This window comes from Sceloporus occidentalis, unplaced genomic scaffold (assembly GCF_023333645.1).
Source record: "Sceloporus occidentalis isolate IW3139 unplaced genomic scaffold, rSceOcc1.0.p SCAF_137, whole genome shotgun sequence".
In the NCBI taxonomy this organism is placed as follows: domain Eukaryota; kingdom Metazoa; phylum Chordata; class Lepidosauria; order Squamata; family Phrynosomatidae; genus Sceloporus; species Sceloporus occidentalis.
This window is the reverse complement of record NW_028317117.1, coordinates 828,129-900,217: the sequence shown is the minus strand read 5'-3', so window position 1 is coordinate 900,217 and position 72,089 is coordinate 828,129. Positions and strand designations below refer to the sequence as shown.

General features: G+C 42.2%; 1 protein-coding gene across 1 annotated transcript; it reads left to right on the top strand.

The window, feature by feature from the left end:
* The first annotated feature begins 19,500 nt into the window (after positions 1 to 19,500).
* Positions 19,501 to 57,683, top strand: LOC149281196 (chordin-like protein 2). Its single transcript, XM_089499546.1, has 13 exons — positions 19,501 to 19,504; positions 21,547 to 21,659; positions 27,617 to 27,710; positions 28,547 to 28,689; positions 31,411 to 31,504; positions 32,629 to 32,684; positions 34,194 to 34,365; positions 34,605 to 34,799; positions 35,149 to 35,331; positions 36,233 to 36,325; positions 56,814 to 56,935; positions 57,271 to 57,322; positions 57,514 to 57,683. Exons 1-13 carry the CDS (start codon positions 19,501 to 19,503, stop codon positions 57,681 to 57,683), a joined length of 1,491 nt encoding a protein of 496 aa, XP_089355672.1.
* The last annotated feature ends 14,406 nt before the right edge of the window (positions 57,684 to 72,089 follow it).

Sequence of the window (72,089 nt, the reverse complement as noted above, 5' to 3'; positions counted from 1 at the left end):
AAAAATATTTTTTTTGTTTTTATTTCTTGTATTTTCCAGCCTGTCCCCCAGTTACGCACATCTGCCCCCAGGCTTGCCACACCAATATGGCACTGTGGCCCATGATATGCCTTTTAACCCTCTATATGCCACTGTGCCCCATGGTATGCCTTTTGACCCCCTATATGCCACTCTGCCTCCAGAAATGCCTTATACCCCTATATCCCATTCTGGCATTTAGGGGGTTAAAATGCATATTATGGGGCAGAGTGGCATATAGGGAGGTATAAGGCATTTCAGGAGGCAGAGTGGCATTAAGGGAGTTAAAAGGCATTGTATAGAGCACTCTGCCTCCAGAAATGCCTTATACCCCTATATGCCACTCTGGCATTTAGGGGGTTAAAAGGCATATTATGGGGCAGAGTGGCATATAGGGAGGTATAAGGCATTTCAGGAGGCAGAGTGCTCTATTAAATGCCCCCTTAACGCCACTCCAGAAATGCCCTATGCCCCCATTTAACTAACACACACACACACACTCTCCCCCCCCTCCCCTCCCCTCCCCTCTCCTCTCCTCTCTCCTCTCTCTCCCCTCTCAGCCCTCTCTTACCGGTGCTTCCAGCCGGGGCAGCGGGTTGACGTCGCCTTCTGCTGCAGCCGGAAGGAGGTGGAGTTGGCAGCGGGGGTTTGTATGCGTCCGTCGCGTATACTTTCCCCGGCTGTCAGAGATCAGAGATCTCTGACAGTCGGGGAAGGTCTACGCGACGGACGCAGACAACCCCCGCTGCTAGCCACACCTCCTTCCGGCTGCAGCGGACGTTGTCTACGCGGATCGCGTAGACGTCAACCCGCTGCCCCGGCAATACAGCAGGAAGCACCGGTAAGTGTGTATGATGGGGGGGGGGGGGGGGGTGAGACAGGAGGATCCAGGTCCCCTGCAGCGGTGCGGGGGATCTGGATCTTAGTCTCCTAATCAGACTCTATTTGAGGTCTGATTAGAAGACGACCCCGATTAGAAGACGAGGGGTATTTTTCAGAGCATTTGCTCTGAAAAAAACCTCGTCTTATAATCGAGCAAATATATACTGTAATATATATTTAAATATATATCTATATAGTAAATTGCATTGTGTATATAAGAAAATATATGTAAATTTAAAGGAAGGACTTCAAAGGTCTTAAAAACGTAATATGTACAGCTTATCAAATGTCTTTTAACTCATTCAAAGGTATTACAAACTTCTTTGAACAACTGATGATGATAGATAGATAGATAAATGTGGATAGATAGATAGATAGATAGATAGATAGATAGATAGATAGATAGATAGATAGATAAATGTGGATAGATAGATAGGTAGATAGATATTGATAGATAGATAGATAGATAATGGATAGATATTGATAGATAGATAGATAATGGATAGATAGATATTGATAGATAGATAATGGATAGATAATGGATAGATAGATAGATAGATAGATAGATAGATAGATAATGGATAGATAGATAGATAGATAGATAGATAGATAGATAGATAGATAGATAGATAATGGATAGATAGATATTGATAGATAGATAGATAGATAGATAGATAGATAGATAGATAGATAATGGATAGATAGATATAGATAGATAATGGATAGATAGATAGATATAGATAGATAATGGATAGATAGATAGATAGATAGATAGATAGATAGATAGATAGATAATGGATAGATAGATATTGATAGATAGATAGATAGATAGATAGATAGATAGATAGATAGATAGATAGATAATGGATAGATAGATAGATAGATAGATAGATAGATAGATATAGATAGATAATGGATAGATAGATAGATAGATAGATAGATAGATAGATAGATAATGGATAGATAGATATTGATAGATAGATAGATAGATAGATAGATAATGGATAGATAGATAGATAGATAGATAGATATAGATAGATAGATAATGGATAGATAGACAGATAGAAAAAGGTTTATACATTGAATTATAAATTACATTCTGTAGAATCTTTGGTTATTGAGGCATTTAAATAGTTATGAATGAGGCCATTTGTATTTGATTATTAACACATAATTCCTGGGAAATCTTCCGCATTCTACAGCGCTGGGGGCTTAAGTTTCTAATGCTATGTGGTTTAGTTACAAAAGTGTTAAACACAGCAGAGTAGGTGGGACAGCAGCTTAAACGAGCCACTGCCAGAGCCACGATGGCCCCGATACACGAGAAATAATGGATCGGATTGAATGGATCATGTGGTTTCTTTCATTTCTTAGATTTCTTTCCTGTCCCTTTAAACCCGGCAGCCCAAGCGCACCATTGTTCGTTCCTCCGTTCCGGAGGAGATCTGCGTTAGCGAGTAACACTACTCCGAGAAAAAAACCCCCCGAACGCTGACCCGTGCGCCCCGTAAATGTGTCGCGTTCCATGTGTGAGAACAGAGCCTCTTTACTGAGAGCGGCTTCTGTTTTCTGTGCCGGGGCTATTTGTCTTTATGGAAGGATCAAGGGGGGGTCACGTTTAATTGAGTCCAGTGGCGGCAGCTCAGGGGGAGGTTGTTAAAATGAAATGTGGCGTATACGTTTTAACTTGTGTTTCCTCAGGAGTAAATGCGCCCGCTACAAACAAAGGTCATATTATCAGCGCCCGTCTTAGGCGGCCAGACAAGAGCATGCTGATCGAATCAATCAAAATGATCCATATTCACGCCCAAAGCTAATGATAAAATCGTATCGTACCGACACACCTATACGCTGCATATGCTAAAATATGTCATTGCTGCCGCTGTGGACGATAACTCCTACATTGCTCAGCCATCCCCCACATTCTACCAGTTCAAGTGGTGCTCACCAGACAGTGGAATTGACTGTAATACCCCATGTAAATAATAATAATAATAACATTAATATTAATAATTATTATTATTATGTTTACATTATTATTATTATTATTTTCATTATTATTACCACTATTATTATTACTATTATTATTATTTACATTATTATTATTACCATTTTTATTATTATTTACATTATTTTTATTATTATTATTATTACCACTATTATTTTTATTATTATTACTATTATTATTATTATTATTTTCATTATCATTATTTTTATTATTATTATTATTATTACCACTATTATTTTTATTATTATTACCATTATTATTATTATTATTATTATTATTATTATTATTATTATAATAAACCAGGCTTGTGAGTTCCTTGCGCAGGACGAGTTGTAATGAAAGATTTTGCGTTTTGCCTTGCAACGCGGTGAGTCCTCCGCTTACACGCCAAGGCATTCCTCGCCAGACTAAAGATGTTATCGTATTCCAAAAATCAGTTGGGTATTCCACAGATTGGCCAACATATCTGGCGAGTGTATACACAGTCCTTTGGTCAGGGATCATGGGAGTGGTAGTGCCATGCTGAGTGCCAGTTGTTTCCCGTTTCTGGATAGTCTCGGTTATTCATCGAGATCCGGAACTCACAGCCCAACAGGTCCAAGCAATCACAGCCTAGCCAGCGATGGCTGTAGTTTATAGTGGAGGGGGCATTTTCAGCTTTAATATTATTGTATAGGTATAACAAAACATTTTATACATATATATATATATATATATCTTTAGTTTATATGTATTTTTTACATGGGTGCAGTATTCTCATGACGTTTGTATATGTAACCCCCATAGACTCTGGAGACGTTTCTCTCATCGGAGTGGATTTACCAAACTTTAGTAAAATCCCCTTGCTACCTACTTCTTTAAGTAAGCAAAAGAGTTTCTGTTACAGGGTCACCGTACCCAAGGCCGGGTCCCCCTGTTTGAGGGCTGAGGAATCACCAGTCAGTCCCTCATACGGATCGCACTCAGCTATCCACGGATCATCCAGACCACCATTCGTAGTAAACCAAGAAGAACTCTCTTTATTACAAACACACAGAACTTATATACAATCTCAATGCAATGTGTACCGAACCCAACCCCCAATCCCATCAGCCACATCCCATCACAAATCCCATCAGTATACAGGGGATGTATCAGGTGAGGGGATTACAGAATACAATGGGTTCCCCCACCTGTGTTATCCCCCCTGTAGTGCGGGTGCCGTCTGGGCAGACAGGGCTGTGTTGGCTGATTAAGAGCCCCAGCCAGATTATAGGATCGTCTCTTTGAAGGCTGGGGCTGAAGCCACATCAGTCTCTGGGCCGGTTACACAATAAACACAATATAATATATTACCGGGTCACGGTATACAGAACCGGACACAAAAGTGCTCCGTGACCCGGCTAAACTTCATATGACACATGAGCCAGCTAGCCTGGCCCTGTCACAGTTTCCAGGGACCTTTTTATTTTGATACCAGGCGCAACCGAAAATGCAAATGAAACGAGCCGTCTAGGGGCCCGAATTCCCGCATTCCCAGCATGTGAAGGGTTAAACGCCACCCTCATGAGCTCCAAGCTATCATCTCTGCGGCGCCGCTGCATATGTTGGCGACACGATCGAAGTTATGGGACATGAGATCGTCTAACGCCCCCCCCCCCCAAAAAAAAAGCACAAGCGAGATAAGGTATGACAAATGGGGTCTGGTGCGGAAAGGGTTAATCCCAGGCTTGGAATTCTTGCGTTCTCTTAAAGGAGGTGCTTTTTTTTTTTTTTTTTTTTTTTGGTGATAGTCTGTTGTGGTGCTGCCCTCCTCGCAAAAAGCCGTTGTGAGTCTGTACTACAGCCCTTGACGTAGTTGTGTCATGCTGATTCGGACTCCGCTGCTTTTATAGCTCGGGGATCCAGCAACCGAAGCCAAGACGCTCAGCGATCCCTGGGGCTGGAAACATGTTTCCCGAATCGAGAGAAGTGCAGCTCCTACTGGGATTTTCTGTGCTTTTTATCGCCTCTCACACAGAAGCCAGAGCCAGACCTCGTAAGTAAAGAGCGAAAAAAAAAAACCCCAAACACACGTGGGGAAATTAGGGAGCCGGGATGCAACATTTACTGATATTTTTTTTTGTCTTGTTTTGGTTCGGCGGATGGAAATGTCTTTAATATAACAGAGCCGGGTCTGTAAAAACCCGAAACACGAGAGCAACAAGTGTGTAAAACGCGATGGCGGCGAGTTTTGGCATGTAACATGATCACGCTGGTGTTACTGGTATACCGCGGAGGGCACGATGTGTTTGGGAGATTTGTTACGGTGATGAGTGTACGCGGCGCTGAGTGCGGCAGACAAGCGAGTCCCGGACAGAGGCTGGTACAGGAACTGGGAGTTAAGGTGTAACTGGTGTAAGGCATGGTAATGGGAGCTATGGTCGGGGATTGAGAACTGAGAGCACAGGAGTAAGAGGTAAACGCAATGGGGTAGAGAGAGAGAGAGGTAGATCCCTCAGGGTATAGAGAGAGGGGGGTGAGTCCATTGGTGGTATGGAGTATAGAGATAAGTTTCGGCAGTGGACGGAGAATGGTGAATGCTCCAAGGAGTGGAGGGAGGTGATTTTCCTGTGAGACAGAGAAGAGAGTGGTAAAGTGACAGAGAACAGAGAGAAGTGAGTGTCCCGGGATAAAGAGACAGATGAATTCACAAGGAAAGGAGAGAACAGAGAGCATGGATTGTAAGCGAGAGAAGAAGTTCATTCATAGACTATTTTAGAGTGGGATGCAGGAATCAGGAATCGATACACAGATGGAGAGAACGTGTTTGATCTAGAGCTCTGCTAAGTTCTTATATCTGGAAAAGGCAAAGTAATCATGGAGATATGGTCCAGCGATGGTGAAGGTGGAGGACAAAGTCCATAATGTCACAAGCCAATGGTGTGAATGATCGATAGACGCATCTTTGCTTGCAGGGAAGATATTGTCTGGAGGACAATTATTAAAAGGAGGAGAAGAAGTAGAATATTTTAAGGACTATTGGTTACAAATGGAGATAAGGTAGCCAACCAAATGGTCCAAGAGAGGAGGGAAGCTTTAATACCTAAGTATGTTCAGAGTGTAGAACGTACCAGTGTCTGGAGGTCCTTATTAGTTTGTCAAGCATGAAAGTGTAGAGGAACGGAACCTTATAGCACACTTTGAAGGAGGAAGGGGGGAGGAAGAGAAATTCTAGAAGTAGATTGAGAAGCAGGAGAGAACAGAGCTATGAAGATAGAGAATTAGGACCATTTGTGATGAAGTGGCACAGATGTCTACAAGGAATACTTGGTTAGTTTTAGCTGTCATCTTTTGGTTTAGTTATTTGGTAATAATAGTGAACTGGACAATCCAGACCACTTCTAAAGGAGAACTGGAACCCAGAAAGTAAGTTTGGTGATCTGAAAAGGTCATGTTCAAAGAGAACGTGAAGATATTCAGTGTGGTGGAGGGTGATGGTGATAATAAGTGAGGTATGAGTTATGGAATAGGAGGATGTGGAAGAGACAGAGGTTTCCGGTCTTATTGTGCTGAACTAAAGAAGAAGGCTGTGAAATACTGGTGGTGGAGAAGATACAATCTTAGGAAGAAGGTCTTTTAATTGTAAAGCATAGACCTTCAAGAATTCAGAGGTCTCCTCTTCTTATGTGACTTATCTTCTAAGTATTGGTCAGTAAAAGCTGCCACAAACGTCTTAGATCTCGATACATTTTATAGATTGGATATGAGATGTAGTGTAAGATGAGGTGAACGTGTTTGGAATGCAGGATCAGAACATAAATGAGGAGGATAATGATATGGGCGATAGTAGCGGGAAATGGGCACACTGTGCAGCTATTACTACATGTCTTTATTATTAAATATATTTTAATCTTAAAATGATTGTTTTGTGAAGAAATGCTTTACGTCGCTCGGCGGTGGGTAACGAAGGCAAAGCTGTGCGTATTGGGCGCAAGCGTAATAAGCAGACTGAGTGATTTCAGCGTAACGCATCTACAGCTTCCCGCATAATTGCATTTAGTAAAGTTACATTTCAAAAATCGCAAAGGGGCAATTAACGGAAAATTAAGAAAATTGCATTTAATGTAAAAGCAATGTTTGCGCCACTGTCTCTTTAACAGTTTAAAGGGACACTCCAGTCATTAGACGCACTTTAATGCATACGATTGCTGAGAGATGCCTTTAAATCTAGTTTAGCTCTCAAACTTTAATCGTCTTAGATTCAGGAGCCGTATGTCTATCCCATGCATGTTTAATCCCCTCACTGTATTACCCTGTACCACCTCTGCTGGGAGGCTGCTCCACTTATCCACTACTCTCTCATTGAAAAATGCTAATGTTACCTCACAATGAATGTCCCTGTAGTCTTAGATTATGAGCTTTTATCCTATTTCTCCTCCTTTAAAGTATTCATAGAAACACTTCATTTGACAATAGACAAGCCCCATTTGGCCCCATCTGGCCCGTTTCTCCCGCTGTAAAGACTCAAACCTTAATCAGTCGTTGGTCTCGTCTTAGATTCAGGAGCCGTATGTCTATCCCACGCATGTTTAATACCCTCACGGTATTACCCTCTACCACTTCTGCTGGGAGGCAGTTCCACTTATCCATCGCCACCTCAAGAAAGTACACATATATATATAAATTCTTACACACTCCCGTTTTATGCCTGTTTCTGTCTCCAGTTTTTAACATTTCTATATCCCAACACGGGGTAGACATCTGCCATCATGATGCACAAACCCACCCGCATCTCAAACCGTAATACCGGGTCCATATCGCTGAGCAGCAGATGTAAAGCGCGGCCCCATGCGGTATGTGGGATATATAAATGAGCATTATTTGTTATTATTATTTATTGTTTTATATAGCGCCATCATATTCCGTGGCGCTGTACAATAGGTAGACAGAACATAACAAGTAGTATATAACATTACAACTTGATGTACAGAAACAACAGGCAATCTAGATGAGTATTGAGAATCCACTTTCCGCGCAATATGTGAAAATTATACCTGCCCTGGGATACATGGCTGATGTGGTCAGCCTACTGGCCAAGGGGGTAGATGGGGGCAATGGCAGACTGTGTAGGAGACCAGACACGGGGTCAAAAGAATGAGTGATTATACATCGCCAGGGTCACGAAAACAGAAAAGCTGAAATAAGAGATTAAAAGCTCTGTTTAACTGTTTCAGTGCCAAACTCTCTGCCATACGAGGATCCAGCATGAAGCTGCCAACCAGTCTTGGTGGAAATAAACCCCAAAACATTGGGAGACTTATTTAAAGGGACAGTCCAGCCATAATATGCACTTTGATGCATATGATAGCTCCTCGGTCCCTTTAAATGTTTATGTGGTCTGTTTTGCAAGTAAATGGGGGGGGGGTTGTGCAGAATGCCCCCAAAATGCAATTGCCCCCTCCCCCAGAAGATGTCTCCCTGTTATACTAACTTAATTTATTTTTTTTTGGACTGGGTATAGACCAGAGAGGAGCAGCAGATATGGTCTATCTTGATTTCAGTAAGGCATGCGACGCAGTCCCTGATTATCAGCCAGACGGAAGGACAGTCTGTACTGCATTAAATCCAGAACACGACAAGGTGCCAGGACATGGCGGCCAGGGACCGGGACAAAGCCCTTTGATGTAGGGACTGTCCTAGGCAATTCAGGACACCTAGCCGCCATAATTTGTAGTTGAGTTCTTAGGAGTGTTTTAGATTTGGCCTTCTTTAAGTATCACATTCTCCTTCTTCTGATCACGTGCTTTATGACACTTAGAAGTCCCTGGGGTTTATTCACAGTAGAGTAGACGTCGGGGACCTTCGCCTGGCCGCCGTGCTGATGTCCTTCTCAGGTCCGTCAGGGATGATCCTGTGAACCATCCAGGCAGAAACTAATTCTCTGCTGCTTTGCGGGGACTTAGCATCAGCCTCCTCTACTCAATAAAGTAGACAACTAATCGGAGAAGCGGCCACCTTCTCCATGGTGTCTTCTGATCATACCCGGGTCTTGCCCAGAGCCTACCTTCTCCGTTTTATTCGGTGGGGACGGGCTGCTCGATGCCGATCTTGGGGTGCTTCTTTGTGGATTGGGGACATCAGCTTTCCCAAATCATTCTTGTCTTGTACACCCGATTGAGATGCCCTTTAACACTTCGTGTGCTACATCCCTAACCATCATAGGCGCTGCTCAACTGGTATTTAAAATGCACCGGTGATCCAGACTCTACTACTCCTAAGATTAATATTCCTCCTAAAATCATGTGGATGAAAAGTGACCCCAAAATGTGTCGAATGAAGTTTTGGAAATAGAAGCATAGAACCCACCAACAGATTGGCCCCATTCGGCCCCCGTTTAGTCGCCCGTTTCTCCTGCTGTAACGACTCAAACCTTAATCAGTCGTTGGTCTCGTCTTAGATTCAGGAGCCGTATGTCTATCCCATGCATGTTTAAATCCCCTCGCTGGATTACCCTCTACCACTTCTGCTGGGAGGCTGTTCCATTTATCTACTACCCTTTCAGTATAACTTCCTTCCATTCCAACTCAGTCTCTGACCCTCTAGTGTTAGATTCCAGTCTCTTGTTGTAACTTTTCTCCTCCTTTGTTAAACCCCTTTATGTATTTAAATGTTCCTATCCCATCCCCTCTCCCTGTCTTCTCTCCCCCAAGCCGGACATACTGAGGTCTCTTAGTTATTTGGTGATAATTTAAGGGGGTTTTATGCAAATCAGGGCAGTAGATCTTCCGTAACGGCTTCTAACCATTAAACCGGCGTATAATTCTGGTGTTCTTCATACTCCCGCTGCCAGCTCTGCTGTCATTCCGATATAAATGTCAAGTTAACACAAACACCTGTTTTAACCTGTTTGCCTCGATGCCGGGACGGCCTCGCCAGCTGCTGCCAGAAGCCGGATATAACGCAGCTGTTTCGGCCGACAGACTTGTCCCGTACTTGCGCATGCTTTATCTCCGCTGAGAAACGAGAACGTGTTTTCATTTTGGGGGATTTAGCGGAGATACAGTAAATCTTCCTTACATTAATAATAGATGGGCACGTAGCCTCGGGCACTCAAGCCGGGGTTGGACACTGTTTGCCATGAATTGGCGTCTCCGCCAGTCTGTCACAGTGAGCGTCGCCGGACTTCCGGAGCCCACGGGGCCAATCCTACCATATAGGCAAACCGCATGTTAATGCGTGAAGAATGGGGGGGGGCACAGGTCACCTGTGTATTCTTAACCTTGGTCACTTAATTCTGTGCCCAGTTCAGGCAGGAAACGCCATCAACATCTCCCCCTTGATTGTTGTATATAAATATTTTTTGTTGGTTTGATTAACTGCACTTCTGAGCAGGTGGGTGGTAAATAAGTGGAACAGCCTCCTAGCAGAAGTGGTAATGAGAGAATTTAAACATGCATGGGATAGGCATATGGATATCTGAACCTAAGGAACCACCAAGGACCAACTTATGGCGTCTTTACAGGGTGAAAGCTTGGCTAGATGTTCTTATTTGTCGTCGAATTCTATGTTCCCATAAGAGTGGCTTGATGGGATCTTAGCCGGTCTGGGAAAGAAAAACAGCCCTGGCAGTTTAAGACCAGGGGGCGCTCCCCACTCCCACAAAGCCCCCTTCTTGCCCGCTAGAAGGCGCAGGAGAGCCCAAAGAGCCGTTCCTGGGGGAAATTTCCAGGTATGCTTGTGATGGGACATTGGTTTCCTGGTCAGGGAAACACTTAAAGGACATCAATGTCTTTCTTTGCGAGCCATGTTGAGGTTCCTCATCCTCTTAAGGTGTTAGACCTCCGACAAAACCTCCTTCTTGCCTCATAGAAGGAACAGGAGAGCCCAAAGTGACGTTCCCGGGGAAGTTTCCGGGTATGCCTGTGATGGGACATGCAGATCCTGGCCAGAGAAGCACTTGAAGGACATCAATGTCTTTCCTTGCAAGCCAGCTGGAGGTTCCTGATCCTTTTAAGATGTTAGACCTTAGAGTACATTTGACATCAATGAGCCAGCCAGAGAACCTAAGCCTGTAGAACCTTGATGGATACCCTAAAGTCACCCTGAATGATTTATTTTACCAAATCAGCCCAGAATATGAAAGATGTGCTTCTGGAGCCCTCCAAGAAAATTCAGAACCTCTAATCGAGTTCATCAGGGGGAAAAAAATCAGGTGAAGAAAGCGGAGTGACCCTCCGAGGTCAGGCCACCACTTGACTCTGGATTAAAGAGATGGAATTTTGACGCGGAAAGGGATACAAAAGCCAGTCCGTGAATCTTATTTTAATGTAGAAATCGGCTCCGTCAATCACTTACGCTTTAATGCCGAGCCAAATAATCGCGTTAAACAGAATCCGCAGGAGATTAAACAGGAATCTTACGGTTGTTTGAAAATCCAGGCTTCGTTTAGAAAGCCCGTGGACAGTGGACGGTGTCCAGCCCTTTAATCAGAATTATCCATTAACGTCTGCATTCATTCCTTTTAATGCAACGGTTCCAGATTTTCCAGAAATTCTGTATTTAGGGTTTTTCTGTCCCCCTTCACATAGATACACTATCTGTCCTTTCATCCGCATGCTCTTATGGAAAGGCCACCTGTGGTCATGCAGGACATGGTGAAATATTTACATTTCCTGCGGTGATAGAATGAGAGTAATGGGAATGGTAAAACGTCCATCTTTATATACTACAAATCTATACTTTACCCGTAATTGGACATTAAAGAACGGACATGGTTTACTCGAACTTGGTCCAAGAGAGGCACCGCCGTTGCCGAAATGAGGAATGAGAGAATGTTTACAGTGAATTGTGGGGTGAACTCATCACATGTGATCCGTTTATATAAAATACGTTAGCCGTTGTCACTTATTCTCTCAGAAATTGTATAATCCCGAGAAAATGTATGTTTTTGATAGATAAAATTGATCAAGCTATCTTGCATAGTTCAGTACACTAAATTCATGTAATGTTTATATATATATATATATATATATATATATATATATATATATATATATATATATATATATGTACAGCACATATACATGGACCCCAGCTCCCTCTGACTTCAATGCGAATACTACAGAGCATGCGCAGGAAGTGTACTTAAGTATGCTTCCTGTTAAGCTTTTATTTTTATTTATTTTTAATATCTAACTCTCCTAACTAAACTACTAAACTAACTAACTTACTGTTCTCGAGGTCCGTGTTATGCTTCCTACCCATTAACCCCTTAAGGACAATGGGCGGTCCCTAAACCCATTGAAAACAATGCATTTTGAGCCCTTACATGTACGGGCTTTGTCATTAAGGGGTTAAGTTTTCTCTCATCTGCCGTGAAGTTGCTGATTGCTGCTGATTGGTTCAGGCGGCTTTTTTAAGGGGTTGGGATGGAAATTTAAGGCTATATGATGCTGGGGGCTGCTGCAGATCTCAGCGTCCATGACGTTAACTAGATACATTGACAAAGGTTACACTGATTAATAAACAAGAAGGCACATGCTACATGTATGCTAAAAGCCGTGACTTCGATAGTTCAAAGTGCTTTGAATCTCGGCGTAATACTCGGCTCAGCCAGCAGGGGGCTCTGCTGCACACCGTTCCATCTCAGCTCACTCACCTATTCAGATATCGTGCGACCTGCAGATACTATTATTTTTATACTCTACCCCAGTAATTATGGGTTCACAATCACAGTAACAAGGCTTTTCTCAAGGAAACTTCAAATGACCTCTCGGTGGGAAAGTCTAAAAGTTGTTTAAGTAATAATATATTCGGAATGACTTTTACAAAATGTTGCAACTGTGCATGACGTGCAAAATCATGGCGATCAAAAATATTTACTAGATTTGTCCAAGTTTTATTCACATATAAAGCCATCAGAGGGATACAAAATACAGATGGACCCCCGACTTACGCAGCTCCTCCATACGTACGTAAAAAAAACACGAAATAAATACTGACCCGTGCAAACAAGGTGCGGAATTTACAGAACAAACTGTTATATATGATATCACATGTCTCCGAGTTACTCGAAACTCAACTTACGCTTAGAGTTGTCGAACGATCCTCTCACGTAATTCGGAGACTTTCCGTACGGCATCTTCCGAATTCAAGGTTTAATAATATTAAGCAATCTGTATGGGATGCTATGTTGTCGCCATGGTTAATTAAACCAACCTCAACATGGGAAATTTTAGGCTCCGGCTACCCGGGCCCTCCCTTGCGGGATGGGGGTCAGGACTACCCACTGACGTCAGGACCCCACTCCTGCAACCTGGAGGATTTGGGTGCCAAGCCGGAGAACCAGGTAGTCTCCTGGCAAAACCCGGAGAGGTCCCAGGTATGATAATGTGTCTGTGGTTTGGTATTAGGCAACACTCATTGTTCTTTTTTGATAACTATGGCTGACTTCTTGCCATGGGGCTGTATTTACTAATAATTGATGCATAACCAGGCTTGGACTGGTGTTGACAGGGTAGACGTGGCACTTTAAGGCCAACGGCCGTCTGATGACTTAAGTCGTCACGTAGCAGCAGCAGCAGCTGATGTCCTCCTGGAGCAGGAAGATCGGGAGAACATTTACCCCGCTTGCCCGGTGACCAGTCCGGGTCTGAGACTTATTATTTCATTTAATGCTTAAAAATCGCTGGGTTTGGGAAAAAGTATTGCGTTATTACGGTGTGGAGACAGAATAGGGCCAACAAACGAAAAGCCTCTTTGGTCTGATCTTTACATTTTGTTCCTATACCTGTAAAAACTCTAAAAAAAAAAATAAAATAATAATAAAAAAAAATATATATAGTTATGTTGTTCTATATAGTAACAATCCAAATGGTCATTTGTCCTACGTTGCGTAGCTTGGTCACAGAAGCAAATAAAATAAATGAGTTATTTATGATTAAAATGGTCACAGATGGAGTGTGACATCTTCTTGGGGTAAAATGATCCAATAAATTGGGAAATACTGCTTGCTCATACTTTCTGGACTTATCTATGTCTCCTTGGGGTATACGTTGACCGATTGCCACCAATGAAGTCTTTACGCAGGGAAATATATTGTAACGCACACGACTTCGCTGCCAGTTGGCCATCACGCTTTTGCCAGGGATATGTCATGAGGACGTTTCCCATTTCTCGGGAGATCCAGCCGCGCGGGAGGCAGCTTCCGGCCACGTGCGGATACATTTTTTTATTTCTCCTGTTTATGTTCTCCGGTGCTTGGGAGATCTTTTGTGTGGTCTGCTTGTGTTTGATACTAAAGGGTTGTGTTTCATGCTCTGTTGTATTGTAGAGCTTGTTTCCATTCGTGAGATCCCCATTAGTTATCTTTAAACACACACTGGGTAGATATGAGACTATTCTTTTGGCGCAGTAAGTTTACATTTTTTCCCACTACTTTTTACTCTTTGTACAGCGCTGCGTAATATGATGGCGTTATATAAAACAATGAATAATACAACAAGACCAAGGACCAAAGACCTACCCTTAAGTTATTATATATTGATTTATATAGCATGATCATGTTCTACATGACTACTGCCCTGGGCTCTACTCCACACTGTCTTCCATAACCTAATCTTGGCTGCTCGCTGCATCTCACTGGATCACATAAACGGAGCTCTACACCTCAATGCGCCTCCTTCTCACTGCATACATAGCCTGATCGTAGCTCTTTACTGCACTTAATTCATCAACCTGAGCTCTACACTTCACTGCATCTCACTGCATCTCACACACTTATCTACTCCTGCACTGCATGCAAAAACCTGAACTCTGAGCTGAATTCTATTCCACATTGGAATTCTACACCCTACTGCATCCTATAAAGCGATCTCCGCTTCCCATTGTATCCTCGCTGCATGCTATAACCCCAGCTCTACTCTTCACTGTATCCCATACAGTGCGCTCTACTCCTCTCCGCATAACGTGATCTCTACTCCTCGCTACTCCGACACCCTGAGCTCCACACCTCACTGCATCCCATACCCTGAGCTTTACTCCTCACTGCATGCCGTAGCCTGAGCTTTACTCCTCACTGCATCCCACACCCTGAGCTTTACTCCTCACTGCATCCCACACCCTGTGTTTAACTCCTATACAGAGCCCATATACCAAACTCTACTCATCACTGCATCCCATACCCTGAGCTTTACTCCTCACTGCATCCCACACCCTGTGTTTAACTCCTATACAGAGCCCATATACCAAACTCTACTCCTCACTGTATAACATACCCTGAGCTTTACTCCTCACTGCATCCCATACCCTGAGCTTGACTCCTCACTGCATCCCATACCCTGTGTTTTACTCCTATACCGAGCCCATATACCAAACGCTACTCATCACTGCATCCCATACCCTGAGCTCTACTCCTCACTGCAGCTCATACTATGACTTGTAAACCTCATTATAGGCCATGCACCAAGCTCTGTTCCTCACTACATACCAAAACCTCAGCTCTACTCCTCAATTGAGGCCGTACACCAAGCTGTACTCACTACATACCAAAACCTGAGGTCTACTCCTTAGTACATGCCTTACACCAAGCTGTACTCACTACATACCAAAACCTGAGGTCTACTCCTTAGTACATGCCTTACACCAAGCTGTACTCACTACATACCAAAACCTGAGGTCTACTCCTTAGTACAGGCCGTACACCAAGCTGTACTCACTACATACCAAAACCTGAGGTCTACTCCTTAGTACAGGCCGTACACTTAGCTGTACTCACTACATACCAAAACTTGAGGTCTACTCTTTAGTACATGCCACAACCTGACTTAGACTCCTCACTGTGCCCCATAAACCGATGTCTAGTCCTCCTGATGTCTAGGATCCCTAGACAGAAGCCCATTCATTGATCTATACTACTATGTTACTAAGTAACCCAAGAGCTCTCAATTTCTCAAATGTACCCTGTCATCATCTGTCCGCTCTCCCACCAGAAAATGTGCCTTCTTTCCCTGCTTTGCTACAACCTGCGTTCTGAGCTCTGTAGCTCATTAGCCCTCTGATGTTACCACATCTCTGCTTGGACCCGACTTCCCATGTCTTAGTACATAGCCCTACCTTCCCGGGTCCATATGACACCGCCACTCGCCAGAGATGGCTTTCGTTTCTAGGATCAACAACACGCTCCCTGTGAATCTCGTATTTACTATAAGCCAATTCCCACATGAACTTAAGCCGTAAGAATGTAAGTTCTCCCTGGACAGGAGATTATTGCCTTTGGCCGGAGACGGCTCTACTTAATGGAACAGAGCTCATTAAAACCATTTAAACAGAAACAAACACGACTTTTGTGAGTGTCTCGTTACTGATGATGGCGAATCAATGCAAGTGGAAAATTATGAGCTAGGAATGGAATTCTCTGCCTAGACCACCCATCAAAAAACTCACCCCTTGGCTACGATGTCTTGGTACTATTTTTATTCCGTGAAACCACTGATTCTTAGAAGACAGACATCCCAGGTGTAAATGCTGATGTCTCTCCCCCCCTTCATGCCACAATCGTAAATAACAGGTAGACTTCCAAGTATGGAGGAACCACAACTCCTGCGAGTCTCATCATCCGTGAAGTAGTGTCTTGTCTATGGCATGAAGTGCAGAAGAAATGTTAGAACATAAAAAAACAGAGGATCAGAGGATTAGATGGAATGTAAGGAAGTTTTACTTTACATAGAGGGTAGTAGTTAAATGGAACAACCTCCCAGTAGAGGTGGTAGAGATTCATAAAATAAGGGGCGTTCAACTATTCTGACCAAAGATCAAAGGCTGATTAAGAGTCTTACATCATAAAAAGAGGGCAGACTCGATGGGCCAAATGAATCTTATCTGCCGTCAATGTTCCTGCGAGCTTTCGACGTGCACACCTGCGCTACGTGTCTTTTTTTTTTCTTTCGACATGCATTTTTCTTTCCCGGGGCTGAGACGTTCTGGGAGCCTTGGTCAAAAAAAATATGTGTATAAATAAATCATTTCATTACAATATCGGTGAGCCAATGGAAAACAGCTGCGGAAAATCTCATTAAATAAAAAGCAAAGTAAACACGATTAAATTATAAAATGTGTCAATGTTTTTTTAAACTACCAGAGATTTTAATAAAACTGCTTTGGGGAGAACAAGCGATGCAAGAAATGGAACGGGAGGCCGCGGCTGCCATTTTACGGGGTGATTTATGGGTCCAATAACGGCGTTTTATAAATCCAGTAACACGCCGTATGAATACAGTGACGGGCGTTCTATAAAGCTGTATTATATAGTAATCTGTATAAACCCAGGAATAATCTGTATGATCTAGAAATAAGACGCAACGAGAACAGCGATAATTGGTGTAAAAGCAGTAGGCGTCATTACGGACCTTGTAAAACCATAACCAAAACCATGGCTTTTCAGGAGGTAAAGATATTCTGAATTTAAGGGGCAGTCCCACCATCGTAAGCACTTTAATGGACATGTAGGCGAGAGATCCTTTCACCGTTTAGGATATGTGCCCCTTTGCAACCGCATGGGGGATTTTGTAGAACTCCAACATATGTATATACCCCTTTGACTTGCCCCTTCTGAAAGTTGCCGGTGCAGTGGGTCTTGGGGGGTCTAACGGGGGCAAACGCTCCCATTTTCTTCTGTTTTATGACCATGGAGGAGATGTCCCAATGCAGCTCTGGAGCTGCAGCTTCTCCTGAAGGTAAGCATAGTAAAAATATTTTATAGAACAGATTTTATAAAAAAAATGACTTTAATATGAATTCTTCGGCCTGCGACATCAAACAGTCCCTTTATGTTGCGCATTGAGCACGGGATTTCAGCTGTGATGTATCAGGGAGAGAAGCGCTGGTTGAGATGGTCTTTTTTTGACTGTATGATTGAGAATCTGACCAATCACACTGAGAAATCGGGGAGAAATCCTATTACTTCGGGACAAAGTTATCCAACCTTTTCTGGCCCTATGTGAAAAAAAAGTTATTGTCCCCTTAGTTACTAAATCAACCAATTAGCCAGATTTAATTGATAATTGGGTTCAATTTCACTAGACGCGGCCAGCCATGATTACTGCCAACCCTGTGATTCTAAACATCAAATAAGAATCTGTCTTGCAAAGTGAAGTCGGCTAAAAGGTATCAGAAAGCAGCACATGATGGCGCCATCTGAAGAAGTTCAAGAACCTCTGGATGGGATTCCAAAGCCATTTCTAAGGCTCTGGGACTCAAACGAACCATGTTGAGAGCCATTATCTACAAATGGTGGACTACAGCGGTAAACCTTCCCAGTAATGGCCAGCCAAATTTCCTCTAGAAACGCATCAACGACTCATGCAGGAGTTTACAAAAGTACCCAAGACTAACACGTAAAGAACCGCAGGCCTCACTTGCCCCAAGTAAGGTCGGTGGTCACGATTCCACAATGAGAAAGAGGCTGCGCAAAAATGGCATCCATGGGATAGCTGGAAGGCGAAAACCACTGCTGACCAAAAAGGCTCGTCTCACATTTGCCAAAAAACATTTTGATGACCCTTGAAGAGTTTTGGGATAATGTTCTATGGATTGACGAGTCAAAAGTGGTACTTTTTGGAAGATGTAGGTCCCTTTACATCTGACATAAAGCTAACTCCATCTCTGAATGGCTGAAATGAAACAAAATAAAGGTTTGGGAGTGACCTAGTCAAATTCCTGACATGAATCTGATTGAGATGCTGAGGCATGACCTTTAAAAAAAGGCAGTTCCTCCTCGAAAAACCTTCCAAAATGGCTGAATTAAAACAATTAGAGTAGGCCAAAATTCCTCCACGGCAATGTCAAAGATTGATTGTGACTTATCTTACACGTTTGATTGGATTGGATACTAGTAGTTTATATACTGGTAGCTTGGACAATGATGAGTAATAGCTGATGAGTTTTAACATTGATAAGTGTAAAGTAACGCATTTGGGTAGTTAAACATATTACGCTCAAAATATGTGTATACGAGCAGTGATCGAAAACAGTAAAAGTGATACTTCCAAAAGCAATCAAAATATGAGCATAAGAAAAATAATAATTACGAGTTAGAAGGTCATTTTTTTACGTGAAGGTGGTAAATTTTGAAAATGCTCAACCTGTGAAGGTTTCATATTTGGCAAGCCAGGACATTTAGGAAATGACCCCAGGAGTTAGGAGTAATTACATCCCCCTTCTTGGAGAAAATTGGTAAAAATTTTAGGAATGGATTTTGGTTGCCTTTAGATGATTTTAGAGATATTTTAGATTAAAATATGTTTCCACTCTTGCTGATAATTTTACTATGTTATCCATTGATAATTCTCTAATATTGATGATAATGTATTAACCAAGTGAAAGTCTCTGTGAATCCATTAATGATCTGTGTGAATCCAATGGCATTCTTTAAACTGTTGGGAATACTCCGTAATATTAATAATCTTGCAAAGACACATATGTAAAGATGTTTACGCTAGCAGTGTAGGCAAAAACTTTACCAATATGGAGCCTTTACTCTTGGATTCCATACCCATGGTTACATACAGTAGGTTTCCTTTTTTTTGCCTATGTCCATAATTTAGACATTAGCAAACAAGAAAGCACATGTAACCATGGGTAAGAACTCAAAAAGTGACATAACTTGTGGAGGCTTGAAATGACCATCTGGCATTCCATCCAAAAGCTTGGAGGGCTGATGGCCAACAGCTCCACGCATCTGCCTGCTCCAGTGGCAGTTTGGGTGCTGCTGCGTGCAGCCAACGGCTGGATATGCCCGGCTGTAGGCAATGTGAGCATAAAAACGTAGTGTATGGGATATCAAGCCATCGGCAGCACTTCGACTACCTCGACATCGCCAGTCCGGCCATTGGACTCTGTTCAGAAGAAAGCTTTTGTGTCTTTGAATGCACATACCTGGCAACTCTCTGGGTTTGACTCGGAGTTCTCTGGGTGAAGCACCGCTTCTCTGGGTCAAGAACCGAATCCTCCGGGTTGCGGGAGCGGGGTTTTGACATGTCCCGCTCCTCACCCATTTTCCCTTTAAATGGGGCTTTTCCCGCTGACATCAGCGTGAAGGCCCTTGACCTCAGCGTGAAGGCCTACTGACGTCAACGGGCAGTCCTGGCCGCTTCCCACAAGGGAAGGCTCCGGGTAGCCGGAGTGAAGAAGTTCCCAGGTATGTCAATGCATTGTCTACTGGATTATCACAAGGTCCATATATAAAGTTGTGGTAAAGCCCCCTTCTTACACCCCGTAAAAGAAAAGTGTCCATCGTTGGTCATTTAAAGTGATGGGAGATATGATACTTGTTGCTCTGCGTAGGTCGCAGGAAGGGTTATAGAATGAGCGTCTATACCAATAAGAACCCATACATTCATTTCAAAACATTGCTGTTAGATTGCAACGTCTCCTACGGCAGTGCGGTTTGCCATCCACATGCTTAGCCCTATTGCTCAGAAAGTGGCCACCGTCCATACCAGCATGCTTAGCCAGCGGTAACATTTATTGGAAACTCTCACCGGTCTCACAATGCTCTTATTGTACGGAGACAGGTTCAAGACAAACATTCCTTTATCCAGGCCACAGATGCTGGTCTGCGGAACGTGTGAGTGAATGGCTACGTTTTCTGCGGGGGTTAAGAAAAAAATAAATAAACAGGCGTACTGCACACCTAAAGTATATACTCGGAGCCAGAGACTGTCAGTACGTTACGGCCTGACGCGTCTATCTTATAGAAACTTAAGATCTTACTTTGCTTCTGTCATAAAGCAGGCCTAAAAAACTTACCATTAATTAAAGAAAAAACTGTCCGTCAACATATCAAACTATTAAAAGATTCAAATATTAACATTTAAAAATAAAATAACTTTTCCCATATCCTACACTTTAAAATTCTATACATTAAATAAGTCTGTATGATCGTGTTAACGTATGAATTCATTTAAAACGCCACCAAAAGGCAATCGGATTTCTCCTTGGATCGAGAAGCTGTGAAATATTACTGTTTATTCTATCATCCATACCCCTGTATTTTCTGCTTTTACCCTTTTTTGGAGGCATCTGTTGTATCTGATAGAACCCCCTCTCTCTCGGCAGTGGATTCCGTACCCTTTACTGCCCTCACTGTAAAGAATCCCTTCCTTTGTTGTGGATGAAGTCTTCGCTCTTCCCGTCTCAGAGGACGACCTCTTGTTCTTTGTGCGTTTAGCTGGAGAGCTCTTTGTATCGGCCCCACACATATTTATACAGCGTTAACTTATAATATCCCCTCTAAGACGCAGTTTTTCAAGCGTATATGGACACAACTTTTTGTGGTCTCTCTTCATAACTAAGATCTTCCAGCCCCCCTATTAATTTTGTAGCCCTCCTATGTTCCTTTTCTAGTTCCATAATGTCTTTTTTAAGGAACGGTGGCAAGAAGGTCCTACCATTGACTTATAAGGAGGCAAGATGGTATCCTCCTACCGTGAATCCCTGCTTTACATGCCTTTGCAGCTGCAGACTGGCATTGAGCACTGCTGTTAAGTCTGTCCTCTACAGATATTCCTTAATCCTTCTCCTTAGTATTTTTTTTTCCCCCAGGGAGATGCCATTTAATGTTGCATTATTATCTTCCCATAATGCATACGTTTACGTTTGTCTGTATTGTGTTTCTCCAGGTCCTGACATGTTCTGTATATTTCATGGCAAGAAGTATGGTCCAGGAGAGAGCTGGCACCCCTACCTAGAACCTCAAGGAATTGTGTATTGTATCCGTTGCACCTGCTCTGAGGTATGTCCATAGCCCCCGTTACACAATTGTCTTAGTTTTTCTATAGTTATATTTAGGTAAAAATCATATAAATAGCTTACACGTAGGAAACATATTTTTTTAGTTGAGCCATTTAAATGTCTAGTTGAAGACAAACTACGCATCACACTTCATGATGTAATTGTACAACTGCCAAAAACATACAAAACATATTTTCCCAGTTCTGCCAAACCAAATATACAAAGTAAATATTTCTGTATAAAGACCCCACTTTGTATTTTTTTTTCCACAGTAGATACTGTCTGAACAAAAGTATGTGGGTACCTCACCATCACACCTGTATGAGCTTGTCGGACATTCCATTTCAATACCATGGCCATTAATATGTAGTTGGTCCTATCCCTTTGCAGCTATATTGGCTTCCACCCTTCTGGGAAGGCTTTCCACAAGATTTTGGGGGGTTTCTGTGGGAATTTTTGCACTGATGTTGGACGAGATGCCCGGCTCGCAACCTCTGTTGCAGTTCATCCCAAAGATGTTCGATGGGGTTGAGGTCAGGGCTCTGTGCGGCCGGTCAAGTTCTTGTTGGTGGCAACCTATGACAGCGCCATGGTTAAAGTCACAGAGCTCCTCCGTACGACCCATTCTACTGCCAATATTTGTCTCTGGAGATGGAGGTACTGTACCACACACCAATTTTGGGAAGAGACCTACCCAGATGCCCCAACCCAGGCCTGAGGTTCCAAGCACCAATTCCCGCAAGGAACCTCCCACCAGCTATGACCACCAATGATCATACCACCACATTAACCCCTTGGATACCTGGCAAGCTACCACCCACGACATTAGGGGAGGGAGGGACAAACAACACCAGGCAAGGTTAAACAAAAATGGCTCCTTACCACTATGACCACCGACCTTAAATAACCCGCCTCTAAAACTCCTCCCCCAAATCACACAGTTGCCGCCTTAGCCTAGCGCTGCCTATCTTTTTTCTTACCTTGGAAACTGGCAACCATGCTAAGCTACTAGTTCCATCCAAACTTATAGGGTGATGCGAAATCAGAAGTACCCTCCCTTCATTTGATTGGTTACAACAAACATACCTCCAGCCCCGCCCCTTTTGTCTATAGCCCCACCCACTACAGTCTCTAGTACTGCCACATCTTGCCACACCTTCATCACAAATGTCTGAATTTAGACACCTGAAATAATGGGGGGGGGCGCATATATTTATTGCTGTATACATCTTTTTCTCGGCATTAACCAATACATATGTTATTCCACCTTAAATAAGAGACACTATCTCCTTTTATTGAAAAATAAACACAACAAACCTACCCCCGGTGGCAAAGCTCCCACAGAGCTCGGTATGATTGGCAGGTCGGTGACGTGAATCAGAGCGCTTGCCAAAAACATACCAGGACCAATTGTATACCCGGGGGGGGGGGGGGGGGGGACACAGCCCAGGCGGCTACCGACAATCGCACCATGTACTTTACTCTGCTTGAAACGAAGTGAGTGCAATTAATCTGTCTGGGTTAAGGAAGCCAAGTGATGTCACCGCCGTCTGGCACAGCTGTCCACCGTCCCACCGCGTAGCTGCTTTTCCAGTGTCATCCCAACACTTGACGCCTCTTGAGGATCGCAAGCTGGGTCCACATCATTATCGTTTAGTTCCTAAGTGCCCAGTCCTCTTCTGAACAAACTCTGACTCCTATGAATGAGTCCTTGTTACAGCGCCTGGTATACAGCTGGAGCCCAAAAAAGTGCTCGGGGATAGGGATTAGTGAAAAATGTTATAGCTTGTTAAAAAAAAATAAAAAAAAAGGGACGTTAAAAAAAACCGCATCACGCAAAACCCTCCAACGCCACCGTATAATAGAGCAGTGTATTAGCCGAGCCCCCTATAGTATAACTTAACTCTGCGAATACTGGACGCATTGGAATTTCTGCAGCGAGGAGATAATTTCAGGCTGAGAAAAAAAAAAATCTATTCTTTTTTTTTTCTAAGTTTAAGATTTTTTATTTTTTTTAAATGAAGAAAAAAAATCCGAAAAACATTTCGGCAATCCCCCTCACCCGATTAATTCGGTCAAGTCCAGCCACAAAGAGCACATAGATTATATAACAATGTTTAGCGAAAACAGAAAGCGAATGCTGGATGACATTTTTAAGTGTTTTTCCGGCTACACAGCTAATGAAGAGAAAAAACTGCTAACATTTTTAATGAATGCTTTAATGTTCATGATTTATTGTTTTATATTGCGCCATCATATTCCGTAGCGCTGTACAATGGGTAGACAGGACATAAATTGCAGAGAAGGGCTACTAAAAGGGTTAATGGATTACAAGATAAACCCTACCAGGACAGGTTAAAGGATCTTAACCTATATAGCCTGGAAAAAAAAGACGTGACAGGGGGGATATGATAGAAACATTTAAATACTTAAAGGGAATCAACAAGGTAAAGGAAGAGAGTTTATTTAAAAGGAGAAAGACCACCACAACACGCCATAAGCTAGAGGGGCAAAGGTTTAATGGTAACATGGAAATATTACTTTACGGAAAGGGTAGTGGACGCATGGAATAGCCTTCCAGCAGAAGTGGTAGATGTTAGTACAGTGAAGACATTTAAGCAAGCATGGGATAGGCATAAGGCCAAGCTAGATAAAGGATAAGGGCAAGTACTAAAGGAAAGTACTCGGTTTGGCATACTGGATGGGCCTAATGGTTCTTTTCTGCCGTCACTTTCTATGTTTCTATGAGCAACTGTAGCATATAGATCCTGCACCAGAAAGGGGGAACTAGGGGGCTGATTGTCTGGAAGAGGCAAGATGTCTCGAGGAAGAGGCAAGATGTCTCGAGGAAGAGCCAAGTCTTTACTTTCCACCTGAATGTGGGGTGGTTGTCCTGTTAGGTGAAAAGAGGCTCCAATGCATTTGTCTCAGTTCTACAGATATCCGATAAAACTTGCGTTTCGCAGATAATTGTAGCGCTTGTATTCTCAGTTCCTTGTAGTGCAGAGAACACGTAATCTTGCACGTCTACATATGGGGCAAAATGATAAGAATCTCAAGGTCCCTTTGCCTGGAAGTCATGCTATACTACGTATCGTACATACTGTAGCATTTCAGACCAGTTTCTGCAATCTAAAATTTTAGCGAGAGCATATTTTTCCACAACTCCAAGGTTTTTGACCTGCCGAGGGGGGACTTGGGCGAGTTACCTATGGAGGACTGGAGTTTGTTGGAAAGTCATGTCTGGTGCTTTTAGGACGTTAGTGGTCATCCAGTCTGGATTATCCTGAGGCATAAGGTGATGATGTGGGTATGCTTTTTGTGTTGTTCTGATGCACCAAGGTCTATATGAGTGTCACCTGCACACAGGTGGAAATGTAGTCCTCTTGATCAGATGAGGTCTGCTAGTTGTTTGATGTGTTTATCGAATTGGATGGGTGAGAAGAATGAAGCGTTATGTTGCTTACTATATGGCTATATAACAAGGACTATCTTCTCCTATCACGTTAAGATCACTTTTCAAACTTTACACGAGAATCTCTTCTTGCACACGACCCCAAGTCTGCGGGGCTATTCCATTAGAGTAACGGAGCACGGGGTGACCAAGTGGCAGGTGAATTTTAATGTTGACAAATGCACAGTTATGCATTTTGGGAATTAAATAAATGTGTAAATACCGTATTTGCTCGATTATAAGACGAGGTTTTTTTCAGAGCAAATGCTCTGGAAAATACCCCTCATCTTATAATCGAGGTTGTCTTATAATCAGACCTCAAAAAAATGTCTGCTGGGGCCAGGCTGCTTACCGGTGCTTTGGTCGCGAGCAACGTCTCTTCTAGCTGCAGGAGAACAGGAAGCTAGCAGAGTGTCACATAACTCTGCTCCCCCCTCCTTCCTCTGGGGGCGGGGCCAGAGAAGTTGCTCGCACAGCCGGGCCCCTGCAGAAGTCTGCGAGCGAGAGATCTGCAGTTCAGGTAAGGGGGGGGGGGGGGGGGTTGTGATTAATGTGTGAAGTATGTGTGATTAATGGAATGAATGAGTATTTAAATGTTTGTGAATGAGTGTGTGTGTGATAGCATGGATGTGTAAGGGGGGGTGGTGGTGGTAGCATGGCATAGGGAGGCTGTACTCACACTCCTATCATCCCCAGGTTCCAGCATGTACTGGCTGCCTTGGATTGATAGGAGTGTGATTGCTGTTAGCAGTTTTATATATAAAAGTTTTATATATACCTCCAGAAATGCCTTTTAACCCCCTATATGCCACCCTGCCCCATGATATGCCTTTTAACCCCTTATATGAAACTCTGGCATATAGGGGGTTAAAAGGCATATTATGGGGCAGAGTGGCATATAGGAGGGTATAAGACATTTCTGGAGGCAGAGTGGCATATAGAGGGTTAAAAGGCACATCATGGGGCAGAGTGGCAAATAGGGGGTATAAGGCATTTCTGGGGGCAGAGTGGCAACCCTGGGGGCAGATGTGCATAACTGGGGGGGAAGGTTGGCAAATAAAAGGAAATAAAAAATTATATATTTTTCTCAATCATAGCTTTTATTAAATATGAAAAAATTGTTTACATGAATTAATATTTACTAGTAAAACTTTTTTTCCTATTCAGGCTTTTTGTATAGGGGGATATAATATTATTATACAACTACATACGGGGAAAATACCAGCCGCCCTCGTTAATAGGACTGTGCAAAGAACAAGGACAGGATTAGTTATACGGCTGGAGAGAATATATAATATATAATATGAGGGATATACAGGGATATAACGGGTTATAAGGACGGGATTAGTTATACGGGGGAGAGTATATAATATATAATATGAGGAATATACAGGGATATAACGGGTTATAAGGACGGGATTAGTTATACGGCCGGAGAGTATATAATATATAATATGAGGAATATACAGGATATAACGGGTTATAAGGACGGGATTAGTTATACGGGCCGGAGAGTATATAATATATAATATTAGGAATATACAGGATATAACGGGTTATAAGGATGGGATTAGTTATATGGCCGGAGAGTATATAATATATAATATGAGGAATATACAGGGATATAACGGGTTATAAGGACGGGATTAGTTATACGGGCCGGAGAGTGTATAATATATAATATGAGGAATATACAGGGATATAACGGGTTATAAGGAGGGGATTAGTTATACGGGCCGGAGAGTATATAATATATAATATGAGGAATATACAGGATATAATGGGTTATAAGGACGGGATTAGTTATACGGCCGGAGAGTATATAATATATGAGGAATATACAGGATATAACGGGTTATAAGGACGGGATTAGTTATACGGCCGGAGAGTATATAATATATAATATGAGGAATATACAGGGATATAACGGGTTATAAGCACGGGATTAGTTATACGGGCCGGAGAGTATATAATATATAATATGAGGAATATACAGGGATATAACAATGGGATAAGTTATAGTTTGTTGATCTAGTGAGAAATCAGATGCCATTTTTGAGTCAAAAAGTATTTTTTCCCCATTTTTGAGACACAATTGGAAATCACTTCTTCTGGATCAACAGCAAGGTTGCACTTCTTATTAAATGGGTTATTGCTATGTATGCATTACTATATATAATGTAATCAAGTATAATCAATTTCATCAAAACAATTTTTCTGTAAGAGAAAAATCTCCAAATGTGTTAAAATTATTTTATTGATTGAACAGTGGGACTTTACTTTTAATGAAACCCATTTTATTAATGTATATTTTCGGAAACTAAAAGTGAGCTATCCACACCAACTTTCTAACCAAGAAACAACTGTTCTTTTGAGATAGTGGCTCAATTGTTTAACAAATTCTGGGGTTTTTAGAACTCTATACAGCGGCGAGGTTACAATCCTTTTCATTACTTGGGGTACAGACGCACAAACAATTATATATTTCTTCATTTTTTGCACAGGGTGGGAATGTGAGCTGTTACAGGATAAAGTGTCCGGTTCTGCACTGCGTCCACACTATCACGGACCCGCACCAGTGCTGTCCGAGATGTATCGGTAAGTGGGAACGTGCCTCAAAAAAATAGCTGCCAAAAGTCTTGAATTTACAGAACAATCCAGTTTATGCCGCGGCCATCAGGATGTCCCAATAGATGTCTCTATAGCTGGGACCAATTCGGGGATCGTGAACTCGGGACGAGGGGAGGAAATGCGCAGAACACTGCATGACATCACAACTCCGTGTGACATAAGCGGAATTATGTGGGCAGAACAATAGTGTATTATGTCTGAAGAACATCTTAGTAAATCTCTCCATCTTTTACTGTAATGTAATGCCAGACCAGACCCTAATGATTGCATCATCTAACAGCCGGTCTAAGCACGGCCACCAAGGGCCAATTCAGTTTTTCATATATATATATATATATATATTTCTGAGGAAGGGTTTATTATGTATACAGTATTACACTAAAAGTATATACAGTATATGAAATAACAACTACCTAAAAATATAGGAGAAATATCGGGACTTTATTTTTTTTTTATCTTTTTTGGGAGAAAAAACAGATGCAGCATATATATATATATATATATATATATATATATATATATATATATAAACGATACAACAGTTTTTAGGATTAAAAGTTTACAAAAGTTTGTTTAATCTTCAAAACTTCTAAACTCTGATAAAGCTGTTTATATGGTTATATTTGTCTCCCGGAAAGACGGGCTCATTAGTCAGCGATAAAAGCATTCTGCTCAATGTCAGCTGCCGGCGTTTGGCTTTAACCCTTTGATAGGTGTGTGTGATTCATAAATTCTGCCCCGGCGAATCAAGGGGTTAATTTATGGTGTCTTAACCCTGTCTGTGTTTGTGTTCTCCACCACAGAGCCCCTCTCTCCTTCTGGGCTCCGTGCGTCCGTGAAGATTTGTCAGCACAACGGAACGACCTATCAGCAGGGAGAGATGTTCACCACGTACGAGCTGTTCCCGTCACGGCAGCCCAACCAGTGCGTTCAATGCAGCTGCTCGGTACGTTTCACCGACACCCTACGGAAATGCTTTATAATGACCATTCTAACACTGTGGCCCTTGGACTTGCGTTTGAAGTAGACCAAGCATGCATTTTATGGACAAAAGTATTGGGACACCTGACCATTACACCAACTGGGACTTTGATGACATCACATTCTAAATACATAGACATTAATATATAGTTGCCCCCCCCTTTGCAGCTATAACGGCTTCCACTCTTTTGGGAAGGATTTCCACAAGATTTTGGGGCGTTTCTGTGAGAATTTTTCCCATTCATCCAGTAGAGCGTTTGTGAGGTCAGGGGCTGATGTTGGACGAGACGCCGGCTTGCAATCTCCGTTCCAATTCATCCCAAAGGTGTTCGATGGGGTTGAGGTCAGTGCTTGGTGCGGCCGGCCAAGTTCTTCCACCTCGAACTCACCCAACCATGTCTTTATGGAGCTCGCTTTGTGCGCCGGGGCGCAGTCATGCTGGAATAGAAAAGGGTCTTCCCCAAACTGTCCCCACAAAGTTCGAAGCCGAGCATTTTCCAAATTTTTTTGGGGCTGAAGCATTAAGATTTCCTTTCACTGGAAGTAAGCGGCCCAAACCCTGATTTCAATAACTGAGGTGTGTCCCAATACTTTTGTCCATATAAAGGGGGACCAACTTCATATTAATGTCTGTATTTAGAATGCGATGTCATCAAAGTCCCTGTTGGTATAATGGCCAGGTGGAAGCCTCACACCTATCACACAAATCGTGAATCACTCCAATCACACCTCACACCTATCACAAACATCACTCCCATCTTACCAGTTACACAAAACCTTCACACCAATCACACAAAACACCTCATACCTATCACACATCATTCCCATCACACATCGCTCCCATCACACCTATCTCACAAATATTTTAAGAGGCTCTTTAGGTGAAACTGCACCTTTAAGGATTGTGGCCATCTGCTGACGCCATTCTGGCGTTTAACATCCAGCTGCCGGCTGCGCGCTGGTTCACCCGATCTAGCGCGGCAGGTTGGGTGAGTTGGCTGTCCTCCCATTTGCCTGGTGTGCCAGATGGCCCGTCCTTGTCTGGTACATACATTGAAAGGGTATGAGAAGACTAGGCTTAATAGACTAACGCGGACCGCTACGTTGGGTAAAGAGGGTCCTGCTCGCGAGCTTACATTCATAACTCACCCATGTGGTATTTTAGGGGTTAAATAGATATTTATAAAATGCAGAGAACTGCAGACTTTTCTTCCATCAAAAGCGCTTAATCACATTTGAGTGAGAAACGTTATAATCTTACACTGTGCTGTTATTGTAGAGATCGCTGAGCCGCTAAGAGGCCTTTAATATTTGTGTAACCCAGACTTCAAGTATTGAACTCTGTCTCTTCCAGGAAATTCTGAGCATCGCTTTATTTTAGTGTAATTTTTTTTTTTTACAAGATTTTTTGTAGCGACTTTATGGCCAAAGTTGTGATTTTTATTTATGTCCGAGGGAGCTCAGGAATGCCGTGTCCCACAATGGTTTTCAGTTTAAACTCCCTGAAAAAAAACAGACAACCTTTTCGGTAATTCATTTTGCGTTCAGATGAAAGCTTTAGCGTATAAATACATGGTTGGCTAAAAACAAATTAATACGTATGAGAAACACATTGTGAAAGTGTCGGAAAAAAACACAATACTCATAAATCCATTGTCATTGATTACACTAACAAAGCGAAACGCGTGAGTCCCTGTCCTAGCCTTCCATTTAATTACTAAGCTTTAAGAGCACAATTGGAATCTCTCCAGTTTGACCTGGAGTCTCTGGGTCACTCTTCTTTTTCTCCAGGCAGGGGAGCGGGTTTAGCAACGCCCACTCTCCATCCAATCCCCCCCCCATTACCAAACCATTTAGTGCTTGTTCCTCCCCTGATATGGCCAGCCACACCTACTGTGCAGCTAACAATGACCTTTTGCATGATTAGCCCCACCCCCTCATGAAGCCACTCCCTGTCTACACCTGAAAAGGCAGAGTTCCAGGTAATCTACCTTGAGATGTTGCCAGGTTTGAGGATGGCTGTGAGCATATTGGAGCAACAATTATGAGTAACATTCCTCCGTCTCTAAGTGTATATAAACTGGTTGCGGGGGAACCTGTAAAACATATGTTTATAGACCATTGACCATGTCTAAGAATTTCCCAGGCTTGACCCTTAGCTAGCCCTTTTTCTGCTCCTCGTGGGTTGTCCTTGTAGGACATAAGGGGCAGGGCTTGCTATTCATAGGGCGGAGCTAACCACAAACAGACTGTAAAGGGACAGAGAGTGGGAGATTACACATACTAACTTGGTAAAGAGCTCTGCTTTTTGGAACCCTCAGGTGACAGCTCACAATCCTTCTACCTCCCATAAGAAAAATTTCTCGTTACGTGCAATTTGTTTCTACTTGATTTTATTTTACATTGGGGGTATAGATTAGTAACTCCTATTAACTCATTAATCACTGCTGTGGTTTCATTATCTATATTGATAAGAAGCAATTATACTTATTGTGCTTTGATATCAGTCTGAATGTTAACCCCGGCCCCTTCTTCCCATGTCCTGTCTGTACAGATGCCTCACCCCACATATTTAACGGCGAGTGTATATTATGTGATATTTTCAGTGTGTAAGACACTTTTAAGTCACTGGTGAATAGCCAATGGCCGACTTTGTGAGAGTGTACTGTATCGGTTTCTCTTCCAGGATGGACAGATTTACTGCGGTTTAGTGACGTGCCCGGAGCTGGTCTGTTCTTCTCCTCTTACTGTGCCCGATTCATGCTGCCCTGTCTGCCGAGGTAAGGTCTGGGCACGCCGGGAGCCTTTTTATATAACCACGTCTAGTACACGGTTTTTCATCAATGACAATGGTCGTTTTACCTGATCTTTGGAGTTTTATATCTTTGCAGTTTTGCGAACTCACATTAAGTTCAACTCTGTTGATTATTTGTATTGTAATGTATTAGGGACCTCTTAGGCCACTTTCATTGAGTAATGATAGGCATCTTATGGTCGATTTTTTTTACTACAAATAAAAAAATGGTGCTGGCACAAAGTACATCTTGAACAGGCCATTGGAAGCAGGATTCCACCACCTATAGCTGATTCAGATTTGCCATATGGAAAACCCTGAAGGGAAGTGAAATAGAGGCGTGTCTCAAAAATGGCATCAACTAAGCCATTTGACCCCATGGAAACATATGATTCCTTCTTTGTTTGGATCACAAGTATTGTGACAGCTTGTGATGTCACGATGCAGAAATGCATGTAGGATGTGATGTCAGAGATGGACACTGGCAGCCCCCCCACGTTGACACTCATCACAAGGTTTCATTGTATCTCTTGTAGGAGAATTTTTGTTGCCCAACTCTGTGTATGTTTGCCCAGTTTTATCAAGGACAGGGTTGTGGTGTGATTTGTTCCAACCTAATGACCAAGGTCTATAGAGTCCCAAAACACATTTGCCAGAGAACAAGCTAAGTGTACATCATCCAGTCCTGTCCAACACGCGCTCACCGAAAGAGACTGCCCAGAAAACTCATAGTAAGCAACAAGCCAACATGCAAGTGCCACCCTTGTTACAATGACAATAACTGATACCCCCATGATCCCCGAGATATACCCAAGGGTAAGCACCACCCCTATATATATATCACATTATATAAATATTTTTGTTAACTAGATCAACCAATCCCAATGCTCCTCACAAAATACTCGCGGGGATTTACCTACTAAATAGTGAGTTATAGGTGAATTTCTATTGTATATGTACATTGTTACATATTCCTGATATTTACTGGCTTAGTAAAGGATTTTACAGTACTTGAATGCTTTTCACCTTCCGGCGACATTTATTACCGCAGAATGTTTATTACAGAACTTTCTTTACGGAAATTAAAGTTTTGTGGTGTGTGTTTTGCAGACGGTTCGTATGAAAGGTCCGTGGAAGAGGAGCCGCTGCAGTTAAACAGAGGTGTTGTACGTGACATTTGATTTTCTAAACAGATTATCTCTACCGTAATGTGTTTTTTAACGCTAATGTATCACGGAATCCTAGGAGAAGCGACAGTTCCAGAAAGGTCCATTAATCAGCATCTACCACACAATCATTTCATGCTACACTTGTAATTCCTGTTATCAGTGGCGTTACAAGCGGGATTTGTCTCTCTAGCGGTCCCGTACAACCCCCATGACCACTTGTTCTGAAAGGGCACTTCTGACCTGGACCGTGCCGAGCCCCGTATACGTGTATGTGTGCATGAAGGTCTATGTGTAAGTATCTGTGCATGAATGTCTATGTATACGTGTGTGTGTGAGCATGAATGTCTATGTAAAAGTGTATGTGAGCATGAATGTGTATGTTTAAGTGAGTGTGAGCATGCATGTGTATGTGTGTGAGCATAGAAGTATATTTGTGTGAGCATGTATGTGTTTGTGTGTGGGCATGATGTGTAAAGTGGCGTGAAATGGAGTGTGTGTTAGCATGAGTGGTGTGAGAGGGAGTGTGTTAGAATGAGTGTTTATGTGTGTGTTAGTGAGTAGTGAGTGTGTTTATGTATGTGTGCCAGAGTGTATCTTGGAGAGGGGAAGGGCCAGTGATGGCACAGACAAGCTGTTTGTGGGCAAATATGGCACAGATAACCTTTTAGAGGCAAAAGTGGCACTCATAAACTGTTTTGGGTCAAAGGTTGCTTGGTGAAGTTGAGGGGCCCCAAGGCAATTAACGCACCAGGATCCCGTGGTTTCTAGCTATACCCCTGCCTATGATCCTGATCTGATTACAGCTTCCAGTAAATCAGCAGTTTCCCAAGTCCTTGAGGAAACATCAAAAAGTCCACACCTGGGATCTTGGCAATGTTTCGTCTTAGACTATGGCAGCTGATTTCTGGGCTGGGAGATCTCTGGGATACCATTAATGGTGGACATCCACATTAGAACATTGTAATTCTCGCACTATTAAAAAGTCAGAAAGTACAGATCAGAGGTAGCTAGTAGTTCCCATGAGGGTTTGCTACTTTACAGCTGCGAGGCATCATGGGAATTGTAGTTCAACGACATTCGGAGAGCTACTCCAATGCGCAAGCATGGTTTTGTGGTTTAGGACTAGCTTAAGAGCAGTTTAAGAGCAGTAAAACCCTGAGACTCCAACAGAAGACAGGATTACTTCAAACACCAAAAAATAAATAAAAAAAATAATTAAATAATTCAGCTTAAGTCTGAGTTTTATATAGTAAAAAAATATATAAATCTGGCTTTGTTCCTGAATTAAGGTCTGGTATTCAATTTATAAATGACCAAGCACTCAATGTTTACTCAACTATATGAATCGAATTCTATAACTCATACAGTACAACATGCATTGATGTTACTTCAGATCAGGTCGAAAATAGATGAAAGTGTGAATTGCTGTAAATTGAGATGATGTAATGAAGTGTCTGTGGTCCGGAGTGTCGATTGTGAAAGTCGTGTGTCTCTTTTGGACATCAGAGGCATTCTCAGGAGCAGTGTCTGAGCGAAGTACTCAACAGAAAGTCAGTGGGGGCCACGGCGTCTACAATCATCAGCTCGTCCCTCGGGTTCAACCCGAGGAGCTTCAAACAAAAAGGCGGGGGAGGTGGCACGACGGTGAAAATCTTAATGAAAGAAAAGCATAAAAAAGGTGAGGCTGAGAAATATATGTATGGAAATTAAGAACCCGCTGTCTGTGTATCCAACCTGATAATGGTATAACAGGGTTAGCCTTAGAAAGAAAAAGAGCAAAGAGCTATATCTATTCACATAATGGGTTTAACCTCATGACGGTACATAGGGTCTTCTGCAGCTAATAAGGTTTGCCTATATCCAGGGTATAGAGATGTGTATGGGGAATGCTTCATGGATTTCCATTTGCCCCCTCAGCCTGCGTTTATAACGCGAAGACATATTCCCACGGAGAGGTCTGGCACCCGGTTTTCCGAAACTTTGGCGCCATCCCGTGTATCGTGTGCACCTGTAAGGACGGGAGTCAGGACTGTCAGAGGGTCACCTGTCCAGAGGAATATCCATGCGAATTTCCAGAGAAGGTGGAAGGCAAATGCTGCAAAGTATGTCCAGGTTAGTGGGTTCAGCTCTTCCTCTCCATGTTCCAGATCTCCTCTATGGTTGATTCCATGACGGCATGAGAGGTCCTTCACCGACTGTTATATGGAGATCCCAATAACTAATAAAAGAAATCAGCACTCTTGTATTTGCTCAGCCTCTTTTGAGGTTAGCGGTGATCGAGTAGACACCAAGGGCCAACTGGAATGAGTTCACACTTCCATTCCGGCTTATACCATAGGTAAACGCTCAACACCAACAAAACTCATGGGGTCCCTTGTTCTTTCTAATTGAAATGTAAGCACTCAGTTTGCCTGGTATGTTCCATGCACAGAGCAACTTAGTGTTTTGTTAATTTATCAAGACGATAGAGTGAAACCCACAGAAGAGGTCCCTGCGACTCGCTGCATAAAAAACCCCAACAGGATCTTGGTGTATATGTACATGTCACCCACGACTGGAGGACTGAAGGAAAACCTGCGGAAAATCGCTATAGAGAAGGAGGCGTCAGAGGATGTGGAAATCTACGTTTGGAAAATGATTAAAGGTACTGACATCTAAATAAATCTAAAAACATTTACAGATCTATAAGTCAAAGCATCCTCCTAGAATTGTACATTTTTGTATTCTGTGTTGCTTTTTTTTATTGTAGTCTGGGGGAAGCAGTTTACCGCTGCACTCACTACTTCCTGTTTAGGATGATGCTAGGTAATACAGAAAACAGGTGCAGACTGCAATAAGTGGTTTTATGTTTTCTTGTTAAAATATACTTTAGAGGCGGATAGTATGCTACAATGAGACGTGTTATCAATCATCTTTGCTACCAAATAAAACTTTGGTCTTAATTTTTTTGTGTTTTTGAGGGCCTGTGATAGGTATATGACAGCTCGGCTATCAATAAAAATTGCAGACTTTGCACAAATACGTGCTTGCCATTTTTATTTAAAAAAAGGGACTGTTTAAATGTGACTATTTTGAATTGCTTGCCAGTAGCTGTCTTTTTTAAGTTCCATTGCATTTTATACTCTGACACTCTCTCAAACTCACTCTCTCACGTGCTCTCTATCAAAGTCTCCCTACCTTCTCCACCAACAACTTTTGTGTCCCGGTCTACTTTTTCACAGCTCTTCTTCTTCTCTTGCCTCTTCTTGGTCTTCTTTCTTCTACTGCTTCTCCCTGCTCTCCATTAACAAGGCCTCCCGGAGCGCTTCTGCAAAAAGGGCGGAGCCTCCGTGCACCCCCTCTACCCCGATTGGAGAGACCTGGGAGGGGTTGTCCGGGTGGTAAGCTCCATGGCTCCGCCCTTTTGCGGAAGTACTCCAACTAACCAGAATAATGCAAAAAAGCTTCTCTTTCTCCTTGAATCTGTTTACAATATTCTGGAATTAGAATACGGATAGAATTAAAAAATCCTCTGAATTCTGTTTTTTTTTTTCTCCTCCCTGCAGGGATATTTCATTTGATCCAAATTAAAAAAGTGGCAAAGCAGGACTTCAAACAAGAAGCTGAAAATTTCAGGCTGGTCACCAGAACAAGTGAAGGTAATTTGACATCTTGAAAAGTAAAACTTAAAGTAGGAATTAAAACTCAGGTTACCTTAAGCTGTAACGCACGGCCCCTCTTTGGTTCGGTTTTGCGACAGTTTAGGCCGCGTGATGCCGTCTATCACCGGCAGGAAAGTGCTCCGGTGGAAATCAGTGGGAACCCTTTTTGTGCATGAACCCGGGATTCCCGTTAGACCTCCCGGAATATACATGGATGCCAATGAGTACAGCGGGAAAGAAGCCAAATGCATATGGGCCTAGGGCAGGGGCGTCCAACATGCGGCCCGCGGGCCAAATGCGGCCCGCGAGACCTCGAGGTGCGGCCCGCGTAAGATCGGCAGCCAGGGCAACCGATCTTACACGAGCCGCACCTCAAGCCCTGCTACTTACTTGTGGGAGGGTCTTCTGGACAGCACAGAGGAAGCGGAGTTCATGTGACATCCTACTTCCTCTGTGCTTTAGCAGAGAAGGCAGAGGGAGGCCGCGCCCCCTGCTGAAGTCTGTGAGCGGCATCGAAGGGAGATGCAGTACAGGTAAGGGGGTGGGGAGGGTGTTTGAATGAGTGTGTGTGATTGAGGGAATGAATCTGGGAATTAATGATTATATGAATAAATGAGTGTGTGTGTGTGTGTGTGTGTGATAGCATGGATGTGTAAGTGCTGGAACCTAGGCATGATGGGACTGTGATTGCTGTTAGCAATCACACTCCTATCATGCCAAGTCAGCCAGTACATGCTGAAACCTGGCCAGCTGCCCCCCTTGTGTAGTGATGCTGCCAGCAGTATGGGGTCTGCACTTACAGCCACCCTGTACCAGCATGTACTGGCTGACTTGGCATGATAGGAGTGTGATTGCTAACAGCAATCACAGTCCCATAATGCCTAGGTTCCAGCATTTACTGGATGGATGTGTAAGTGCTGGAACCTAGGCATGATGGGACTGTGATTGCTGTTAGCAATCACACTCCTATCATGCCAAGTCAGCCAGTACATGCTGAAACCTGGCCAGCTGCCCCCCTTGTGTAGTGATGCTGCCAGCAGTATGGGGTCTGCACTTACAGCCACCCTGTACCAGCATGTACTGGCTGACTTGGCATGATAGGAGTGTGATTGCTAACAGCAATCACAGTCCCATAATGCCTAGGTTCCAGCATTTACTGGATGGATGTGTAAGTGCTGGAACCTAGGCATGATGGGACTGTGATTGCTGTTAGCAATCACACTCCTATCATGCCAAGTCAGCCAGTACATGCTGAAACCTGGCTAGCTGCCCCCCTTGTGTATTGATGCTGCCAGCAGTATGGGGTCTGCACATCACTTACAGCCATCCTGTACCAGCGTGTATTGGCTGACTTGGCATGATAGGAGTGTGATTGCTAATAGCAATCAAAGTCCCATCATGCCTAGGTTCCAGCATTTACTGGATGGATGTGTAAGTGCTGGAACCTAGGCATGATGGGACTGTGACTACTGTTAGCAATCACACTCCTATCATGCCAAGTCAGCCAGTACATGCTGAAACCTAGCTAGCTGCCCCCCTTGTGTAGTGATGCTGCCAGCAGTATGGGGTCTGCACATCACTTACAGCCACCCTGTACCAGCATTTACTGGCTGACTTGGCATGATAGGAGTGTGATTGCTAACAGCAATCACAGCGAGCACAGTCCCATCATGCCTAGGTACCAGCATTTACTGGTTGCCTGGGTATGATAGGAGTGTGATTGCTGTTCGCAATCACACTCCTATCATGCCAAGTCATATTGCTAATTTTGTCCAATTGTGTGTTACCTACTTTTATTAAACATGTGAGTTTTTATTATTATTTTTGAAGGTGGGGGTCATTTTCGGTTTTGGTTAAGTGAACCCTGAATGTTTTGGTCCAGAATTTTCATTTTAGTTCATCCCTAGAAATCTAGGGAATCCTGAATTTGTAGTCGCAAAACTTTCAAGGCCCAGAAATCAGTGAGAGGAAGAGTAAAGGTTTTGTGTCATTTTACTTTATTTTAATCTGCATATTTTATTAAAGGCCATATTTTTTGTCACAGTGAAAAATGAGTGCGGCCCGCGCACGTATACAATTCTGATGAAGTGGCCCACTGCAGAAAAAACTTGGACACCCCTGGCCTAGGGTGTCTGCTGAACCTCTCCATGTACATACACGGGGTGGGGGGGGGTTGTAAATTTAAGGGACACGGCTATTTTATGCATTAAAATCATTTTTTTGTGTATATGCGCAAATAGACCCTGATCGGCAGCATTTGCCAAGCCATTCTAGCTTCGGATAAGACATATATCTAAAATATCTAAATTAGAAAATAACTAAATTGAGACAAAAATGATACATTTACAGGTAACGGACAAAGAAGCCTGGATGTGTTAGACATGCATGAAATTAGAACTGTAATTTATCCGTATCGTTTAGGAAGATCTTCCCCGTCTCTGTTCAGCCAATTCATTTAGAGAGTTTTTTTTGAGTATTTTAAGAATTCCGTGTTATGCCGTCTCCTCCATTCTGTTTACCCTACATGGCTTCCAAGATCTCATTACTGTAAACGGCCTGCCAGATAATATCACAAGTGTCTAATCGACAACCTTCCTCGACAGCACGTGTTACTCCAAGCCACGTGAGACGAACAAAGGGGATTACGACCTAAATTGTTCATATAATTCTTTTCGTACATTTCTTTACCACTATTAGAATATTTATTCTTTGTGTGTGTAGATAATTTAATCTTCCAACCAGGGGTTAGCCAAGGGTATCGTCCCAAAAGGAACAGTCTTCCAGCTTGGCAGTAGACCCATTCCATCACAAAAGCATGTGAACTTGTTATGATGTCACGAACCATGCAGCCCTATTCCGTACTGATTTTATCTGTTTTCTGTAGTACTTAACCCAACATTTCAGGTATAACAGCCAGTAGTCCCACCAAGTGCAGGAAGCAAGATGGTGCATTCATGGGGTTTATTCGCTAAATTGTTCATTTGAAGGTGAGGAGCAGTTATTCAAAGGAAGATGAAGAGAAGGGACTTCCCAATGGAAGACATCCCAAGGTCTTCCATTGCTGGAAAGGATAGGCAATGAGACACATAAAGCATGTGTGTTTACGGAGGAAGACGTTCTACTTGAGTTCTCCAAAGTAACAACAGACAAGTCCATCAGACTCCTTTAATAACCCAAAGTTATTAAAAGAGGTTCGGAGTGTCCTGGTAAAATTGTTAGCAGATTCGGCCAGCTACAGACCAATAAGTCATATACCACTAGTTGGGAAATAAATGGAAACCACGATAAAGGAAAATAATAAATATCTGGATCTAAATGGTTTGTAAGATCAGAAACAGCATGGGTTTACCCCGGGAAGATCTTCTCAAACTAATTTCATTTATTTTCTCGACCGAGTAACTAAAGTAATAGAACAGAGAGGAGAAGTATCTGTCCCTCATACAAAACGGATGCATACATTTTAGATCCGGATGCTGATCGTTCAATGTAATTGGCCCACAGCTTCTGGCCCTTGAACACATAAGTTTTTTTGTTCATTGAACTAGACATATTTCGAATTACCTTTATGGTAGATTCATTGTTTATATGTTTATGGCTATAAACCCATGTCTCCCAATAGAAACGGAGTCAAGCTGTTTGGTATTTATTTATTTATGTTTTAGGTATTTATTGGAAGACATTTCCCTGTCACTTTTTTCATCACGCTGGTTTTTATAAAGAGTAGTATAACCAGGAATGTTTATTGCTCTGTGGTGGGACCAGGACCTCCCAAGTTTGGAGATTCCAATGTTGTACGGATTCTCCTACCATTTTATGGGGACTTTACTGTTCGTCTCCTTCAGTCTCTGGAGCTCCTTTAGAAATATGCATTTTTTTTTTATTACACAAGAACCATTTATGTTCGGTACAAGACCTACACCTAGAAACGAGAAGACCTCTTTAGATTCTCGGAGAGGTCTTCAAAACGTATGTGTCCCTATCTTATACTGTATGACTATAATGCCCCTACGAAAGGTTTCACAGACTTTTCTAACCTCTATCATCTAAATTTTAAAATATTAAGAGTAGGACTAATGGACATTAAGAGCCAACCTCTCCCCCGTCACTCGGAGCTTATGTCCTTCATATTGGTCATCGCACCCTATCTCTTGAATTTATACATTTTTTATTGTTATTATTATTATTTTATTTTTTTTATTATTATTATTATTATTATTATTATTATAAAGATATACAAAAAAGAGTCACACAAAAAAATTCTATTGACCAACGGAAATTTCTAATCATGAAATCCAACCAAGAACTGAATATTCATGTATCGTAGAAAAAAAAAATCTGCATCTGTTCTATTCATACAAGAATGTACATTGTCGGCTTTAAGACCAAAAAACGGGGACTTGGCAGGGATATGTGATCTCTGGATTTTATGTGCCGCTGACTACAATTCCCATCATCCTTGACAAAGTATCCACAGGGATCCACAGTGCATGTAGTGCCTGAGCTTTTAGGTTTAGTAGTTTAGTGGTTGGTGTGTCAAGTGCATAACGTCGAAACACAATCATCCCTGGCACTCAAAGTGCTTTTATTTAATGTATCTAGATTATTTTATTCAGCGGGCACCCGTCTGACTGCGATGCATCTCTGCCTGCGTTCACATAACGCTTACAGGGATGTTTGTGATTTTCGAAAATGACATCATTTTCACTACAAACCTCTAATTTACGATGGGCAACCACAATGCTCTTGGCTGAGTTTTAACGAGTCCCTTACGCGGAGTAAGGAAGTCTGGACTAAGTGTGGAGCAGTCTCTTCTGGCACTCGTAAATCAGTCTCTGTGTGTTTCTGGAGCCCTCGCCATAAGCAGTGAGAATTTCATGACATGACTCGTAAAAACCTCAGCGGCCAGAAAAAAAAAAAAAAAAAAAAAAAGTGAGATGCTGAGGTTTCTAAGCCAGCTCTGAGAGCCCCAAATTGTGCCAAACCAGATAGTAAACTGAATTAGTAATGTGAATACTTAGTAAATGCAGCATAAGTTAATGTTTGCTTATCAGCCGTCTACGGAACATACAAGAACCTTTCTAGAGCCAAGGACCTGCCTTTGCTTTATACCATATATCACCTCTGCAAAAGCAGGCAGAAGCTACCAATTTTCTGCCCTCTGACATCACAACGCATATAAAGTTTCCTGAAAAGTCAGTTGAGTGCCCGACGTGGCTGAGGAACATCTGCAGTGGATACATGATGTATCCATAACTATTGTTAGATACTTGGTACCAGTATCCATGTTCCATACTGGACAACTGGTGGGGTAGTCTTCAGTACTGGTCAACCAGAGAAGGAGAATAAGCATGTGGGATAGAGGTTCTATATAGAAACACGGAGACCTGTAAGATTGTACGACCAAAACAGTACTTGTATATTTTAATAATTTCTAAAATGTATCAACATTAAATGATTGGACGTCTCAATGGACTCTTGCAGTGGTTCTTATCAAGAGCCACACACCGTTCTGCTTTTGTCCATAGTCTTTATGACATTATGATTTGGATCACTGGTGGTCTTTAAGGGTTTATTTGAGAGTCAAGCGTCTGATGCATTAAGCTAACTATTCTTTTCTTATCTTGTTATCAAAAAGGTCAGTGGAACATCTTCAGTCCACAACCTCCCCATCTCAGTATTACAGAGAGTCCAAGCAAGGAAGCAGAGAACTGAAAAACACTAAGACTCAGAAAAAAGACTTGTAAAGTGTACGGCAATGACCTTAGAAGACCAGAAATCTTTAAATACAAGACAACAACCCAACAAAAAGACAACTTCTGAGATGGTTGGAGTCCAGAGGAAGCCTACGGTTTTGTGAAACGCAGAAGAAGGCCACTGTTCTGAAGATTTGCCCCCTGCTGCTCCTACTGTAGAGACGACTGTTATCCATACAGCTTATCTGGGGAGAAAAGAAACAAACAACCCAACAATAATACTCTCTCTAAAGGTTCCTTGTACTAACCTAACTCAACGCCAGTCCTCGAGGACTGCAGACCAGACGTCCATGGTCTTACAATGTCAACTGCTTGCTTTTAAGCCAAAGTGCTTGTATTTAACTGGACATTTCTCACATGGAATAGTCAACCATTGGGGTATGATGCGTTCATGTGCTGCTTTTATTGGCCTCTCCAACCTACCTTTGACTATCCGTCTATTCAATATGCTTGTAAAACAGTACTCCATTATACGTATGCTGCAATTATTTCATATATTCACATTACTTGTAAACTGAATGGTTAAAAAGACATGTTCGGCCCATCTAGTATGCCCAAAACACGCTAATTATGCACAAATTAGAGAAAACGTAAAATATTTGAAGGATTATGGGGGCGTAGGTGTAAATTTGACAGCTTTGACATATATACCTGCCCCGTTCTCTCCCACGCAAATAATGTATCCTTAATACTTTCACACACTAATGGTAGGCACAGAGGAGGTAGAGCGATGTCAGCTTCTCAAATAAAATCCTTAAGTCTGTAAGACCATTCAGCTTGCCCCTCGGGAGCGGTTTATTTTAACGACTCCTTAGTATATAAGTGAAAACATGGTTTATTCCAGTTTGGCTAAATTGGTAAAGTGTTACTTTGTGAAGATTTCGTATTTTTGAAGGACAGTTATGAAATGCAGACCCTACATGATGAAGTTGTGTAAAGTCGCAGACCTCATTACACACTTTTGGAGTTTTAAGATGCGTTTCGTTACATAGTTGCACTTCTTTGTCACTCGTGATTAGAACATAGACAGGTTTTGGCTGTTTGCAGCTCAAATCATTTCCTTTTTAATGTAGAATGTATGCAGAGATGTTGGACCATGGACAGCTGATTCCAACATCATGAAGTTACTGGAAACTGGAATTATTAAACATCAAAATAAGAATCGTTAAGAAATATTTATACGTAACCCTTAGATTTCCTCTAGGAACTCATTCATGCAATTCTGAATTTTTCTAGCCTTCTTCAGAACCTGCCAAGAACGTCCTTTCTCTGGTCCTTCACCCAAACCCTGAACCACCTTCTCTTTGCCCCCATGAGATGATATAATGAGATCTATGGATCATGCAGCTTCCAAAGTTCCGACTCTTCCCAATAATGCCATTAGTTTAAAAATAAAAAAACCTCTAAAAAATCAAAAGCATCAAACCTTTACCAACCTTACAATGTTCAATCACAACTGCAGATGTCACCGAGGCCGACAATGAAGTGTATGTTGACACTTGGGGTTGTGTGATATTAGTGTCCCGGTCTAAGGTCACACCGACGTTGGGTGGAACGTCTCTCAGACACACAGAATGTTTATTTTTCTATCATGTCCTACATATATTATATTCAATGTTTTTGCAAACCAAGCACTAGACACTTAGATACCTAGAAAAATGTTTAGCAAGCTCAGATGTATGTATCTTAAACAATATCTACTGTATTATATTCATAAAGAAGGTCCTAGAGGACAGGAGGACAACCTTGCAGGCGAGCTATGAAAGGTACGCGCTGGGGCCGGTATGCGGTGGTGGAATGTCTTTTTTTTTTTGTGGATACTGTACCGAGCCCATTGTTGAAAAAGCAATCTATTTATTTTAATATCTATTTCTATCTGAGAAATCTAAGTAAAGTATTTTCTGAAGTCATAATTCATATTTGTGAATCCTGTGTTTGATTTTTTTTTTTTAATAATAAAGTAACTGTTAATCTCATTGTGTTCGACGATTATTGTACGCGACAATGGGGAATAGTTTAGGCAGGGATAAAAATGGGATAATTTAGTGACTCCTATCTCCTGCTCACACCACAGGCAGATACCAGATCTATCTGTGGCAGATGGATTGATATTTGGGGGTCCATTTTTAGTAAATCCCAAGAATTTACTCTTTTTTTTTGAGCTGCAGAGGACAAGAAAGAAATATTAACATCTCTGCACTTAGAACCTTGAAGACCAAAGAGGAGACTCACTCGTCAGACAGCAAGGTCCACCATAAATCAGTGCTAGTAAAAACAGCAATGTCTGTCTAATTTACTAATAAAATAACCCCAGTGGGTTACATTGTTATGTTTATTGGTTCACAGTAGTTTGAGGAGAGACCACCAAGTTCTTCTTTTTCTTGATGACTTCCACATGAAGTCATTTTCTCTTGGACACCGGAACGCAAGCACCCCCCTCCCAGCGCGACTGCTGTTCGTTCTCTGCTCTGTCCGATGCTCATCTTCTTAGTGAACCGTGGTAAGAAGAGGCCAACTTTCCTAGACTTGAAGCCTTCACACTAACGAAAATGTGTGTAAGCGTTTTATTGCAGCTATGTCTTGGGATGAGGTTGTTTAAAGCACTCTATAAATTGTATAATTAAATGTTAGAAAAAAAAAGCGCTCTCTTTGGCAGCCAAGTCAGAACCACTGCGTAGGTTAATAAAATGGCAGCTGGAGGGGGTTATGAGTGGCTATGAATCATACGCACAGCTTGTTAACCGGTTCGGCTTGCCCCTCAGTCCCTGGCAGAAGGCCTCATGCAGTGTTTGCTACTTTTAGAAGACATGATTTAAGGAGTTTCGCTGACAGCCGCTCCTTTGATGGAGAGAACGTGTAAATGGCAGTACAAGACAGGCAGCTCGAGCAGAAGCCAAACGAGACGTCCCTGCCCAGTGGACAACATTCAGGACACCTGCTGAGAATTATAAGGAACGTCTTTTCCAAGTGCCACCAGAGAACCCAGTCTCGCCGTCGCTTCTCAGCACCTCTGACTTAATTTGGCCCCTGTCATACGTCCCTTCGCCGAAGGAGAAGAAGCACATTATTAGCCAGTCCAAGTGACACTTGGAGGGGTAGACAGACACATCCTGCTATGGTCTTCCAAAAACGCTCAGCATGGAGACAAACATCATGACAGCATGTCACAGAGCCTTTTCTTCATAAGACATTCTAGACTCGTCCATAAAAAATGTGAGGTGATGTTATGAAAGCATCCTCCCCTGTTGACTGTCAACTCTCTCAAAATCTACAAGCTGTTTACGCAGATATATCTTGTTTAAAAAGACGATCAAGTCCTCCTAAAAACAAATGTTGTTTTGAGATATTTCATGGTCAATACTGGACATTTCATCCCATCCACAGAGAAAGCTCTTTCGACATCATCTGTTTGAGATCATCGTTGCGGAAAATATTCATTGATTTAGATGAATTATGGACCTTGTTGGTAGATTTATTAGAGCTGAGAACTCTCCAGTGAAGAACCCACAGACACAACCGGAATTCCAGAAATTGTAGGTCCCTAGTATAGACTATAGGGGACTATAGGTTTATAGGGACTATAGGGGCTGTAGGTTTATAGGGACTATGGGGGACAAGGTTTAGGAATATGCAGATGGATTTTTTTAGAAAGATGGACAGCAAAACCTTACATGATACACATAACATGCTACCTACATGCAGAGTAGACCATTGATTGAGCAATAGTATGGAGTAGTTTAATCCTTTGACAATGGACATCACTCTACTGGGAAAGGATCAACTCTTACTTGGGAAAACAAACCAACATATGAAACCATTGGGATATACATTTTTATGCCCCATCTCAGAAAAAAACTTGCCCAGAATCGAGCAGGGGTAGGCACCAATAATGCTCACGGCGGACATTTACTGGGCTCTGTGGTGGACAATTTAATGATGTTCTATAGACCTCACAAACCTTGCCACAGACACTGGTGTCCTCGTACGGACTCGAGTCAATTCTCTATCTAATCCAGCGGCCTTAGCGTCAGGCACATTAATTCATTTTTCTGCAATATTTAGAGATATAGCTGAATATTCCTTTTCTCAAACCATAAAAAAATCAATATTTCCCATAAAAATCTGCCGCATCCTCTTCTTTTTTTTAAATCTTATCTGTTTAGATAAAGTAACTAACATCTGTCGTACCCATTCGCAAGGAAAGAAATAGCCTTGCTTGTCTTGGCACTGGCTGCCCCTTATCTGTTGGCTTGCGTGGACCGCTTTAGCCTGAACATGTTGAGTGATGTTGACCTTGACAAATTATCTCCTCCAGCCATCACCAAGCTGCGAGCTTTGCAGGTGGTCCTTGACATTTATCAGAAGATTAGGGCATATGAAAACTATTTCCCAACTGGCAGGAGATGGCAGGCTAGCTAGATGGTAAATCTCTCCGCCTGTTGCACGCAACCCTCGCTACAATGACTTTTTTTTTACCCTTCCTTTTTCTCAAACACATATATCGACAAGATAACCTCTTCCATACTGATATAAGCAGGCAAATACTTCACCGGAAACGTCGCTTAATAAGTATGGTAACTTATACTGACATTGAGAAGCTGTGAGTTTTTAAAAAAAACAAAACAAAAAAACCCCATAATGTTTGATGTCTTTTCTAATTGGATTAGAATTCCTTCCAGCTGGTCCCTAGGTAAAATCCCAACCTTAAAAAGACACATAAACATCTATCTGTGCCTTTAATGGGGTATGATTTATTTATTATTATTATTTTAATTATAATTATTATTTTAATTATAATTATTATTGTTATTATTATTATTTTATTTTTTTATTATTATTTTAATGATAATTATAATTATTATTTTAATAATAATAATAATAATAATTATTATTATTATTAGTACTATCATGGTTATTTATTACTTATTATTATTTATCACTTATTATTTGTACAGTACGAGTACTTTTCCATGTGTAATGATTTGAAATACTATAGAAAGTTTTATGTATTAGAGAGCGGGGTTCACAATATACCTTTTTGCACCAAAAGCCTTAAAAATAAATAAATCACACATAAGTGGTTTATATAGCCCATTTTGGAAAACAGTTGAAAAAAATGTAGCTCAGAAAATGAGACTGATTAAATTTCAAGAGTCTTCCTTTTTTTGGGGTCCCTCTTTTTACCGTCAGTTCTTGTTTTGCTTATTTTTTTTATTTATTTAGTGCTTTTTTTGTCTTTGGTTTGTTTTCTATGCCCGTTCCTTAAAACCAAAGAGATGCCTTGTAGTTTAAAATAAATGTAAAAATATAAGATCATTTTATACCAAAAAAACAATACATGGATTTTCAATCTTTTTTTTCCCATAGCTTCAACATTTCTGGAAAGTCTTCATCTCTATGCTTACCTGCCCAGAGCGTGATGGTAAAATGAGAGACCCCCCCCCAAAAAAAATGGGGGCTCTTGAAATTTAATCAGTCTCATTTTCTAAGCTTCTGCAACAAACTGAAATCTCATTCCTTATCCTGAAAAAATGGCCCAGAGGCAGAAATACATGAATAGTCAAAACGCCTAACATTCTACTGCATCTCGTTCATCTTCCCGTTTATTAACCCCTTAATGACAAAACGCATTGTTTTTAATGGGTTTAGGGACCGCCCATTATCCTTAAGGGGTTAAATTTTATGTTATTGAATTAATAGGCGCTGACTGCCCAGCCGATGGGTCCGAGTGATACAGGCCAGTAACACCAATGGGTTGGCAAGACTGGTGGAGAAGACACTCTTTGGTTTAACGTGGCTAGGTCCTTCTTCACATTATTTATGTGCCACTGGTGGGTCTTTGACAATGTCCCCAGAAGAATATTGGTTAGGAAGAAGTCTAGATGTTTAATGTCTAGATAAATAAGGTGCCAGGATCTGATGAGCTTCACTCAATGGTTTTTTTTGGGGCGCTCAATAAAATTAATTCAAAAAATTCTATTTAATATAATATTATGGTGAGGAAACAAACCAATATATGAAACCCAATATATGAAACCCCATATGGTATGGGGATTTTATGTGGGTCTTTATCATAGCAAACAAAATTATTGGTATCAGTCAACGTTTTCTGGACAATGGACCTTGCCAAGCAAACCTCCTTCATTCTTCGACGAGCTACGTAAGAATTGAGATCCAGGTAGGAGTGTAGGTATAGTCCGTTTATTTTTTGTGAAAGCATGTAAACGGGGTAATGGAGTACCATAAACATCTATACCAAGCCATAATCAAGTCTTCTTTCTTTCAATGTGCTGATAGAAGATTGGGAACTCTCTTGATCCATTGCTTGTCAGCACCATGGACAAGGGAGGAACACTTTTTTACCGAGCAAACAATATGCCACACAAAAATATTTAACCAAGAAGAATTTAGGAGTAATTGTAGACAATGAGAACTTAGTAACGGTGCTCAATGTCAGTCAGCTGCTGCAAGAGCCAAAAGTAATTCTGCTGTGTATTAAAGGGGGTATAAGATAAGATCACCGCCTTGCAATTCTAACCACAAAGATCATTCTAGATCTGAAATGTGAAAGCACAATTCCTTGGCACGAGGCAAGCCATGGCCTCTGACGTACTTTTTATTAAAAAAATGTGAATTTGCTCGTAAGATACAAACATTCCACCTACACAAAAATCTCCTCGTATAGTCTACCTTACAACGCGTCTGCCGTGATTCATACGGACTGACAAAATATTACTGAAAGCTAAGGGTGAGAGGGCAACCTCAACCCCTGACGGGATTAAAATGCCGTTTATGGCCTCCCGCTCAAAGAATCCTGAATTCCAAGATATTGCAGAATAAATATCAATGTATATCAGGACCAGATGTGTACCTGGAGTTCACTGCCATTGTCGGCAGAAACGTGGCTCTGTCATTTGTGTCAAATCCTGACTTTTTCATAGTTTTATATTTGAAATAACCCAATATATCGGTGTACGCTTATTGGAAAACAGTCAAAAAATACAATAAAACGGCTTGACAGTTAGAAAGGTACTGCCGAGAAATGGTAAACGTTGCGGTGGAGATGGTTCCCCCCCATTCAGGAGACATTCTTCGTGCTTAAGGATTGAATTTTTGTTTTAGAATGACTGGGGTCATTGAGAAATGCCCCTCGTGTTTTTTTTAGTAGTAAATCATCCTTTTTCTGGACTAATTAATTCGATGGTCCCTTGAATTTCCAAGAAAATCTCATTACTCAATCCGCATCCATGGCGCTGACAGTAGGAAATTGATTACTTGGTGGATTTTAAAGAGTGGCCTTTGATGAAATACAGACCCTACAACTAAACAAAAATATCAGATATCAATTGGCTTAGCTGAGAGGAAGTGATGAAATATGTAGCAGTTGTTACACGACTGCATATTTTACATTTATATACCTCGGAAGAGAGGGGATTAGCGGAACGTTGAATCAATCATTTGTACGTAATGTGAATGAAAAGCGTAATTTTCAATTCTATCATTTTCATTTTTTTTTCCTTGAATGGAATTTAAAGGTTGATAAAAAAAATCTTGAAACCGTTACATTAAACATTCAGAGGTCCCGACTTTCCATCTGGCACACTGGGCAAAAGCCCACTTAAGTCATCAGGTGGCTGCTGGCCTTAAAGCGACAGGTCAGTGTGATAATCGCCAGTCCGGGCCTATTTGTTCATATGTTAGGCCGGGTTTTCTTCAGAGCCTCCCAACCACTCCTACGAAATGCTTTCTCTTTATTATACACCAATAAAACAGAGAATAATGAGGTTTGATATCCCTATGAACCACTGGAAAGTTAGTGTCCCCACTCATTCTTGTATGCCCGATGAAGCCTAGAGTCCACCAATGGACCCACTGCCCATTCCGTGGGAGAGATTGGGGCTTAAATTTAAATTATTCCTTTGGATAGACAAGGTACCAACCATGGCCTTATCTCTTTAGCTAAAGTACAGGTTATCCTTTTGGGGAGGGATGGAGCTTACGGATTCCATCTCATAACCTCCCCAAGCTGTGAGATACATACAGGAGGCACCATGCATGCCATTACAGAGCGTTTTCCTGACGTCCATCAAACCCAGATTTGTCCATCAGGTAGTTCCAGCAGATAGATCCAGATTCTTGACTCCAGAGAACATCTTTCCCCTGCACTCCAGCACTATGAATGTGCGTTGTCTAGTTGTCTACTGCTTTGAGGCTGAGCTCTTGTTATGTGGTCTACTTACAGTGGACCCTGTGACCCTGTGACCTCTTCAGAACGACCCATTCTACTGCCAATGTTTGTCTATGGAGATGGCTGCCGGTGTGTGCTTGATTTCATACACCTGTCAGCAATTTTTTTTTTAGAAAACACTTAAACCCAATAATTTGGAGGGGCGTCTACATACGTTTGGTCATATAGTGTAGGTTAAGTTGAGTTGTCATTTTTACCTTAAATGCTATATAAAAAATATACATCTAGAAAGCTATATAAATACTAGAGAAACAGGAGAAAGGCTGTCGGTGGCAGCCGATGCAGGCCTCTCCTCTCATTCCAGTATCGGCTTACAACATTTTAGACAAATACAACGTGCTTTTAATTTCAGCTGCCGAAACTCTACAAAGTGAAAACAGGAGATCACAAAAGATGTTTGTTCCTGCTTTTTCTGCTGGTGGATATTGCGTGCTCCCGGCAGCGACGGCAGCAGCAGCAGCTGGACCACGACTGGTGCCCCGTTCCTATCCAATTCTGTCAGCCCCCCCCCCCACACACCTGTATTCAATCTTCGCTGGTGTTGAGAAGCACCAGTTGCTGTGCAGCGTCTCGGACTGTGGTGGAAGCCAGATTGTGGGTTGGCAACTCAGCTTAGTCTAGTTAAATCCTTTGTTGAAGTTGTCGTTGAGTAGCTGAAGTTATTACATGTGGAAAGAGTAGAATGCAGCACGTTAGGTTGGAACGTCGGTGGACATTTCAACGGCAATGGACCAAATGGAAATTCATAAATCATGTAAAACACTAAAAATGATGAATTCTTATGTATTGACATGTACAAGCCTGTCTACTAAAGGACAGTTTAATGTCTAAGGCAGCCTCAACAAAAAGTATGTAGGTATATTAAGGTCCTTTATGAGTACTTGGTTTCAAAGTTCCCAAAAAAATACTAACCTTAGGGAGAAGCTCCAGCTACTGAGCTGCAGCTCTGCTTCCCCTCTGAGGTCTGATGATTCTCACCACTATTCCTCTAGCAGCCAATCAGCGGCAGGAAAGGACTCCTTGTTGAAATCAAAGTAAGAGCTTTCTCATTAGACCTCATTGCAAGGTTCGCTGAGCCAGCGTTGGAGTAGTAAGTATATCACATGTCAGGAGGTATGTTTGTGGGAGGGGCATATGCAGATTGGGAGATTCTGCATGTGTTTGCAAAGGTGACACCATATACATTTAAAGGGACCTCTCATTAAAGTACATATGGCGACTGTTTTGTCCCTTCAAAGAAAGAAGAAGCTGTCTTCCAAATTTTAGCAAGCAAATATTTTTTTTTCACAGTAAGAAAAGATGATATGTAAATATACATTAAATAATTAAATAAATAAACAAATGAATTCATCTACACAAGTTTCCTTCATCCCAGAAATTGATGAGGAATGGATCCTTTTGAGGTTTGCTTTAGCATTGTTGTTTATGGCAGCGAGCAGCCTTGTTGGTTGCCTGCCCCATGGACCCACCACTGCTTAAAGCAGTGATTGCATTTTTTAAACACAACGTTTCTGTTCTCCCCAAGACAGTGCCTTGCCTGTAATAGAAAAGTTTCACATGTAGTCTTAAACACGCAAGACTTCAGCTGGAAGAGGTATGTGAAGGCTACCCGATGGCCTAGACTAGAACTGGCATCCCTTCCACAGTACAGAAATGTGACTACTCATAAGACCCATCAGACGGCAGTAGGAGAAACATCGTTGGGTATTGGAGCCCACTGTGAGAGCGACCTATCCTCTTCATCGCTGGCACTCTATGGGTTAAAACGGTCAGTGAGCATTACTCATCAGCTCACGTTGTCAGTCTAGTAAATGGTTAATACTAGTGATTAGAGACATTGGCGGATTCAAAGCAGCTTTGCCTTTGGATGCTTTGTAACAAAGTGATAATTTACCTTAATTTTTCAGAAGTTATTTTTTTTAACCCCTCAAGGACAATGGGCCCATTGAAAACAATGCATTTTGAGCCCGTACAAGGGCTTTGTCATTAAGGGGTTAATGCCCTCAATCTCTGGACTCCTGCCCTAAAGACCACCACCATTACATAATTCACGTTGATGTAGAAAGTGTTCAAATCTGGAGAACCAACACAACTAAATTAACACTTAAGCTTCCGGTCAAATTCATATCCAAAAAAGCGTCGGAAGAATGGAATCAATGTTTGGTATTATTTTTTTTATTTTTTTTTAAAGTTAGAATTAATCACATTACTGTGTTGTTTTTTTTAATGGTAATAGATTTTTTCCACCTGGGTTAAGAAATACATTCCACATCTGCTGAAGCTTGAAACCAGACGCTAATTGAAATCGTATGCAGAGCGGGATCCGATGGTGAAAACACAAAGCGGGCTTTTTTTTTTCTTACACAAGGGCTGGGAACTGGAGGTCAGACATGGCGTGGTGCCAGGCCACTGAGGTTGGCGAGACAAGATTTAGAGACGACAAGGACAAATTAGAAAATGATCGTTGAGCAAGAGATTGGAGGGGGGGCTACAATGAAACCAGTTCGCATTCATCTTGATACCTTCCTGGAATGGGAACACGGTCAGACCTCCGTACCGAAAGCACGGATGTGAAGGCGCGTTTAGGTATCTGAACTATTTCCTATTGATCGGCCGTGAACGTCCAAGACTCGGTATACGTTACACTGGGATCCGTACACCTAATCCGAAGACTTGAGCGGTCAGATCCTGTTTCCGGGAAACGGGAAAGATCTGACGATAATGTCACAGAGCAAAAAGGTCACGGATCGTTAGCAACTCGATATCACTGTGTCCTGTTATTATCTTAAAGGTATAGTACGGGACCATTGGAAAAGTCTCCATTTTTTTAAATTTTTTTTTCGAAACAGGCTAGTATCCGGGACCGATATCTCTACGAACGTGGCAGGCAGCTGAGATTGTATAGAAGAAGCCTAGAACAAGTTTGGACCTCAGAGGCATCTTGAAATTTAGCCGCCGTACACTTTGGAGCATCTTGTTTGAAAATAAACTAGTTTTCGATGCTTTAAAACTTGAAATTAATCCCTTAAGTACAATGGGCGGTCCCTAAACCCATTGAAAACAAGGGCTTTGTCATTAAGGGGTTAATTGAACCTCCTTCTTTACATTTCTTTTTATTTATTGTAATTTTATGTAACACAGCAATTTTTTTTTTTAGTGAAATATAATGCAATGCTGTTTCTTGGAACTATCATTTTACTGTTTTATTTTGCTAAAGGGAACTAAAGGTAACTTAGCGTCCCTTTAGTAAATCTGGCCTATTTAATGTATATGTAGCTCACAAAATTTCCACCTACAAAAAACAGGCTGTTGAGGGCACGGTCGGGGGCACTGATGACGGTGGTGGTTCCCATTACCAATTGGCACTCGGATTGCCAAGAAAAGCCACCCAAATTCAAAAGGCTTCAACTCTGATTGGACGATTCCAGGCTGGATTTCATTATTTTGAGGTCCTGACCATACTTTTGGGTTATCAGCCCTCCCACCACAAAAGTGCCTCATTCATGGCGTCCAAAGAGGGCTTTAAGATACAGGAGACGGGTTAAAGGGCCAAAGTCTTCCCACCGATTCAGCCACCGATACGGCCTTGTTAGGATTAGATAGAACAGGATACACAAAATATGGTTATATAGGGTAACCAAATCCCGAATAGGATTTACAGTATGTATGTACTGGGTGAGCACTATGTATATCCAAGTTTAGGTAGAAAGTGCGAGGTGGTGTTTTTAATACCTATAGAATGTGGTAGTATGGTATGAAAAGTAATGGTATTGAAGACGACCTTGTTTTATGCATCGCTCCCATAGTTTGATACATTTTGATATCAAGAAAAATATAATTTGTTAAAAATGTGACATTGATTTGCGTGGCAATGCAACAGGGGCAGAATTTGTAGGAAATACAAGTTATTGGAATTAAACAAATAAAATATTTAAATTTTTTTGGTTTTTAGGTAAAAAAACATGTGGGACCAGTGGTTCAAAAATTATTACTCTGCATTTTTGAAGACAAGTCATATCATCCTTAATTACTAAAGTCAGAATTCCAATTTCTAACTTTCAGAAGACAACATGGAACTTTGCCGCGATGCGATTCCAGATAATCAACAAAATCTGTCGAAGGAGACGTGTGGTTTATTCTTCACATAGATCCAGAGACTTCAAGAGACTACCCTTAGAATGCCCTCTGTTACCAGACCTCTGATTCTATTGCACCGGACCTGCTTGCTACTGCCACCAAGTGGTAAGAGACTGTACTGCATCAATGTCAGTACAACGAATATGTTACACCTTTGGAATGTATTACCTGCGATATCGCATTTTTAAAACATTGAACACCCTGTTTGTGGCCTTTGTATGTCACGAAAATATGTTGAGAGGTTTTTTTCAGAAGCACCGCCCCTTGCTGGAAACACGAGCCAGAGAAGCATACTCAGGTACACTTTGCTACATTTGGTATAATAGGTGCTCATTCTCACAGCATTTATCACGCATCGGCCCGTGGAGGGTCTCTTAAAGTTGCTACAACCTTGGGAGGAGCATGTTCAGAGTCAAATACCACCTTTTTTTATGACTAAACACCTGTGGGCAGGTGCTCGTTCTATTGTGTGCCTGTACCCAGAGCCGGCCTTAGGTGTTCTGGCGCCCTGTGCGGACTACTCCTCTGGCGCCCCCCCATCCCAATAAAAAGAAAGTAAAAAAATCTCCCCCCCTGCCCCTTCTCACTGCCTTCCCCCCCCGCCCCTTCTCACTGCCCCCCCTGCCCCTTCTCACTATCTACCCCCCTGCACCTTCTCACTACCTCCCCCCTGCCACTTATCACTATCTACCCCCTGCCCATTATCACTTTCTACCCCCCCTGCCCCTTATCACTATATCAACCCCCTATCCTTACTTACCTCGTTGCCGGAGTCCTGCGGTGGGGGTGGGAGGCTTCCCTCTTCCCGATCTGCCGCTGAAAACTTCACGAGCAACCGCTCGGCGCCCCTGGCAGGGACTTAAATGAAAACATTTAACTTGTTTAACTTTATTTAACATCCGCCATGTTATATAAAGTTAAAAAAACTTTATTTAACATGGAGGATGTTAAATAAAGTTACAAAAAAAAAACACAATGTTTTAATTTAAGTCCCGGATGGCGCCCCTGTTGCCATGGCGCCCTGTGCGGCCGCACAGGTCGCACACCCCTAAGGCCGGCCCTGCCTGTACCAATATAAAAGTGCTCGATTCTCCCTGAACATTATTTTCCCTGCCCTTTACTCCTACCTGCCTATATACCTGTCTCAGTTACCTGCCTGACCGCTCGTGACCCTAGTCCCTCCGGTTTGACTTCCCAGTTATGACTGACCTGCTTATTGGACTGAATAGCTGATGCAGTGCCTTAAATTGGGAAAGCGATATGCTGTGGCAATAAATTCTAAGATTTTACTAGTTACATGACGTAAGGTCATGATTTATAAAGACACGGAGGCGAGTATTATGCATAACTCTTTTCTTTAATCCCTCAGCAGCAAAGAGAGAAAATAAAACAAATACAAATAGTAAACTCCTCCCTTTCTCCATATCACAATGTACATCCCAAAACTCCTCCTCTTTTCTTTGACATGGCTCAGATAACATATCCAACAGTCATAAACATAGATCCAGCAGCAGAATCTTCGTTCAATGAACTCCAACGGAACACGGAGTACCGCCACGTGATCATCCACGAACAAAAAAAGCCCAACGAGACTTTATTCAAACATTCTCTTAGCAGACGTATACTTGTCAAGCTAAAAAGGGAAAAACAATATGGTAAAATCACGCCATCAGAATTGTATTACCACAGGATATTAAACGACCCCAGTCTTTTAAAACATAAGAAATTATTAGTCATAAACATTCATTTAACCAATGGGAGGGCAAATAAAATAATAAATCATAATCAAGCCCTAAGGCATCGGGTGGGAATAATACTCGCCTCCGTGTCTTTATAAATCATGACCTTACGTCATGTAACTAGTAAAATCTTAGAATTTATAAAGACACGGAGGCTCATATTATGCATCTTCAAAGCTGAGCAATAACATTAGAGGTAAAATGAATAGTAGGTCTAAAATAAAATTCCTTAAATGTAGAATCCCTAGACCAGTCGGCCGCTTTAAGTAAATCTTCAAGCCTGCAACCAGAGGTAAATGCCTTAGAGGCCATAGCACTCCTGATAGAGTGGGGCCCAAATATAGAAGTATCAACCCCTGCCTCAGTTAAAACCCACTTAACCCATCTAGCTAGTGAAGGTGTTCGAACAGGTAAATGCGGTCTGCGTAATGCCAAAAATAGATCAGGACGAGAGATGTCTCTAAAATCTTTAGTCCTAGATTCATATTCCTTTAGACAGGAGACGGGGCACAGGCGTGAATTATGTGGGAAAGAAGGATAAGAAACTGAGGTAATAGATGTTTTAGTTCTCCTTGAGATATCAAATGTGACTCCGTCGGGGGTAAAAGATCTACCGGAGATATCCAAAGCCCTGACATCTGACACCCTCTTGCATGAGATGAGGCAACAGAGGGCTACCAGCTTAGCCGATAATTGGCGTAAGGACAGTTCGTCATTGGGTGGCCACCGGGTAAACAGACGTAACAACAAGGTAACATCCCAGACCGCATTATATCTAGGACGAGGAGGCCGAGAAAGTCTAATGCCTTTTAACAAACGACAAATGACTGAGTGTTTACCAACCGGTGTACCCTCAACTCCCACGTGTCCCGCCGAGATTGCGGACCGATATGTATTGATTGTACGGTAGGCTCTACCATCCTCAAACATTTGAGTAAGAAAACGCAATACCATACTTAAAGGGGCAGATATGGGATCCACGTGTCGTCCCATGCACCAATAAACCCAGTATTTCCAGGCACCTCTATAGACCTGTCTGGTACCAGGTGCCCATGCTCCTTCCAGGAGATCGAGAGTTGCCTGCGGAACGTCCGCGACAACCCAAGGTCCCCGGAGAGTAGCCAGGCTATTAGGGGAAGGTGCTTCTGAACTAACAACGGATGAGGTTGACCGTCTATGTTCGTTAGAAGGTCCGGGTAGTGGGGAAGTAACCGTGGGGAATCTATGGCCATTTCCAACAGAGTCGGGAACCAAGGCTGCGAATCCCACCAAGGGGTGATCAAGACTAGTTCCGATCTGTGTCTGCAGAGGTGCAGCAGTGTGCGGGGAATGAGGCAGAATGGTGGGAACGCGTAGTGTCTGCCCATCGGCCAAGATTGCAGGAAGGCATCCGTGCCTATCGCGTCTGGGTCCGGCTTCCAACTGAAGAAACGCGGACGCTGTGTGTTCAGACGGGACGCAAAGAGGTCCAGGTCTAGTGGGCCCCAGAGAGTGAAGAGACATTGAAAAATGTCTTGACGTAAGCGCCAATCGCTCGGGTCCCGCAGAAAACGAGAGTTCCAATCCGCCTCTGCATTGGAGATGCCCGGTATGTGGGTCGCTTGTACCGAGATATTGGAGGCTAGGCAGAAATGCCAGAACTCCGACGCGAGGTGGGTCAGGTCTTGAGACTTCGTGCCGCCCAGGTGATTGATGTACCTGACTGCGGACACGTTGTCCATACGTAGCAATACGGAACATTTTGAGGAATGTTGTGCGAAACTGCGAATGGCGAATGCGCCCGCTAGCAGTTCCAAGCAGTTTATGTGGAGGTTCTGTTCCTGTCTGGACCATTTCCCTCCCGTGGAGCGGTCTCCGCATCGAGCCCCCCAACCCCGGAGGCTGGCATCCGAGTCTATCACTAAATCCGGGGCCGTCCCGAAAATTGCCCTGCCATTCTAGCCATCTATGTGTTGAAGCCACCACGAAAGCTCCTCGGCAGCCTCGCAATCCACTGGAATGGCGTGATCGTATGACATGCCCTGTCGGAGAGACCGAATCTTCAAACGCTGAAGAGCACGGTAATGAAGTGGGCCTGGAAAGATCGCCTGAATGGAGGCGGATAGAAGGCCAATGACCCTTGCAAGATGACGAATCGTAATCAGTGGTCGATGGAGGACCTTCCTGATCTCTTTTTTGATCGACCTGACCTTGGCTACCGGGAGGTGAAGGGATGTTTGCACCGAGTCTATCAGGAAGCCCAGGAATTCCATCTTTTGAGACGGGATCAGGATAGACTTGTCCCAGTTGATAAGGAAACCCAGATCCCGAAGGAGACTCGTGGTCCAATGTAAGTGGCGTTCTAGGGAGTGTTTGTCCTGCGACATAATTAATAAGTCGTCTAAATATATAATTAGACGCACTCCTTTCCGGCGCAGATGGCCGATTACGGGTTTTAACAGTTTGGTGAAACACCAAGGGGCGGAAGATAGGCCGAATGGCAGGCACGTGAAGTGCCATTTCTGATTGTCCCATACAAATTGAAGGTATTCTCGGTGGTAGTGATCCACTGGGACGGTGAGGTACGCGTCCTGTAAATCTAACTTCGCCATCCAATCCCCTGTGCGTAGTAGATCCCTCAGGGAATGAATACCTTCCATTTTGAAGTGTTGGTAAGAGATGAAGGCATTCAGGGGTCGGAGGTTTATGACAGGCCTGATGCCTCCACCCTTCTTGGGAACCATGAAAAGGTTGCTTACGAAACCGGGGGAGTTCATGGGAATGGGAGCGATCGCCCCTTTGTTGAAGAGGGATTGAACCTCTTGAGTGACTAACAGTCTGTCTGACGGGGAAAAATGAATCGCGTGAGGAAATACGGACTGAACAGGGGAAGTAAGGAAGTCTATCTGGTATCCCCTTACAGTCTGCAGAACCCAAGGGTCTGTAGTCAATCTGTGCCAATTGTGAGTAAAGTGACGCAGTCTGCCCCCGACCCTGGGAGGGTAGAGGGGTGCATGGGTACTCACCATAAGGGCGTCTGGATTGGTATGATCCTCTTGCGCCGCGATTTTGCCAAGGGCGGCTCCTCTGCGGGAAGAATGGGGCAGCTGCGGGCCTGTATTCCTGGTGGGTTTGCCTGGATGTATTGGGACCTCGGGAGCCGTGGTTTGGACCCCTGTGATAACGGCCGGCCAGACGGCCCCGACCTCTGCCGGCCCCTCCAAAAACCTTTGGGCTAAACACTCTCTTCATGTTAGCCTGGGCCTTATCCAGTGCAGTGAATGTCTGGACGAAAGAGCCTAAGTCCTTTACGAACTTGTCCCCAAATAGCATGCCTTTAGCTGAGGTACCAGGTTCAGAAGTGGCCATGTTAACAAGCTTAGGCTCGATCTTAATTAAGATCGCCCTGCGCCTTTCACTGGCTAGGGCCGTATTGGCATTGCCTATTAAGCATATGGCCCGCTGTATCCACCCCCTTATGGACATAAGGTCCAGGGGGGTCACTCCAGAAATTGCCTCCTCCACCATCTCAAAGATACGGGCACAAGGGCCCAGTACATCTAGAACTTTATCCTGGCAATTCCGTAGGGAAAAGTCCAGGCCCTTCTTTGGCCTCCAGCCGGTCTTTCCCAGGAATTGGGCGATTTTAGGATCCACGTCAGGTGTATTGCATGCCAGGTCAGGGACCGTGGGTCTGGGGCATTCGGCTTTTAACTTATTGCGGGTTGCTTTATCTAGGGGATGGCGAACCCTGGCAGCTATATATTTTGCCACGTGTTCCGTTGGGAACCAGTCGGCTGACCTGGGGTGGATTAGATTATCAGGGTCGAACAGGGGTTCGCCCTGGGGGTCGAGCAGCGCATTAGCGTCTGCATCAAGGTCAGGTCTTTCACCGATAGGTGGGACTTCAAATATAGGTTCATCGTCAGAGGTGGACTGATCGATGCCCACGTCCCCTTCAGAAGCCTCCTCTATGTCGGAATCAGAATCCGAATTCAAAGCCTCGGCTCTTGCCTTTTTCCAGGTGCGTACCAGTTTTGCCCGGTACTGGGCTCTTTTGCGCGGTGCGACCGTGCCATCCTGTGCATGACGTACCATGCCCGTGTCAGGGATTAATGAGGCCGGGGTAATCGTGTGTCTGGATTTAACACTAGCCTTTTTAGGGGGTCCAGACTTCGGGGCCAGAGGGCCACCGGTCAGTGTAGTGTCCCGGGCTTGGGGGCCCTGGGTAGCTCTAATGGCAGAAGTTATAGAATCCGCTAGGGTAGTGGACATGTGGCCCATGGCTGACTGGACAGCAAGGGAGACAGAACGCTGCATAGTGCTGTCAAACAAGGAACGAAATTCCTCAGAATTCATGTCAGTAGGGGCATCCTGACAGTCAAAATCAGAAGGAGCAGTAGCTCCAGTCTGGGCACCATCTCTGTGAGACATGCTACAAGTATAAACTAGTGGGAGTAGTGAGGAGTCAGTGATGCAAGTAACTCACCAAGGCAGAGAAAAAACCAAATGGCAGGTAAAAGGACGGTGTGGTGTGATAGAGGGAGATGTTCCAAGCAAAAATGATACGTTTTGGCGCCAAAACGAGGGCATAGGGGGCGGGAACAACTTCAAAAAATGCCCAGAAGGCTACAACAAAATGGCCGCCGCGGCAAAAACTGCGCATGCGCGACGGCCGAAAACGGAGAAAATAATAGAAATAGAGAAAAAACGGTAGTTTGGTAATAAAAAGAGGGGCCTGGGGCCCAAAATGGGTACCCAGGTGAAGGGGAGGGTAAACTCCTAGGGACACAACCGACCCAGGAGTGAGAAGAGAGAAGAGAAAAGCAGTGGGAATAAGGGTATAGAGAATGTATAAAGAAAACTTCAGCAGTACACTAATACAACAATGTACAAATAATAATTCACTAAATACAGTGCTTAACATAAAGTATAAACAAGTAATAACTATGCTCTATAGGAGGAGCACAAATAAAACATGTACTTATCTGAGGGAAGCAGCAAAGAAAAGAGGAGGAGTTTTGGGATGTACATTGTGATATGGAGAAAGGGAGGAGTTTACTATTTGTATTTGTTTTATTTTCTCTCTTTGCTGCTGAGGGATTAAAGAAAAGAGTTATGCATAATATGAGCCTCCGTGTCTTTATAAATCCGGCACCCATATAGGAGAGAGCACTTATAGACACAGAAGATCAGACCCATTTGTCCTATCTGTCTGCATGTTTTTTTCCTGCCATGAAGACTCAAACCTTAATCAGCTTCCTTAGTCACTCAGCAACAGTGTAGCAGTTCACACAACACCATCATGGGAAGCATGTGTGGCTGAGTATAGTGCATGTGAGTGAGGGTGTAGTGTGTGCGTGTTTGAATGTTTTGTTTGTGGCTGAGTGTGATTTTTGTGGCTGGTCCTTTTTTTGACTTTTATAAACTTTATGAAAACTTTTTTTTACAAACACTACTTGTTTGACTTTTTTGCACTGGCAATTAGTTATCCTTTTAGTTATTTATATATATATATATATATATATATATATATATATATATATATATATATATAAATATATATCATTAGTTATTCCTTCATGTTGATTTTGATCAAATAACATATAAAGGGGAGAACCTCCTGCTCTTGTTGTTAACTAGGGCTGGATGTGATGTGTGTTTGAGTGACACACTGTGTGTGTGTTCATTTGGCTGAGTGTGGTGCGTGTGTTTGAGTGTATTTCCCTTTTAATGAGCGCGATCAGTGGGAATTTGCATTGGTGGGTAAAGGGTGGTCCGTATCAGATGGCTTTATCTGGTTGAATACATGCTCCTGTGGCTGAGAGTGGTCCGTGTGGTTAATAGCCATCAGTGTTTTCACATTTACTATATCCAGTTCAAGTCCTAAAGTGATTTAGTACCTGTCACGGGAGGCGCATCCATCAGAACATTTCAGATCTGGTTTATTTCAGCGCATGAGCAATGGTTTGCACGTGGAATTCAGATAACATAACGCAGATTTATAAAAAGATCTGTACTTCTGTAACCATCATTTATCAAAGATCTGTCTGGGTTATTTACTTCCAGGCTTGTAACAATTAGAGCGGGAACTATTATTTATGTCGTAGGCAGATTAAACTATATCGTGTTTTAAAAAATCCATTAGAATGTTAAAATCATCCAAAATTTGCCAAAAAAAGAGACAGACCTGATTTGTGTCAGACATTTAACCAAATAACACTTCTTTTACAATCTCGTTCAAACGAATAATGCATAGAAAAAGTGTTACCTATACGCACAGGTAGGTTAAATTAGAACATAGCTGCCAACAGCCCTGAACTAATCACTCTCTTTTTCACAGGGTAAAAAGGGCAACCCGTTCATCATTTCAATCCAGATAACATGAGATTCTTATTATTATTACTACCAATTATTAAACTTTTCATCATGCATTTCAAACTTTCTACCCCAATGGTAAGCTAACGTTGGCCACCAAATGCTTCTGATAACAGTCCTTATCCAATCCGTAAAAATCATGACTTGTCAGGACAAAAACATATTCTAAATAAAGTCACCTGTACAATTGTGACGCAAAATTTAAAAATGTTAATTTTGAGTAACAGCTGTTTGGCTGAAATAGCTTTTTAAAGAAAAAGCACAAGGTCCTGGTTTGCAAGCGCCTGATGGTCATTTCCAGCCAGGGCTGGTGCAAGGATTCTTGCCACCCTAGGCAAAACATAATTTTGCCGCCCATGGCTCCACCCCCACAAGCCCCTCCCCCTTTGCCACATCCACCCATCCACTCCTAACTGGCTGATTCGCTCCATCTCCTCCCCATAGTGACAGCGGGCTCCTACTTTGCCTACTATGCCTATAGGTGGCGCCGGCCCTGTTTCCAGCTCAGGGACGGACTGAACATGAGGTGGCTCTGGCACCTTAAGGACAGGGGCCAATTGCGGGGGGGGGGGGGGCAAGCAGGATCCAATTAATATTAAAGATTTCCCTGGCCATACCATGCTGGTAGCAAAAGCAATCGGGAGTCTTATATATGATCACAGCCGTGTAGAATATAGAGGAGTCAGCTCCAGATGTGTGGCCCCTGAGAATCTGCCCCTTCACCCCGAGACCCTTGGGGTTCCCAGGTGTGATAATGGGACTGTGGGAACACATAATCCACGGAACTCAGATTTAGCAATTCTGTCAATTCCTATCCGACCCTTTAAATCTGATTCACTATATATATTAGGAGCCAAAAAGCTAAACATTCCCCTATTTCCCACAATCTAGTAAATCCAAGTCATAGAAAAAAATAATCAATGCATTAACAGATATTCCAGAATCGCACAACCAATTTAAGTAGGGGGTCCCGCTGACGTCAGTGGTTGACGTGGTTAAATTCATTTTATTATTCATAAAATTACTATTCATAGTTTAAACTTGTTTGCATGACCCCAATGCATTTTACTCCATACAAATCGGAGCATGTATTCTTTAGTTATCGCATGTAGAAAATTAGACTTTTCTCTAATTTTCTTCCAATCACATGTATGTCTGAAAAACACCAGATTGCAGGCATGTGATTGGCTGCTGCTACTCAGCTTTCAAAGGGAGCTCAGCTCCCATTGACTAGAAAGGAAGTGCTACTGAGCATGTGCGAGAAGTGTACTGATGAATGCTTCCTGTTTTCAGTAGAGGAAGCTGTGGGAGGAGTCAAATAATACAGAAGTCTCATTTCTCCTTGAAACGTAGAATCTGACAGCTAATTGTTCTATAATTAGCACTTTTTAGACTTGTTACTGAATTCATGTTCTGCATTTAATTTTAAGGGGTTTTTGTTAATTGATTCCTGTACCCATGTCATTGTCGCCGTGAGGGTAAAAAAGGTCTAGGTCAATAAATTCACAGTGTGAGAAAAAATACTTGCTCTATTGATATTATAGAAAATACATGTTGCCTTAGAGACGCTGTAAATTGTGGCAAAACTAAGATAACAATTAACTTCCTGTAGAGTCTGAGAAAAGGAAGTTAAGATGGCTGCTTCCACGGTATGCTTATACGGTGGGTTTGTCAGCGTTGGAATTGTCAGTCATGATGGGTGGGGCTTAAACCGAAAGTCCAATTACAGCGAACTAGGTGCTCAATGATTGGCTTTGTTCCGATGGGGGTATTAGGTTCTTGTTGCCGGAGGGAAGTTTATTTGAAAAGGAGGAGAAATGTTAGAACACAATCTAAAACTAGAGGGCCAAAGGCTGAGAGGCAACGCAAGGAAGTTTTACTTTACTGCCAGGGTGGTAGGTACGTGGAACAGTAAAGTAACTTAGACATGGCATACGGCTCCTGAATCTATGACAAGACCAACGACTGATTAAGGCTTGAGTCTTTAAAACTCTATTTGGGCCATGTGGTTCTTATTTATTTGTATAAGCTTTTTACACATATATTGCTTATTTTAATCTGTAAACGAAGAAGGTACCACAATATCGGTTGCCGAGAGCAACAGCGAAGGGGTCTAAATATCGACCGTACTGCCGATTACTCACCCACATGGAATCCCAGAGCTTGGTTTCGGAATGTGTTGTGAGTTCACAAGCTCTTGTTTTTTTAACACTGCAATTTCATGCACATACATTGTTATATCCTGAATACATGTGCTCTGAGATCATGAGTTCCCGGGTAGGACACACGCACTGCAGAATCTTACAAAAAAAATAAAAATTAAAATACGGTTATTTTAAAACAAAAAAAAAAAATTTAAAAAATGAGTGAAACACGAGTCCGTTTCCTTCACGGCTCCTCAGCGTGGATTACATGGTAATGAGACGTGATGACATTTCAGAAGCACACTATTATGTTTCACTGTTTTGCCTTTAGTCATTTATCTTCAATGGCTCGAGGATAAAATTAGGCTACAGGTGGAAAAAAAAAAAAAATATATATATTTTTTTCTTTTTAAATGTGTGTAGGTCAGTTATGTCAAATGTCCAGACGAGGGGTAGAATCCAGTGGGTTACTTTATGCTTCCTATTGTTTTTTATTCACATAAAAGCTTTTACACATATATATGTTGACAGTAGAGAAAACAGATTTGTTTGGAATAGTTTAGTTAAAGGGTTTAACCCTATAATGACAACGCCCGTACTTAGGGACCGCCCATTGTCCTTAAGGGGTTAAATGGACACGTTAGCTGTAAAGATCTGTTATATATAGTCCAGCTTTTGTTTAACGACATGGGACTATCATGCGTTGGGATAGCAATAAGGCTATGATAAACAAACGGCCAGGTAAGGTTTGAGATCTTAGAGGAGGAGGAAGAATGGGCGGACTAGATTTGTTAAATGACATTAATCTGACATCAAATTCCATGTTTCTATAACTAAAAGCTAGTAATCATACGAAGGGAAGAAAATAAATTCTGGACCATAAAGAGGTATGGGTGTGCTAGATTGGTCCAACTGACGTTGGTGGGTGTTCGTGCTGACATCACAGGAACCCTCCCATTTAAGGAGGAAATGGGTGGGGAGTGGGGTTTGTCAGGACCCCACTCCGACGACCCTAAGAATCCGACATGGAGACATGGAGAACTGGAGAAGCGACGCTTCTCCTGGAGTCTCCAGGGCAAAATCCGTCCATGTGTAATTGGCCAAAGTGATACATTCTGGACTGGATTCACACCCCAGGATGTCGTAGGCACAAATATTAAGTAAGATCATCACTTCCAAGGATAGGGGTCAAGTATGTTTTGAGCAGCAGGTCTGTATGAATGAGAAGTAGCTTGAATCTTAACGCGGGTAGCAGCTCTGAATTGGCCCGGTGGGCTTGCTGCCCAAGCGTAAAAATTTAATGCAATTCCTTTACAAAAAGGGGGAAATGCTAAATGTACAAAATTGCATTATATTACATAAAATTATATATAATATAACATTAACAAACAAAAAAACTTACTAAAAACTTACTGGTAAAAAAGAAGGAGAGTCTCCTGTTATTGTGAAGTCCAAAAGCAGAAGGACCAGTGGAGACCATCTCTAGAGTCAACTGTCTGAGGTAGAATTCCAGAATTATATTTTATATAATATGTTTATATCTGAATTGATTAAGGTTCTTTAAAACGGGCAGACTATATGAGCCGTGTGGTTCTTATTTACAGTTAAGTTGTATGTTTTTATATGCTTTTACACATATATTGCTGATTTTAATCTGTAAAAAAAGAAGGTACCACAAGATCTGCTGCATTTTGTTAGCGATCCATCCATGAAGCAGGCAGTCTAATATGGTCGCTTGCTACCATTATAAGATAAGCAGAAAAATTAAGAAAAAAAAAAGAAGAAACAAATAAAATAAAAAGGAAGGTTGCAGAGAGTTGAGCTATGGTGAGAAATGAATGATGTTACAGGTGCCCCCCCCCCCACAAAAAATAAAATAAAATAAAAACACAAAATTACCAAGAATCATTTAAATATAAATTTAATTTTAATAGAAAAAAAATAGACTGATTAACTCATAATTTTGATGAGGACCCTCAAAAGTCATTGCACCAGGTCACAAAACATTGGATATATATATATATATATATATATATATATATATATATATATATAATAATTTTCTGTAACTTTTAGAATTTGGCTTGATTTTCTTTATTTATTGTATTTTTAGAACGGTTTATGTTGTATAGGGGGTTTCCTTATATATACCCCTCCCCCGTATCTAATTATAACAATTATATATTCTAATTCTGTTAAAGTAATGAAAAAGGAAAGTTTAGAAACAAAAAAAATGGAAAACATTGATTTAAAAAAAAAGGGTCGTATGAACATATCAACAAAGCTACCTGGAATACTCCAGTAATCGAGATTAAGAGATTTGCCCCAAACGGTGACAATATTTAGCAATTATTTTTTTTTTTTTTCCATCATCCCCTTTCACTCCTGGTCACAAGCTGTCACTTATAACGCTGTCCACCTGTTTTAGACATTGAGGTCTTCATACAGACACAGACTGTCCAGAGTAGAGATGGTTGAGATGCCAAGGGAAGCATATTAATCTTGTTACTGATTATGTGAGGGCTGGGATCCAGAACACCAGGGATTCGGACGTAGATCCGCAGCCAGTTTCAGTCCACAGCTGTGAATGGCTCAGGGTTTTTATAGCATTATCACATAACAAATGTTTCTCTCTACTCCATGCATCTGTGACAGACTTGGCTACTGTAGGGTCCCCACAAGTGACGTCGTATTCTGCTCATGTAAGTATCTTTCTCACAGTGGACCAGGTGGAACCACGCCATCGCTTCCATAATCTGTTATAATTATCTCATTAACATCCTGTGCTTTCGACACTTCTGGGGTATGGTGTGTAATGCGTATTGATACGGCCGGGAAGTTATTGGTTTGTTTTAAGTTGGAGGTCCCAAAGGCCAAAGCTGGAGACATTCATGATACGCGGATATTAACCAAAAAAAAAAAAGCACAACGTGGAACCTATTGACTTTATTCCTCTTGGAAGAGTGGTTGTGGAGAAGGCAATGTGGAAGAACCGATATCTACGTAAAAGTCTGCATTCAAAGATTCGCTATATGGTCAATAGTATTGGGACGACCCTCATAATTATTGAGTTTCAGCAACACTCATTGCTAACAGGTGTATAAAATATAGGCAGCCATCTCTATAGACAGATATTGGAAAGGTGGTTCGTTGCATTTTGGCTGATGGTGGCACTTACTGCTCCCAAGAATTCGTCATCCTTTCGAAATCTGATAGGTACGCACATCAGCGAATGACCCAATGATTCTGAAACTATTTCAGCCTTACAGATTTTGTCACTGACATTACAGGGTTACAGATGGTGCTGATCGTAGGTTGGCCATAGACTTGATAACCTTCACACAACTGATTACGAGATGAGAAGGATTTATTGTTCAATAACTGGATGAGTGTTGTCTCAATGGATTTAGATGTAGTCGATAGTCGGTGGCCAAACTCTCTTTAGAACCTCATTGTTCTTCTTTGCACCATCTCCACAGACCAAAGCATGGCACCTGAGTAGGTCAGGGGACATTGTCACCGGTCATCTCAAATGCGCCCATGGAAGTTAACAACCTGATTTACTAAGGAGTGAAAACTACTGTTCTTCTGTCTCCTACCACCCAAAATGTGTTTCCCACCAGCATACAATCCGAGAAATATAGGACATCTTCGTGGTGGGACCAGCCTTGTATATAGGAAAATAAATGTAAAGGTTATGGATACTTTGTGTCTGAAATAAATGATTTACAACGAGTTTGATGAACTCAGACTGCCTCTTCTTTTTTTTGGTTGCTTCTGGTTGTTATTTCCAGGCACTCATGATGAAATGACTTGTTTATGTTCCCGGGTGTCCAAGCAGTAAACGTTACAAACAGCTGTCCGTCTATCAGCAGAGCAAATTGCAATTACCTAAGTGACCTTATTATTTAATCCATCGGAGAGTCATATGTTTAGGTCATCACGCACTTTAACTGTGGGAAGCTCTTAAACAGTGAACATCCTGTGTGAATTGGGACACAAAGGGCAATCCTAAAGTTTTAAGAAGACATCAGTGGAGAAATATCTGTTGCTGATATTATGCAGTCCCAAGCTGGCTTTATTTATTATAAGGCTTTTAAAATTGGGAGAAATCGTACAAACTACATAGTAGGAGCCTTCCTCCTTAACAGGGACTAGTTACATTTGTTACAGCTACTGGAATACTGATGCAAACCACGGCAGACACTGAAAATTAGATTCATAATTTCACATAAAACACTAATTTCCAATAAAACACTAAATGGCGTTTGATTATATTTAATTTATCCGTAAGAATTAAAGGCAGAATTTGGGCAAAGAGGACTACGTAAAAGAGAGTAGTAGACGGGAGGGCTGGCACCTTCTGGCCTGGGGGACAGGTAAAGTGCTCCGAGTGTCCCCTTGCCCCCTCCGTGGTAGCTAACATACACAGTGGTACACATATTTACACACACTCTAGCACTTACACAAACGTACACGCTCAAGCTAACACACATACACACGCTGACACATACTTACACATATACATTCATATTAACACACACTTTCATGTACACAGTCACACACACATACATACTCCCTCCATCATTCCCTTACCTCGCACTCAGCACACTGTGTGAGCAGCTTTACTTTTACTCCGGGGTCACGTAACATATTGTTATGGGACCCTACCGTGTTCCCGCCTCTGTAGGTGATCCACTGCCCGTGGGACTGGCCGTTTGTGAACTATTTTGGGGAGCAAATGCCCCTGAGGAGCAAATGCCCCTCTGCCCTCTCAGCCAGCCTGCCACTGCCCGCAAAATTTCTGGAAACATATTTGGAACAGAGCTTTACAGATACTAAGAAAGGTTCTCAGAGTAACCTAGACTCTCTTCCTGAAGCAGGGGTGATGGTGGTAGACGAAATGGTTGCATTCAGTCCTAAGTCCAATCTTTTATTAAAACAGATCTAAAACAGACCAAGTTGCGCAGGTTGGGAGTAGTGGATCAGGATGCAAGAATTAGCTTTCCAAGATTTAGAAGGCCATTACATAGGAAAAGATTATGTGCTCATTGACAGTTGTTGGGAAGAAGCCTCACTCCTTATCCTCGGGGGAGGCTCTATTGCAGGGCGGACCCTTGCAGGTGTGATAGATGGATCATACCACGATCTCCTGTGCCTGGGGGGGGATTCGTATTCGTGTTTTGTTGCTGAGAAATGAAAGATCTATTTATCTCACTCTTATTCACTAACGGAAACGGGGTTAACTCTGCATAGCAGAGAGGTTTTGCAGCCTATTGCATCAGAAACGCGCTGGACGTCTCCCAAATGCGTAACATGTGACTTCATGCATCCTCTCGCTAACTGAGCACTAAGGTGTTAAACAGAGAATGATGTCAACCCGTTATTCTCCAATGACTTAATTCAATATGGTAAACAAATCATTTGATTATTGCAGTTTATTATGCGACGAGATGGACAGCTGTTATCATTTATAAAATTAGAAAGAGGTCGCTTGGGGCTATAAAGTTTATATACTACATATGCCAAGAGAGTCCGGATATAAGCTACGGGAAACAAAGATGACCCTTTATTAATGATCCTTCACAATGGAACTCCTGCATGTAAAAAAAAAAACAACTCACAAAAATAGGTCTAGAAAACACTTCTTATTATCCATTTGAGGTTTACAATGTGCAGAATGTAATTTATGGCATAGCACGTGTGTGTGTGTGTTATGAGAATGCGGATCAAGATTATCTAACCAAAATTTTTTTAAAAAAATTAAAAAAAATCCCCAGGAGAAAATTTATAGAGACGAAACGCAGATATTCATAAAGTGAAAAATAGCGATTGGGTTTAGACGTAAGACGCCATCTCGGTATCATCATAAAATAATTAGTGGCTAATTTATCATTCGCAATTGGTGGAGCTGCATAAATCTAGACAATCGAGGAAAGCAGGTCACTAGGAGCTTACAGTCTACAAAGCAGTACAAGACTTCTATTCAATGGCTTAGAATCTGGCCACTACAGGTCTTCTAGAGGAGCTACGTTGGTTCATCCTACGTAGAGTTAAAGGGCCATCAGAGCTTCTCCTCGACTTGGGTCAAAGTCACCAAAGGTTCCGGATATGTTTTCCTCATTATTTATTTATTTAAATTTATTTAATATTTATTATTTAGTCAAGTTACTAGAATTCACAGTTTAAGTCACAAAGAAAGAGGTTCTAAAAACAATGCCAGAACCTGCCGGCAGATCAGAGCCATCTTGTCTGCACCGTCTTCTACTGTAAAGACTCAGACCCTAATTGGTGGTTGGTCTCGTCTTAGATTCAGATGTCTATCCCATGCATTCCATTGATGACATTGTTGGATCTCCAACACAAACATCTAAAAATTCTGTCTTACCGGTGCCAATACACAATAAGAAGTAAGAACGTGCATTTATTTCATTGGCTCCCAACACTAGCAGCTCTAAAGAATGAAGTCTACTTATCCATAGAGGAAAAATATACAAAAAATAGTTTTTAATACAAATGTATTACTCTCCCGTGCAAAATTAGTGAAGTATGTTATTTACTACATAGAGCTATTCTTTTTAATTGTATATTCAAGTTAACTTGTAGTAAAATGTCCCAGTAATTGCCGGTTTGCTGTAACCTGCATTCATAAGTCTATATGTATATACATTGGCCTTATCAGACGTCCTGGTCATATCCCGGCTCTCCACTTCCAAAGGCAGGGCTGCACAGTAGGAAACTATAGAGGAATGTGCCCAACATTACTCATGGTGGACATTTACTGGGGTCAGTGGTGGACAATTTAATGATGTTCTATGGACCTCCACCAACCTTGCCATGGACACTTGTGTCCTCGTACAGACACTTTGCCAATCCCCGGCTGTAACGACTTGGTCCGGTAACAGGCCGGTTGATGAGATCAGTGATTCTTCCTTTCAGGCACCATTGACTAGCGGCGCTACATGGGGCGATTGGGCTTTGTGTTTTGTGGCCTCTTCGGCCATCTTGTGGCCTCTTCGGCCATCGTAAAGATCATTGATCGTCGTAGGCTATAGCACATCCAGTTTCTCCAATAAGACCCCGATTCTTTCACCGTTCCGTAAGTTTAATTTTTTTGGCCGTGCCATTTCAGTGTTCAATTTTAACAAATCTGTTCTGTCAGGTAGGTTCCAAACCCAGACAACAAATCCCCTCAATATTCCTTTTTTTTTTTCTTTTCAAAGGCAAAAATAAAATTGAATTCAAGTAGGATCCAAGCCTGCCAAGTGCCATACAGAACATGATACTAATAACCAACCAATGACTAATTGAGCAGCTCCTTATGCTGTGCGAGGCTCTAATGTTCCACGGGACCTGCCAAATTCTTGATTGCAAGAAATCTGG

What these genes read in the sequence shown, in the direction of transcription:
- LOC149281196 (XM_089499546.1), top strand. An exon ending in TCCGTTGCACCTGCTCTGAG is followed by an intron (nt 21,660 to 27,616) that starts GTATGTCCATAG and finishes TTTTTTGCACAG; the next exon opens with GGTGGGAATGTGAGCTGTTA. An exon ending in GGTCACCAGAACAAGTGAAG is followed by an intron (nt 36,326 to 56,813) that starts GTAATTTGACAT and finishes CGGGGGTAAAAG; the next exon opens with ATCTACCGGAGATATCCAAA.